Raw genomic sequence first — 72,089 nt, forward strand, 5'->3', positions numbered from 1 at the left:
AAAAGCTTTGGTATACAGCAGCCCAGCTTGTCCATTTAGAGCACCATGTCTATAATATTGATATAGTGACTACTAGATCCAATGGTAATGGAATTAGTTTTGCCCTTAACAACATTATTAGTTTGGGCTGCTGAGTGACACAACAACCTAGTTTTCTTATTCAGGGCACATTGCCAATACTACTAATGCAAGGACTAGTTGCAATATAATTGGAATTGGTTTTGCCCCTAACAACCTTATAAGTTTAGGCTGCTGTATATTAGGGGTATATTATCATTATCTATATTGATACATATTATTATTCTATTTGCTTAAGAAGTATTGGTAGCTAATACTGCTTATATGAGTTCCCTTAGACTTAAAGGGACAGTTTACTCAAAAACTTTCTTCCCTTTACCCACTTTACCTGCTGGATTGTATTAATTTGTTTACAAGTATTTCCTTTACAATTATATAGACATTTTAAAAAGTTGAATTAGCCTGTGGTAGCCCCACCTATTCTGAAGGTTTCTGGCCTTAGGTCCAAGCTATACATAAGCTGTGTAAGCACAGCCAGCAGAATTACACTCCAAGTGGTGTATAGAAGAGATAAGGTAAAAAATGTAATTTTTTTATTGTTCTCTCCAAGTATTGGTCTTTGGTTTATGGACAGATTTAAGATAAAAAAGCATGTACAGTATATAATAAAGTAATGAGTTCTGATTATACCTACAAGCTCAACCCATTTTATTAGGTTGTGACTTAAAAGCACAAACTCAGCTACTTAATATACACAAATAAACCTTAAAAAGAACATTCTCATCCATTTTATACTCTGCAGTTGGTAAAAAAAATAATTGGAAACACATTAAGGGAAACATGTTTTACAGTATACTGTCCTTTTAACTTTATATGTGTATACAAGCAGACATAGGGCTCCATTTATTAAGCAGCAGATGCTGCTTTGGAGGCCCATTGTTTCAGGCTTGCCTAAAATGGAAGTTAAGAAGGAGCGGTCGCAAGACCTCTGCTCCTTAACCTGATGTAACATATGCCTGTCTGCTATCACTGTCCCTTTAAGACTGCCTTCCCTGCTTCTGTCAATCATGGTGTTTGGGGAGTAGTCTGCATTCATTCTGCTGCTTGAACTTACCTGCCTTATTAATTATTCGTGCATCTGATTCTCTCAGTCTCATTTTAAGTCATGTCAGGCCTATTGTGCATTGCATTAGCTTTGAAGTTTGTTCCAGATTTAAAGATCCCTGTGTTTGTTCCAGCATGGGCTTTCCTAGAGATATTAAATTACAGCCTTACTTGTCAGCTAAAGCCTGAATTCTAATAAATTGCAAGTATCCATATATTTCATGCATTGTTTCTGTCACGCTCGGATGAGCAGGTTCTGGGGTATGGAGCATATGCAATGTGGTGGCAGGCTTAGGACTGTGTTGAATACTGAAAGGGGCCAGTGGTATGTGCTTCTTTCTGGAATTACCGCTATTAGGCATGTTTAAGAAACAGACGAGCAAGTAATTTTTTTTGCACAGGATCTGGAGACTTGGAGGCTGGAAGCAGGGTAAGTGAGCAGGCGCGCTCACACCAGAATTGGAGTCTGAGGTAATGCCCATGAAAGGGCCAGGAATAGGTGTGCAAACTTAGGCTTAACAAAGGAAGTGCCCAATGGAGACCGAGGCTGGAAGTGCCCACTTGAGGCCGAGGCTGGAGGTGCCCACTTGAGGCTGAGGCTGGAGGTGCCCACTTGAGGCTGAGGCTGGAGGTGCCCACTTGAGGCTGAGGCTGGATACACAGATACTGCTGTGACAGGCTGGATACGCAAGATACACAGATGTTTGGCAGGGCACACTGCAGATACCTGAAAACTGGTAGCAGAGACTCTATGCAAAGAGTTTGGATGCAGAAGTAGGTGACTGGAACTTTGCAAATATGCTTAGCAACACTTGGGTACATGCGCTGGATAAAGGAACTTGGTAAGTGTCCTCTGTAGGGCTAGGCACTGAAACAGGATCCCAGGGAAGTAGGATGATGCCACAGAAAGCAGAGACACCTTGGTACAGAGAGGATAGTCAGGAGAGAAGACAAGTCAGAACAGGGAGAATCCAATAGAATAGACAGGGTACAAGGTCAGATTCAGTAAACATAAAAGCAGTCCAATCTTTCATCAAAACCAAGGGATATCCAAAAGGGTAGTCGGAGAACAAGACAGGTTCAAGAACCAAACAGGAAATACAGACAAGGTCAGCAGCACTAACACTGGAACAGGATGCATCCTTATGTCAGAGCAGGAAGTGGATTGTAATACAGCCTTTTATAGGGGAGCTGATTGCAAAACTACCTGCAGCTGACAAGCAGGTGGAGCCATAGAGCAATCCTCTGCAGGTAACAGGTCTCCAAAAACATGCAAATGCAGAGCCCTCTGGTGGTGCAGGAATAGAGAAACAGGCTTGGAACCATGTGCCCCAGGTTCAAATCCGGGCATGGCTCTGACAGTTTCCTGGACACTGCTATTATTCAAACTCTTAACTCAACTCAAAGTTTGTGTTTTGCTCTGATTGCCACAACTGAATCGTATTCTGAATCTTGCAACTATTCACTGCTACAAGTTGTCATTGCTCAAATGTCCTCCTGCAAATATATATATATATATATATATATATATATATATATATATATATATATATATATATATATATATATATATATATACTGTATATACAGGTAGCCCTCAGTTTACACAGGGGTTAGGTTCCAGAAGGAATGGTTGTAAATCAAAACCATTGTAAATTGAAACCCAGTTTATAATGTAAGTCAATGGGAAGTGAGGGAGTTAGGTTCCAGGCCCCTGGAATTAATACTAAACAGCATTATAAACCTAATTAAAGAATCACACAACACAGAATATATAATTAAACTAACTTAAATGAACAAAACCATTTGCTAAAACAGCATTATAAACCTAATAAAAAATCACACAAAACAGACTTTACTTGCATTTTTTAGCAAACAGTTCCTTCTATGCATTCAAATCTGGACATATTTATAGACAGGAAGATCTTGTTCCTTTGAAAGCTGCACGATAGCTCTTGTCTAGCTAGCTACACTGATTCATTTCAGCCTTCTTGTGTGTATCTTTGCTGCAACACAAGCGAACAGCTCCACCTACTGGCTATTTTAATCAATGCACTGCTTTCTCAATGCTTTTCAATAGCAGTCACATGACTAAAAAAAAGGTTGTTATTCTGAAATGGCGCAAATTGAAGCAGTGTAAACCGAGGACCACGTGTATATATATATATATATATATATATATATATATATATATATATATATATTCAGAACCCTGAATTTATGTGTTCAGTTAAACAAACTGCTTTACTGTGATTCTCCAATATTTGCCACAAGAGTTTTTAATGCTTTAACTTGGACCTTGCCTGCTCTGCTTATTACTCTGGCATACAGCTCTAACTAATATTATGTACTATGAACCCTGCAGCAACTCCTTGCATCTATGAATCACAATCTCCTATCTGTTTCCTTTGAAGCTTGAATATCTTGCATTGTTAAGTTTTGCACTTCATGAATCATGCAGCAACTCCTAGTACCTATAAGTATTTATTATGTTTCTTTTGAAGCCAGAATATATTGCATACATATGTTTTACTCTTCATTAATCCTGCAATAACTCCTTGCAACTATGTATCACAGAATATCAACTATCCACGTCCAGGATACTCTTCCTCAGGTCAGGGGTCGGTGTCTCCAATTCCCTCCCACTGCCCCGAGGGTCTGTCTACTGAGCGGTTATACACTGGAACCTGGCACCTGTCCACAACCTACAAGGTGGTGGATTGAAGTAATCCTGATCTGATCAGGATGATTGACAGCCCCTGCTAGTGGCCAATTGGCTGGCAGTGAGAAGGGGGCAGCAATGCACAAGCATTTAAGGATGTCCAGCAGACATGATTCTATATAGTGAATCATGTACACTCGAAACGTATTAAATATAGCCCATACTATGACTTATGCTGAACTTTTAATCCATTGTTTCATATATGGCAGACACATCAGTTATTTCATTCTTTTATCACACAGTGACATATCCAGTGCTGATATTACAACATACTACCTTATATTTGTTACTCTCCATAATATCCTAAAATAAAATTGGATACTTGTGAATTAACATTAAATCACTTAAGCAGACCAAGGGGCAGAATAATCAAGGGTCGAATGGCCCTGAATACAGCTGTTTCTATGCGAGCCTTCAGGCTCACCAGAAACAGCAGTTAAGATGCAGCGGTCTTAAGACCACTGCTCTTAAATTGTCCGCCGCCTCTGAGGCGGCAAACAGTAATCATCAACCCGCTCACATACGATCGGGTTGATTGACACCCCCTGCTAGCGGCAAAATTGTCACAAATCTGCAGGGGGCGGCATTGCACAAGCAGTTCACCAGAACTGCATGTGCAATGTTAAATGCAGACAGCGTATGCTGTCGGCATTTAGTGATGCAAGGCGGACCTGATTCGCTATAGGGAATCATGTCAGCCCGGGATATGATAAATTTTGTTTCCAATTTTTAATTGGTTTTAATAAAAGTTACATTTTACTGCCTCATCTCTATAGAGTATTAGATTACCTTAGTGAATTTACCACATTTGTATTCTGGTGGTGATAATTGATAATTAGTGTTATATATCCTGTTTTTCTGTGTCTTGTACACGTTTTTGTTCTATAAATTGATTGATATACAGCACCACTCCCCATTTATTATTAAATATTTGCTGACTCAGTAATATAAGATCACACTTCAATAAGCAAAAGGGAATTATCACATGTAGTACCATGTTTTATAGATATTAAAACTTTACACTTATTTTGTCAATATTTAAAATGATAGGAAACCCACAAAAATATATTTTATGATTCAGATAGAGCATGCTATTTTAAACAACTTTCTAATTTAATTCTATTACCAATGTTTCTAGATTCCCTTGATTTAATTTGTTAAAAAAACAGGGATGTATGTTTAAAGCCGGGCAATTTCAGGAGCACTTATAAGAATGTTATCAGTTTATAAGAACGTTATGTGTTTGCAAGAGTACTAGACGGCAGCACTATGTTGTGCCATGTAGTGATCCAGATGACTTCCTAGGTATCTCTTCAACACAGAATATCTGGATAATTTAGCAAATTTGATAATAGACGTAAATTGGAAACTTTGTTAAAATGGTATGCTCTGTCTGAATCACAAAATATTTAATTTAAGTTTCATATCTCTTTAAACAGCTCATGAAACGTTAAAAAATACATCTACATGTTATCCTCAAACTAATCTGAATGCTTCATTCTATGTAGCATTTATTTACTGTTTAATGTATAACTAGGTTTACCATATTGGCGCTTTAAAAAGGGACACATTTGAAAAATACATGGCAGGGTTCTTATGATGGAACACTATTCAAAGAAATTCTTTAAGCAGCCCTGACATATGTATTTTTCATATGAGTCCCTTTTTAAAGCTGCAATATGGTAACCCTATGTATAGTCCTATTTCAAAGAGGTATACTGCTTGTTTGAAAAAAGAATATCTTTGTGTGTTTTAAAGGTAATTGGGTAAAATGGATCCTTATTTATTCTGATAAACTATTGCAGCATAGGTACTTTTTACTTCTATAACATGAAATGCATCAGCAAACTTTGAAATAAAGCTACCTTTGAATTTTAAAATGTCTGCTTCATGAGCAATATAGAATTTGAGGCATTTTGGCCTAAATTCAAATCCATTTGTTATCCAAAGAAAATAAGCAGCTTTTCTTGATTGCAACAATTGCTCAAATATAGTATTTCTCACTATTTTCACGTGATAGCTCTATTATTCCAAAACCCACACATTTTACAGTTAAAGAGCATATATGCGTAGACATTAAGACAATAATTGTATGGAATTTAATAGTACTCAATTTGATGCTAAGGATCCGGAAAATACCTTGATAATATATATTGGATAGATTGTATTGCTCTTGAATTAGTTTAATTCTGTGCATCAGAACTTGCTTCCTTTAACAACCTGAAAAAAAAATATCTGGCACAGTAGCAAATTTACTAGATTAAAGTCTAGGTCCTTGTTTAAAGACTGCTATAAATACAAAAGAACATTTCAAAGTGGAATACAGATAGTATAGGTAGTAACTACAGTCTTATAATATGTGTGCAAGTCCTGTGTAAGGTTTAATAAAACCTGTTCCCAAAGACCAATAGAATGATCAAAAATATAGAGCTTTTAATATTTATCCAGAATCATAAACTACACTCTACTACCAAGACATTTAAATGAAACATACATTACATTGGCTTTGTCTCCCATAATGAGATTCAAAGTTTGTACATTTGGTATTATTATTATACTATATATATATATATATATATATATATATATATATATATATATATATATATATATATATATATATATATATATATATATATATATATATATATATATATATATATATATATATATATATATATATATATAGAAAAAGAAATAAGAAAGGCACTCTCCGTATACTTTAGTAAAATAACTTTACTTTGGTGAACGTTTTCGGGGTCACCCCCTTCCTCAGACCTTACAAAACAAATAATACAGTGAACTATTTAAATGTTTACCTGGTGACGATCCTGCCAGAGTCTGTGGCGTCCTCCTAGCACAACTGCGCATGCGCAAGAGTAAGTACAGAGGCCCTGGAGGTTCAAAAAAAGTCACCAAGGCAAAAATCGTGAAACCATGCAAGAAATTAAAAATAAAAACAACAGTGTTAACATGAAAATTAAAAGTACACAGAGCACAAGATCGTTGAAATGGTAGCTGATGGACAAATACTCTGTTAATATGGTATAAGTATAAAATGTAGGCATATAGGTATTGGTAAATATGTCCGGTAAATATAGATGTTAAATGTAGTGTATAGCGGTATAAGTGGGGTACAGAAGGTGTATCCAGATTACACATGACACTCTTTATAGGGACAATAAACACTCATAATATGCAGCTAGAGTATTAAACACCAGCGCAACAAGTATGTAGCTTATAGCACTGTTACGGCGACTGTTGCTAAGCAACCATATACAATGCCAGTAGGATCACACTATTATCATCCATGAGTAAAAACAGACAGATCTAAGGCGACAGAACTCAGCGTACATAGCGCTCCTAATACTAAAGCTAGCCAATCAATGACCATACAAAATATTAGATGGAGACCATACTAGAGAAATCATTCTGTCCGCCGCCTACTATCGAGCTATCTTATAACACATATACACTGGGAAGATAGCTCAAGAGGGGGAGAAAGATAGCGCAAAAGAGAGGGGGAGAGAGAGAGTGCAAAAGAGAGGGGGAGAGAGAGAGCGAAAGAGAGGGGGAGAGAGAGAGTGCAAAAGAGAGGGGGAGAGAGAGCACAAAAGAGAGGGGTAGAGAGAGCACGCAAAAGTGGGGGGAGAGAGAGAGCGCAAAAGAGAGAGAGAACACAAAAGAGAGGGAGGAGAGAGAAAGCGCAAAAGAGAGGGGGAGAGAGAGCAAAAGAGAGGGGGGAGAGAGAGCAAAAGAGAGGGGGAGAGAGGGAGCAAAAGAGAGGGGGAGAGCGCAAAAGAGAGGGGGGAGAGAGAGTGCAAAAGAGAGGGGGAGAGAGAGAGCGCAAAAGAGAGGGGGAGAGCGCAATAGAGAGGGGGAGAGAGAGAGCGCAAAAGAGAGGGAGAGAAAGAGAGCACAAAAGAGAGGGGGAGAGAGAGCACGCAAAAGAGGAGGGGAGAGAGAGAGAGCACAAAAGAGAGAACGCAAAAGAGAGGGGGAGAGAGAGCAAAAGAGAGGGGGAGAGATAGCAAAAGAGAAGGGGAGAGAGGGAGCAAAAGAGAGGTGGAGAGAGAGAGCAAAAGAGAGGTGGAGCGAGAGAGAGTGCAAAATAGAGGGGGAGAGACCACAAAACAGAGGGGGAGAGAGAGCAAAAGAGAGGGGGGAGAGAGAGAGCAAAAGAGAGGGGGGAGAGAGAGAGCAAAAGAGAGGGCAGAGAGAGAGAGCAAAAGAGAGGGGGGAGAGAGAGAGCAAAAGAGAGAGGGGAGAGAGAGAGCAAAAGAGAGGTGGAGCGAGAGATAGCTTAAACGAGAGGGGAGAGAGTGCAAAAGAGAGGGGGAGAGAGCACAAATGAGAGGGGGAGAGAGAGAGCAAGGGGTGGGACCGCTGTACTGCAAAAAATGGCCCATGTGAATTGCCTTTAGGACTAGTATATATATATATATATATATATATATATATATATATATATATATATATTTATATATTTATATATACAGTATCTCACAAAAGTGAGTACACACCTCACATTTTTGTAAATATTTTATTATATCTTTTCATGTGACAACAGTGAAGAAATTACACTTTGCTACAATTTAAAGTAGTGAGAGTACAGCCTGTATAACAATGTAAATTTGCTGTCCCCTCAAAATAACTCAACACACAGCCATTAATGTCTAAACTGTTGGCAACAATAGTGAGTACACCCCTAAGTGGAAATGTCCAAATAGGGCCCAAAGTGTCAATATTTTGTGTGGCCACCATTATTTTCCAGCACTGCCTTAACCCTCTTGGGCATGAAGATCACCAGAGCTTCACAGGTTGCCACTGGAATCCTCTTCCACTCCTCCATGATGACATAATGGAGCGTTCCCCCACCTTCCATTTGAAGATGCTACACAGATGCTCATTAGGGTTAAGGTCTGGAGACATGCTTGATCAGTCCATCACCTTTACCCTCAGCTTCTTTAGCAAGGCAGTGGTTGTCTTGGAGGTGTGTTTGGGGTCGTTATCATGTTGGAATACTGTCCTGCGGCCCAATCTCTGAAGGGAGGGGATTGTGCTCTGCTTCAGTATTTCACAATATATGTTGGCATTCATGATTCCCTCAATGAACTCTAGTACCCCAGTGCCGGCAGCACTCATGCAGGCTCAGACCATGAAACTTCCACCACCATGTTTGACTGTATGCAAGACACACTTGTCTTTGTACTCCTCACCTGGTTGCCGCCACACACGCTTGACACCATCTGAACCAAATAAGTTTATCTTGGTCTCATTGGACCACAGGACATGGGTCCATTAATCCATGTCCTTAGTCTGCTTGTCTTCAGCAAACTGTTTGCGGGCTTTCTTGTGCATCATCTTTAGAAGAGGCTTCCTTCTGGGATGACAGCCATGCAGACCAATTTGATGCAGTGTGCGGCGTATGGTCTGAGTGCTGACAGGCTGACCCCCCACCACTCCAACCTCTGCGGCAATGCTGGCAGCACTCATACATCTATTTCCCAAAGACAACCTCTGCATATGATGCTGAGCACGTGTACTCAACTTCTTTGGTCAACCATGGCGAGGCATGTTCTGAGTGGAACCTGTCCTGTGAAACCGCTGTATGGTCTTGCCCACCGTGCTGCAGCTCATTTTCAGGGTCTCTGCAATCTTCTTATAGCCTAGGCCATCTTTATGTAGAGCAACAATTCTTTTTTTCAGATCCTCAGAGTTCTTTGCCATGAGGTGCCATGTTGAACTTCCTGTGACCAGTATGAGAGAGTGTGAGAGCGATAACACCAAATTTAACACACCTGCTCCCCATTCACACCTGAGATCTTGTAACACTAACGAGTCACATGACACTGGGGAGGGAAAAGGGCTAATTGGGCCCATTTTGGATATTTCCACTTAGGGGTGTACTCACATTTGTTGCCAAGGGTTAAGACATTAATGGCTGCTTGTTGAGTTATTTTGAGGGGAGAGCAAATTTACCATGTTATACAGATTATACACTCACTACTTTACATTGCAGCAAAGTGTAAATTCTTCAGTGTTGTCACATTAAAAGATATAATAAAATATTTACAAAAATGTGAGGGGTGTACTTACTTTTGTGAGATTCTGAATATATATGAAGCGCCAACATATTATACAGTGCTGTCCATAGGTACAATTGATATAAATAAAACAATGATACAATACTTGCAAAAGACAAAATTTGAAAAAAAAAAAAATACAGGAGGAATTTAGGGCCCTATTACCGTTGGAGCTTACAATCTAAGAGGGTAGGATGGTGAAAAACAGAAGGTGAGATCTTCAAGGGTGAGAATGATGTTAATACAGAGTTAGATGAGAGCAATTATTAGGTAGTTGGAATTCATTTGTTACTGAACTGGGTGGTAGGCTTCCCTGAACTAAACATCTTTAGGGAGAGTTTAAAAGAAGGCAGATCAGGGGAAAGTCTGACAAGGAAGCATGTTCCGGTGTATTGGTGCTGCACAAGAGAAGTCCTGCAGTCTAGCAGGGGAAAAGGTGATGATAGTAGATACAAGGAGCAGGTCATTGTTGGATCAAAGTGGATGGGCTAGTGAGGACAGGTAGTGGGGAGCAGCACTGGTAAGGGCATTGCAGGTCAGGGTAAAAATTTTTATTTTAATTCTGCTATGAATGAGGAGACAGTAAAGGGACTCACAGAGAGGTGCAGCAGATACAGAGTGGTGAGAAGGGTGGATTAGCCTTGTAGAGGCTTTTAGGATGGATTGAAGAGGTCGAGACGGGAGAGAAGTGCAGTTAGTAGGTTATTGCACTAGTCAAGTCTGGGAATTATAAAGAAGCGGGGTAGTTGCATAGTGGTGTCAGCGATCAGAGAAGGACGAATTTTGGAAATACTATGTAGGTGGTTGCACCAGAATGAAGAGAGCAATTGGATGTGAGGGATGAAGGACAGATTGGAGTCAAATGTAACTCCATGACAGCAGACTTGGGGTGATGTTGAGAAAGTGATACAGTTGACAGTAATATAAAAGTTAGAGATTGGAATAGAGCGGTGGGGGGGGGGGGAATAGAAGGAGCTCAGTCTTGAGCATTTCAATCTTTAGGTGGTGAGAGGTCATCCAGAAAGAAATGCCAGATAAGCAGTCAATGACATGAGAAAGGACAGAGAAAGAAAGAGCAGGAATGGAGAGGTAGATCTGAGTGTCATCACCATAGAGGTGATATTTGAAGCCATAGCTTACCCAGTGAAGATGTTTTAAATAGAGAAGAGTAGAAGACCCAGGACAGAGCCTTAAGTACTCCAACTGACAGAAGCATTGAAGAGGAGGAGTTGCCAGCAAATGACACAGAAAAGAAAATGCTAGAAAGATAAGAGTGGGTCCAAAAGAGAGCAATGTCACAGAGACCAAGATAGCTGAAATTCTCTAGGAGGAGGGGGTGGTGAACTGTCTCGAAGGCAGTTGAGAAGTCATATAAGATAAGTAAAGAGTAGTTACCTTTACTTTTAGCAGAAAGAAGATTGTTAGTAACTCTTGTGATGGACGCTTCAGTTGCGTATTGGGGACTGAAACCAGGGTGTTGGGGATGGTCAAGCAAGGAGTTGAGAGACAGGAAGTGGGTTAGGCAGTCGTAAACTCATTTTTCCAGGAGTTTTTACGTTGTAGGAGAATTAGGGACAAAGGAGGGGTTTTTTTTAGTATGGGAGTGACCTTTGCATGTTTGAAAGAAGATTGGAATGAACCCATAGAAAGGGATAGGTTGAAGATGTAAGTGCTGGAGCGAGTGGGAAAGACAGAGAAGGTATTAGATGTGAATTGATAGGTTTGAGTGGGCAGGTAGTGAGGCGTGAGGAAGACAGAAAGTAACAAACATAATTTTCAGTGACAGGGGTGAAGATGCAGAGTGGCACAGGAGGTGACAGGGTGGAGATAGAATATTGCAGGCTTGTGTCGGGATGTTGCTTTGGATAGTATGTGTTTTGTTTAAGTAGTCTGCCAGGTCTTGAGCACTAAAGACAGAGGTAGAGGTTGGTGCATGTTTAAAGTAGACAAGAGTCATTTTGGGTTGGAGGAAGGAGTATATATAAAAGAAGAGAATTAGGTTTGCTTGGCTAAATGAAAGGAAGATGTGTATGAACAAAGCATATACTTATAGTGGAATAAATCAGCAGACACACTCAGCAGTTCAATACATTTTTGCAAGTAGCACATTTGCTGAGAGTGCCAGGGCTGTAACAGGCGGCATAAGGTTTGGCACCGTTGGAGAGAAGCAAGAGTGTCTAGTGCAGAGAAGATGGTGTTGTTATAGTGGGCTGTAGCAAGATCAGGGTAGGTTATAGTGGAAGAGTGAGGGAGGAGACGTTGAATACTTTTGGAAAATTGGAAAGGATCCACAGCGTGCATATTTCTACAGGTGCGGGGGCGAGATGGAGAAGTGGGTTTAGCTAGTACATTAAGATTATAGGTGAGCAGCTGGTGGTCTGAAATGGGAAAGGGGGAACAGGTGATGTCAGATACAGAGCAAAGGCAGAAAATACCAGGTCAATAAAGTGTTCATCACGGTGAGCAGGGAATAGGGTGGATTGTGAGAGACTGAAGAAGGATGTAAGTAAAAGACGTTTAGAGGCAGCAGGGGAAGATGGGTTATCAATGGGGATGTTGAAGTCCCCCAGTATGGACAGTGTATCATCATATTTCCAATTTTGGAAATTTGTTGGACATTGTTTCAACTTTTGTGTTATACACTGTTGGATATTGTTGCATACTACATACTACATGTCTCATTTATTTATTTATTCACATTTTAGGTGTATGGAACAGACACATTGTTATATATTTGTTGTTTAACATGGCCAGAGAACCCCCTTAGGATTTTTCATCACAGAATACCACATCTTTCTTATTTCTTTATTTAGATGACACAGTGGCGCTGACATCAAACTATTCTATACATTTATACTTAATTTTAATATTGGATATCGATTCTCACTAACTTCACTCCAGCACTTTTCCCTCTAGTTCAAGATATTATATTATTTATATTATTATTATTATTATTAAGACAAATTTTGTACTATTAGAGATATTTTAGATAATTTGAGATATATACTCACAATTTCAACATGCAGTCTAAGTATGAAAGAAGCCAAAAGAGATCTGGTTACAATTTACTAGGGGCGACTTCCCATAAAACTACTCATTCAGATGCAAATCTCACCAGTTCTATGAAAGATCTATTTCATATATTCGAAGAAAGAAAGAGCCATGACATTGGTGGAATTTAACCACCTTAGAAAAATAAGTAGAAATCAAAAACAATTCCAAGAGATCTCTAAATCTTTAAACACTGTTCCTTTAAGGAAGATTCGGAGCTTTTGGAAAAATGGTATAATGCGCTCAATGCATGCTCTTTCAATTTGATCAACATTTTGATAGAAAATAGATGAAAATGATTCAATGATTGTAGTGCTAACATAGAAAAAATACAAAATGACCTGCTCTGCCATCAAAATAATTCTGAATACACCAAACTGATCACAAGTGTAAATGAACGTGGAGACAAATATCAAATATTTTTAAAATCAAAAATAAGAAATTACTGAGGGAACATGAGGATTATGCTAACAATTGTGTTTACAATTTCAATCATAGAAACAAAACAATTGTAGTATATCCACAAAAGACACAAATCATGATGATAGGTGGAGAAAGGTGTGGTTATCTATTAATTTAAAATATCTTTACTTTCTACTAAATATAATATACTAAATCTCTATGGTGGCACCACTAAAAACAACACAGATAAATTGTGAAATAAACTCTATGAGGGGTCCTCCATTATTTGTCAAACAGTTTATTTAGGAATCAATATATGTTAATAATAAGATAAATATTTACAGGTATATACATATAAATCTATTTTACAGATAAACAGTCCAAAATTTAATTAATACAGGGCAACTCTTCTACACTAACCCCAATTGTGCAATACTGCTACACAGAATATTATCCCGGAAATACTTAGCCAGATTCTCTGTGTCCAACATTATCCATCTTTTAGCAGGATAAAATAGAGAGACAGAGGCTCTGGTGTTACAGTATTTTATAACCCAATTCAAAAGGGAGTGGCTTATCAAATGTCACTCAAAAAGACCATTGGGTGTGTCTTTCTAGACTACACTAGACAAAAGAACTACTTGAATAAACCAGCTATGTGAATTGCCAGTTATAAAATCTGTGAGCTATATTCCAATATCCCTGTGATAAAAATGTCACCACATTCCCTCACTTTTTCTTCTCCTATGTTGCCCCATTTTCTAGTTATACCCACTAGTACAGAAGAACACAGTGGGAGCAAAAACCTTACAGGAAAAATTCTCCCACCATCCCTTCGGAATCATTCCCTCGGCGATATGAGCTCTTCTGTACTTTCCTAGGACTGTCAATTCCTAATCTAACTTTATACAATTCATTAGAAAAATTAATTTAAAATTATACATAGAAACACAAAATCCTATGCTAAACCCCATTAGCAACATTTATACAATGGTCTTAAATATTGGGAAAAGTTCATGTATGAGTGTGTGAGTGTGGGTACACTAGATGGGTATGCGTGTAGTAAAATCTTTATTAACAAAGTGTGAATTGTGCCTGTAAAACAAAAGTTATAATGGTTCACTGAAGTTCTTTGTTGTCATCTTTTGGCATCTGGACCTTGCTTTTGGCATCTGGTCCTGGCTTTTGCTTTACCAAATCTCTCTCTTTGAACCACTTTGTTTTTTCCAAGACCCTCAAAGGAATGAAAAAAGATTAAAACCAGGCATATATTTACTTCACACTACAACACTCCATCTGCAGTAGAAACCACATTCACAGTTGTTAACTTTAAGTTGGAAAGTGCCTCTGTTATTGCATCATCCCACTCGCACCCTTACTTAACTTATGTTGCTTGATTTATATGATTATTTACCCCCTTATGCTATATATATATATATATATATATATATATATATATATATATATATATATATATATATATATATATATATATATATAATTATTTTTGGCCTAATGCACCATTTTACATCTCCGTTGTGATACATTATACTTATTTAATTTGTCCAACGCCACCTTCATAGCTTCATGGTAAGATCAGTCCTGAAGACACCTGAAAAACAACAATCTATAATATGTGTTATTGGGGAAAAACTGGAAGGAAAGGTGAGAAGCCTTCTATCTTCATTGGTTTTCTTCCTGCAAGATAAGACTTCAGACAGTTTACATAGAAATGGTATTGCATGTGGCCTCCCAAAACTAATCACAATGGAGGTATCTGTTATTGTTTTTTTAGAAAGAGAATGCATCAATTAACTATACATTCTAAATATTGGCATTTAAAACTTAATAATGAAAAACACTTAAAATTATTAATTGAACTTAACACTAAAGTACACATTACACGATACAAATGTACTGCAAACAAATATGCTTTTAAACAAAAAATGAATTATTTAATTTGAGCCCTCCAGCTCTGTCAGTTGCTTCTTTAGAAACCCAATTTGATCTCTCATTCTCCTGTTTTTTTTGTTTGAGTTCCCAATAACTTAAGTTGGCCTTATTGTTTATCTCATTTGACCTCAGCCTCCAATTTTCTCCTCTGTTAATATCGCCATTTAAATTCCTGTCTCTCCAGTTTCCTGTATTTGATGCTCTACTATTCTGATATCCACAAACATTCCTTCTATTACACCTCTCTGATTCCTGCCTGTGAATAGTCAGATTATTCTCCATTGACTGCTTCACTGCAGAATTTGCCTTAATGGTGTATGGGTGATAATTCCACCACTTCTCAGCTCTAGTGAGCACCATATGTAGGTTTGTGGAGTTTGGATCATACAGCTTTACAAACTCCTGACATTTTCTGGGGAGAGCTTCAAGTACCCTCTGTATGTGAGCTGGTGACCCCCAGACCATTTGGGTCTGTGGCTGGCGCAGCACACACCAAAATAAAACTCTTTTTGCTACTTCAAATGGCCCATCTAGTGGTCTCATGGTAATTTCACTAATCTCTATCTCTAGACTAGTAAAATTGAAAAAGGTTTTAGCTATCCTGCCAGCCTGATCACATATACTTGAATTAAATCCTAATAACCTGTTGGCATAGGGGCCCATGGCATCTTGAAACAATTCGGTCCATTCCGGCATGCTCATACCTAATTTTATGGCTTTTTCAGTTCCCTTGTGAAACCAATGTGAAAAGTTATTAAAGCTGTTTGTGGGGATTGTGCCCCACCATTTCTTAAAAATGTCTTTATCTGCTACAGTCATTGGCCTAGTCTGATTTGAAAAACCTGTAGGAGCTTTCAGGTTGTTAAAATTCTCAGAAATTATGACAGGGGCAATTGGAACAGAACTTGGGTTTTTAGTGGTGCCCATTTGCATTTTATCTTGTTTTACTAATTGCTTTGGCTCTTTCCTTTGTGGCAGTAAGTTATCACTATCTGCATTGTTCCCAGAAATATCACTAATTATTTTTTCTTTTTGTTCAATTTTCATCTGTAACTGAGTAATTTTGTTTGAGTATTCGTTACTGATGTGTTCTGTTAATTTTAATTTACGTTGTAATTTACTGATCTGTATGGTGTTAGTTAAAGCAGAACGCTTAATACAATCTCTGTCAGTCTGTGTGTTATCTAACTTTAATTTAAGGTCTTTATTTTGCTCTGTAAGTTCTCCAATAATGTCCGTTAATCTCTTTACAGTATAGTTGAAATCACTGCCTGCGCTATCATACATTTTCTTTTATTATTATTCATCTTTTTAAGAGTTAATACCTGTGTTAGTATATCTAAAACACTTTCACACTTGTTGTTTTTAGCTTCTGGGATGAGGAATGGACCATTATATTTATGAATGTAATTGTTAAAGTAATCACAGATTTCCTGTGAAATATAGTTTTTTCCAGACATTTTTAACAGATAGCCGTTAGAACTAAAATAATAAAAAAAAATATTTCTATATATATATATATATATATATATATATATATATACTAGAATAGTGTGTCTCTCACAGCATAGTAGTTTTTTTTTGTTTGTTTTTTAAATGTTAACACAGGATGTACAAGATACCATTGAGATGCTAATTTTACACAACAAAGGACATAGCAGTTAAGCCATGTAGAAGGGGTAGTAATTAGATCTGTTTATAAGCAGGTCAGCATTCCAGCAGAGGTGGTAATATAGTTAAATTTAGTTTTTCTAAACACTGCTCATTATTCTTTATTTTAAATCTGGGGAACAGACTATTGTGTGTCTCTCACAGCATAGTTTGCCAGGCTATTTTAACTGCCCCAAATGCAAGGAATTATAATCTCTATAGGGCAATGAAACACCAGACTAAACAGAAATTAAGCAGAACAAAATAAAAAAATTAAATATTGTTCTCTTTTAAAAGGTGTGAACCATCAATAATACTAACCTAAATAAAATAAATGAACAAAGCAAAGCAAGGAATCCTTTTTACTGATATTTTCCCAAATTGAGGAAAAATTATAAAAATATTTTAAGTACAGGAAGATTCTATAGAACTTCTAAATGCTAATTTCAACTGTAGTTTTGGTTCCAGGATCTGCTCCAAACACAGGAAATGCAAATTTTTTAACTTTGTTACCCAAAACAAAGCTTAATTAAACTGTAATTTCTTAACTTTAAATTCTACACAATTTCCCATACAATTCAGAATTAAATTTATGTATAGGGCAAGCTACAGCTCTGGGTGTAACACATTCACAGAAATGAATCCTTTGTAAAAATAAATAAATAAAAAACCTTACTGTGGCAGCTATTACATAGTACTGTAAAGCTTTTGTTTGTAAAAAACATTTAGATGGGACCAACACAACACATGTCTCTAAAATTCATTAGAAAACTGATAGAAAACTGGCTCAACAATAAAAGTATCCAGTTTCCAAAAACAAAAAAAATACAAGAGTTAAAGGGACAGTCTAGTATAATCAACTTCCCAATTTACTTCCATCATCAAACTTGCTTTTTTTCTCTTGGTATTCTAAGTTGAAGCCAAACATAGGTAGGCTCATATGATAATTTCTAAGCCTTTTAGGGTTGCCTCTTATCACATGCTTTTTTTTTAAATCTCTTTTCAACACAAAGAGACAGAAAGTACACATGGGCCATATAGACACTGTGGGGGTTATTTAAGATTTAGTAAGCTACAAACAGCAGGCCTGCTGAAACCAACCATTATGTGCTTCCCCTATGCAAATGCAGATTTATACAGACCAGAAATACAGGTTTTTTAAAGCCATGGTTTTCTTGAGAAACATACAACAGGCCTTTGAAACCAACCACTATTTGCGCTTTTTAAATAAAGTACTACATACAAAAACTTTGCTATAAAACACCAAATCTACATTTACTGCAGTTAAATTTAAAATAAATCAACATTCATTTGATTCCTGCAAAACTAAATGGCATATGGATTCATCTACAACTTCATGGCCGCCAAAATGTGGTTATCTATTAATTTAAAATATCTTTACTTTCTACTAAATTTAAACCACTAAATCTCTATGGTGGTACCACTAAAACCAACACAGATAAATTGTGAAATAAACTCTATGAGGGGTCCTCCATTATTTGTCAAACAGTTTATTTAGGAATCAATATATGTTAATAATAACATAAATATTTACAGGTATATATATATATATATATATAAATCTATTTTACAGATAAACAGTCCAAAATTTAATTAATACAGGGCAACTCTTCTACACTAACCCCAATTGTGCAATACTGCTACACAGAATATTATCCCAGAAATACTTAGCCAGATTCTCTGTGTCCAACATCATCCATCTTTTAGCAGGAGCAGGATAAAATAGAGAGACAGAGGCTCTGGTGTTACAGTATTTTATAACCCAATTCAAAAGGGAGTGGCTTATCAAATGTCACTCAAAAAGACCATTGGGTGTGTCTTTCTAGACAGACACTAGACAAAAGAACTACTTGAATAAACCAGCTATGTGAATTGTCAGTTATAAAATCTGTGAGCTATATTCCAATATCCCTGTGATAAAAATGTCACCACATTCCCTCACTTTTTCTTCTCCTATGTTGCCCTGTTTTCTAGTTATACCCACTAGTACAGAAGAACACAGTGGGAGCGAAAACCTTACAGGAGAAATTCTCCCACCATCCCTTCGGAATCATTCCCTCGGCGATATGAGCTCTTCTGTACTTTCCTAGGACTGTCAATTCCTAATCTAACTTTATACAATTCATTAGAAAAATTAATTTAAAATTATACATAGAAACACAAAATCCTATGCTAAACCCCATTAGCAACATTTATACAATGGTCTTAAATATTGGGAAAAGTTCATGTATGAGTGTGTGAGTGTGGGTACACTAGATGGGTATGCGTGTAGTAAAATCTTTATTAAGAAAGTGTGAATTGTGCCTGTAAAACAAAAGTTATAATGGTTCACTGAAGTTCTTTGTTGTCATCTTTTGGCATCTGGTCCTTGCTTTTGGCATCTGGTCCTTGCTTTTGCTTTACCAATTGTCTCTCTCTTTGAACCACTTTGTTTTTTCCAAGACCCTCAAAGGAATAAAAAAAGATTAAAACCAGGCATATATTTACTTCACACTACAACACTCCATCTGCAGTAGAAACAACATTCACAGTTATTAACTTTAAGTTAGAAAGTGCCTCTGTTATTGCATCATCCCACTCGCACCCTTACTTAACTTATGTTGCTTGATTTATATGATTATTTACCCCTTTATGCTATTTATATATAATTATTTTGGCCTAATGCACCATTTTACATCTCCATTGTGATACATAATACTTATTTAATTTGTCCAACGCCACCATCATAGCTTCATGGTAAGATCAGTCCTGAAGACACCTGAAAAACAACAATCTATAATATGTGTTATTGGGGAAAAACTGGAAGGAAAGGTGAGAAGCCTTCTATCTTCATTGGTTTTCTTCCTGCAAGATAAGACTTCAGACAGTTTACATAGAAATGGTATTGCATGTGGCCTCCCAAAACTAATCACAATGGAGGTATCTGTTATTGTTTTTTTAGAAAGAGAATGCATCAATTAACTATACATTCTAAATATTGGCATTTAAAACTTAATAATGAAAAACACTTAAAATTATTAATTGAACTTAAAACTAAAGTACACATTACACGATACAAATGTACTGCAAACAAATATGCTTTTAAACAAAAAATGAATTATTTAATTTGAGCCCTCCAGCTCTGTCAGTTGCTTCTTTAGAAACCCAATTTGATCTCTCATTCTCCTGTTTTTTTGTTTGAGTTCCCAATAACTTAAGTTGGCCTTATTGTTTATCTCATTTGACCTCAGCCTCCAATTTTCTCCTCTGTTAATATCGCCATTTAAATTCCTGTCTCTCCAGTTTCCTGTATTTGATGCTCTACTATTCAGATATCCACAAACATTCCTTCTATTACACCTCTCTGATTCCTGCCTGTGAATAGTCAGATTATTCTCCATTGACTGCTTCACTGCAGAATTTGCCTTAATGGTGTATGGGTGATAATTCCACCACTTCTCAGCTCTAGTGAGCACCATATGTAGGTTTGTGGAGTTTGGATCATACAGCTTTACAAACTCCTGACATTTTCTGGGGAGAGCTTCAAGTACCCTCTGTATGTGAGCTGGTGACCCCCAGACCATTTGGGTCTGTGGCTGGCGCAGCACACACCAAAATAAAACTCTTTTTGCTACTTCAAATGGCCCATCTAGTGGTCTCATGGTAATTTCACTAATCTCTTTCTCTAGACTAGTAAAATTGAAAAAGGTTTTAGCTATCCTGCCAGCCTGATCACATATACTTGAATTAAATCCTAATAACCTGTTGGCATAGGGGCCCATGGCATCTTGAAGCAATTCGGTCCATTCCGGCATGCTCATACCTAATTTTATGGCTTTTTCAGTTCCCTTGTGAAACCAATATGAAAAGTTATTAAAGCTGTTTGTGGGGATTGTGCCCCACCATTTCTTAAAAATGTCTTTATCTGCTACAGTCATTGGCCTAGTCTGATTTGAAAAACCTGTAGGAGCTTTCAGGTTGTTAAAATTCTCAGAAATTATGACAGGGGCAATTGGAACAGAACTTGGGTTTTTAGTGGGGTCCATTTGCATTTTATCTTGTTTTACTAATTGTTTTGGCTCTTTCCTTTGTGGCAGTAAGTTATCACTATCTGCATTGTTCCCAGAAATATCACTAATTATTTTTTCTTTTTGTTCAATTTTCATCTGTAACTCAGTAATTTTGTTTGAGTATTCGTTACTGATGTGTTCTGTTAATTTTAATTTACGTTGTAATTTACTGATCTGTATGGTGTTAGTTAAAGCAGAAAGCTTAATACAATCTCTGTCAGTCTGCGTGTTATCTAACTTTAATTTAAGGTCTTTATTTTGCTCTGTAAGTTCTCCAATAATGTCCGTTAATCTCTTTATAGTTGAAATCACTGCCTGCGCTATCATACATTTTCTTTTATTATTATTCATCTTTTTAAGAGTTAATACCTGTGTTAGTATATCTAAAACACTTTCACACTTGTTGTTTTTAGCTTCTGGGATGAGGAATGGACCATTATATTTATGAATGTAATTGTTAAAGTAATCACAGATTTCCTGTGAAATATAGTTTTTTCCAGACATTTTTAACAGACAGCCGTTAGAACTAAAATAATAAAAAAAATATTTATATATATATATATATATATATATATATATATATATATATATATATATATATATATATATATATATATATATATATATATATATATATACTAGAATAGTGTGTCTCTCACAGCATAGTAGTTTTTTTTTTTTTTTTAAATGTTAACACAGGATGTACAAGATACCATTGAGATGCTAATTTTACACAACAAAGGACATAGCAGTTAAGCCATGTAGAAAGGGTAGTAATTAGATCTGTTTATAAGCAGGTCAGCATTCCAGCAGAGGTGGTAATATAGTTAAATTTTGTTTTTCTAACCACTGCTTATTATTCTTTATTTTAAATCTGGGGAACAGACTATTGTGTGTCTCTCACAGCATAGTTTGCCAGACTATTTTAACTGCCCCAAATGCAAGGAATTATAATCTCTATAGGGCAATGAAACACCAGACTAAACAGAAATTAAGCAGAACAAAATAAAAAAAAAAAATATTGTTCTCTTTTAAAAGGTGTGAACCATCAATAATACTAACCTAAATAAAATAAATGAACAAAGCAAAGCAAGGAATCCTTTTTACTGATATTTTCCCAAATTGAGGAAAAATTATAAAAATATTGTAAGTACAGGAAGATTCTATAGAACTTCTAAATGCTAATTTCAACTGTAGTTTTGGTTCCAGGATCTGCTCCAAACACAGGAAATGCAAATTTTTAACTTTGTTACCCAAAACAAAGCTTAATTAAACTGTAATTTCTTAACTTTAAATTCTACACAATTTCCCATACAATTCAGAATTAAATTTATGTATAGGGCAAGCTACAGCTTTGGGTGTAACACATTCACAGAAATGAATCCTTTGTAAAAAGAAATAAATAAAAAACCTTACTGTAGCAGCTATTACATAGTACTGTAAAGCTTTTGTTTGTAAAAACATTTAGATGGGACCAACACAACACATGTCTCTAAAATTCATTAGAAAACTGATAGAAAACTGGCTCAACAATACAAGTATCCAGTTTCCAAAAACAAGAAAAATACAAGAGTTAAAGGGACAGTCTAGTATAATCAACTTCCCAATTTACTTCCATCATCAAACTTGCTCTTTTTCTCCCGGTATTCTAAGTTGAAGCCAAACATAGGTAGGCTCATATGCTGATTTCTAAGCCTTTTAGGGTTGCCTCTTATCACATGCTTTTTTTTAAATCTCTTTTCAACACAAAGAGACAGAAAGTACACATGGGCCATATAGATAACACTGTGGGGGTTATTTAAGATTTAGTAAGCTACAAACAGCAGGCCTGCTGAAACCAACCATTATGTGCTTCCCCTATGCAAATGCAGATTTATACAGACCAGAAATACAGGTTTTTTAAAGCCATGCTTTTCTTGAGAAACATACAACAGGCCTTTGAAACCAACCACTATTTGCGCTTTTTAAATAAAGTACTACATACAAAAACTTTGCTATAAAACACCAAATCTACATTTACTGCAGTTAAATTTAAAATAAATCAACATTCATTTGATTCCTGCAAAACTAAATGGCATATGGATTCGTCTACAACTTCATGGCCGCCAAAATGTGGTTATCTATTAATTTAAAATATCTCTACTTTCTACTAAATATAATATACTAAATCTCTATGGTGGTACTACTAAAACCAACACAGATAAATTGTGAAATAAACTCTATGAGGGGTCCTCCATTATTTGTCAAACAGTTTATTTAGGAATCAATATATGTTAATAATAACATAAATATTTACAGTAATATATATATATAAATCTATTTTACAGATAAACAGTCCAAAATTGAATTAATACAGGGCAACTCTTCTACACTAACCCCAATTGTGCAATACTGCTACACAGAATATTATCCCATAAATACTTAGCCAGATTCTCTGTGTCCAACATCATCCATCTTTTAGCAGGAGCAGGATAAAATAGAGAGAGAGAGGCTCTGGTGTTACAGTATTTTATAACCCAATTCAAAAGGGAGTGGCTTATCAAATGTCACTCAAAAAGACCATTGGGTGTGTATTTCTAGACTACACTAGACAAAATAACTATTTGAATAAACCAGTTATGTGAATTGTCAGTTATAAAATCTGTGAGCTATATTCCAATATCCCTGTGATAAAAATGTCACCACAAAAGGTACTAAACAAGAGAAAAAAAAATAATTTATAACTCTTCATCATATCATTCTAGAAACACAGACAATAACAATTATAAAAGAAACACAGATAGGAGACCATACAGAACACTGACTATGTACCAAACAACATGAATTATAAATACTTCCATAGAAACATGAGACCAAATTCAAACAATAGACCAAACGCCCATTTCATCCAAGAGCCTAGTGTCATACTCATGACTATGTTATTCCTTTTGGGTACATGTTTTGCTTCAGTTACATTAGGACACTTCCCCTTTAAACACCAATTCCATTTGCTCCATTTCTGGTATAAAATACCATCTCTCATTACATTCATTGCTTGGTATTAGCTCCCTGCTCATGCATGGTCTCTTGTATTCTCTAATACTAGCCTTCTAGGACTTGTGATTGCCTCAATCTCTCATTACATCCTCATATCACCTTACCGATACAAACATCCAGCCTTCCATCAGCCAGGAGGAGTCCACTTTCTCTGTACTTCCAGCAAGCGGTGACGTCACACACCAACTCCGCTTACACCGGAACCTCCGCTTCACCACGCTATCAGTGTGTATTCTCCCTGTGCACCCAAAAGCTGTTCAGCTGTTTATCTCCTCGTCTGCAAGAGAATTGAACTAGTCCTTCACAGAATACCAAGCCATTTAAACAAGCATGGATCCAGCTGAAATGGTTAGGCATATGAAAAACCTTAGACAAAGAGTTGATCTACTCACAGAAGGGTTAAATTCCCTAAAAGCAGAAAATGATGCCTTAAAGCATATATCAAAGATTATGTAGAGTCTAGGATAACTGTAGAACCACAAGTCATCCCACCTGATAAATTCTATGGCGATAGAACACAATTTAGGGATTTTAGGAACGCTTGCCTACTCCTCTTCACCTTAAAGCCCCACACCTACCCTAATGACAGAATTAAAGTATTGACTACCATCTCCTATCTTAGGGCAGAGCCTAGGACTTGGGCAAACAGTTTCATCAAAGGTAATGATAATATTCTCAACTCCCTGGATGCGTTCTTTGCAGCTCTCTCTCAGCTATATGATGACCCATATAAACAACTAACTGCAGAGACTGCTATGAGATCCCTAAAACAAAAGAAAAGGTGTGTTGAGGTTTACATAACTGACTTTAAGAGGTGGGCTAAGGATACACAATGGAATAATTTATCCCTAAGGAATCAATTCAGACTGAACTCTAACGTGTGAATCTACCACCCACCTTAGAAGAGCTCATAAATTTAAGTATAAACATAGATAGACACTTAAGAGAGAGACAACATGAGAGGTGTAATCAATGGATTGAACAGTTCCTCCGAACCTTCTGCTCCACTCAACAAGAACATTGGTCGGAACTTTTACCGTATGCAGAATTCTGCTTCAATAACACTGTACATAGCTCGACCAAACAGACGCCCTTCTTCATAAATTATGGGTTTCACCCTAGATTTCCGCTTTTGCCTGATAACGACTGTTCCTCCCCCCATATTTCTGAACTCTCTAATTCCATTGCCTCTAACTTTTCAACTATCCATACTGCGATTGAACAAGCCAAAAAGGTCCAAAAGTTCTATTATGATAGGAGAAGGAAGCCCGCTCCTCAATACTCTGTTGGAGATCTTGTATGGCTTTCTACAAGGAATTTGCGTTTAACAACTCCATCAAGAAAACTTTCGCCTCTTTACATTGGCCCTTATCCCATTGTTAAAATTGTTAATGTTAATGCAGTCTGTCTCCGTCTCCCGGACAACCTCAAGGTTCATCCGACCTTCCATGTTTCCCTCCTTAAGCCTTAACGTACTCTCTGTACCTCCTCCTCGACAGTTCCTGCTCCGCCTGTCTCTGTTGATCCTGATGTGGACTATGAGATCCATTCTATCCTGGATTCCAGGTGCCACTGTGGTACCCTACAGTATCTCATACGTTGGAAGGGTTACCTTGAGGATGACAACTCCTGGGAACCTGCTACCAATATCTCAGCTCCAAGGCTGATCTTGCGGTTCCATCAACGGAACCCTGACCACCCTCATCCTTGAGCCGCGGGGCTGCTCCTTGAAGGGGGGGTCCTGTCATACTCATGACTTAGCTATATGTTATTCCTTTTGGGTACATGTTTTGCTTCAGTTACATTAGGACACTTCCCCTTTAAATACCAATTCCATTCGCTCCATTTCCGGTATAAAGCACCAGCTCTCATTACATTCATTGCTTGGTATTAGCTCCCTGCTCATGCATGGTCTCTTGTATTCTCTAATACTAGCCTTCTAGGACTTGTGATTGCCTCAATCTCTCATTACATCCTCCTATCACCTTACCGATACAAACATCCAGCTTTCCATAATCCAGGAGGAGTTCACTTTCTCTGTACTTCCAGCAAGCGGTGACATCACCCGCCAACTCTGCTTACACCGGAACCTCCGATTCGGCTTCTCCATGCTCTCAGTGTGTATTCTCGCTGTGCACCCAGAAGCTGCTCAGCTGTTCATCTCATCGTCTGCAAGAAAATTGAACTAGTCCTTCACACCTAGATAACAAAATACTAATGATCATGGGTTGCATAATCTAGATATTCATCAAAACAAATATCAGATTTTAGAAGCTTTATCTAAGGATGATCCATTCAAATCCGAAAAGCAAAACACATCAGAATCTTTTTTAGGGACAAGAATTTATACAGGTCAGGAAAAATTAGCACTAAGACCAAAAAAGAGAAATTATCAAGATTAGATCAGGGTATTTTCCATTCATCATCACACTCCCTCAACGAAAAATGAAAAAGTTATAAAAAGGTTTATCATATTGTCCTCCAAAACCCCCACTATGTGTTCAATATTTTTGTTCATGTCAATAACTTTACCCGAAAATTTTCTCTTCAAAAATAGAATGCTGAGAAAAGATTAAAACAAGAAGATTGGATCCCACAGGTACTCAAATTATTCGTACAGATTCCATGCCCTGAGACAATAAATTTCAGTCTATATATTCTGATGTAGAGACACTAATCTGAAAAATAAATCTAATTTCAATCCCCCAAGTACATCTAATCATTTTATAGAATTGTATAAAAATTTAGTTATAGAGGATTTAGACAAAATATCTTGAAAATTTAAAAAAATATATTATATGAGTATTGGTAAAAGGAAAAAAAAGCCCTTACAACCAAGCAGAATAACTCTGAAATTATCATTGGTGATGCAGATAAGTGAGGTGGAATAATCATTCAATATATTCAAGATTACATTGAAGAAGCAGAAAGAATATTAGGATATATTGAATAATATAGAATTCTGTCTAAAGTACCTACAACCATATTTTAAAAACATATTTTTCTTTTGTAGATAAAGGTTTTGACCTTGGTATTTTTCAACAAGGATGAATGGGATTTCCTTAGAATTACAGATCCTAGTGTTGCACACTATTTTAATTTACCCAAGATCCAAAAAGGTTTACAGAATCGTCCTGGTCGCCCAATCATCTCGAGCATTGGAAACCTTATGTCTAATCTATCTTTTTATATTGACTGCTGTTTCTTATTTTTTAGAACATAATCCATACATGCCCTGTTTATAGAAATCTTTTATTTTAGAAAGCTTTGAATACATTTTGACTCATAATTATTTTGTTTTTCAAGAAAAATTTTATTTACAGACCAAGGGTTACAGCCATGGCAACTAGGTTTGCCCTCGGTTTTGCGAACCTCTTTATGGGGTTCTCCAATGAAAAATACATATACAACACCTCTCTGGGGGTGAACCTAGTTTACTATGGCCGTTACATAGATTATTTAATACTCATATGGAAAGGAGATGTAACTTCAGCTAAGGCTTTTATTTTACATTTAAATGACAATCATATGGGCCTCTCATTTGCTGAAAATATTCAAACACAATCTATAGAATATCTTGATCTAATTCTAAGTTGGGGAAATTTAGATATTTAGATCTATAATATTGAATCCAAAAAATATTTAAAAAAGGTTGACAGTAACAGCTATTTAGAAGATTCTAGTAACCACCATATAGGATGGGTAAGGAACATTCCCTTTAGCCAATTTAGGAAAATACACAGAAATTGTTCTAAAATTAAAACGTTGAATTAACAAAGTGGTATTTTATACCAAAGATTTATTGACAAGGGATACCCCATCCCAATGTTAGATCAGGCACTAGAAAGAGCAAGAAAACAGGATAGAAAGTCCTTTTTCCAAAATAATTTTAAAACAGAGCATAAAACAGATCACCATAATGATATTTATTATTCCAAGAGTGTAATGTTTATTACACAATATAACAGCAATCACATGAAAATTAGAAACATCTTAAACAAACATTTGGCACACAATACATAGGGATCCAATTTTGAAAACTATTGTGAATGATAAACTTAGGATAGTATACAAAAGAGCACAGACACTAAGGAACAAACTAGCTCCAAGTAAAGGAGTAAATCACATACATTTTAAAAGCAAAACTAAGAATAAGAAAAGCAATTCCACAAGTGGCCTTTTTGGTAGGAAGGCAATATATAAATGTGGTAAAAGGGGTTGTAATGCCTGTAAATTCATTAACTCAGGGAGAAAATCCTTTTCATCCAATATTACAGGTGAACAATTTGATATTTTTTTATTTTACAATTGTGAATCGAACTTTGCGATTCCTCGCATTGAATGTATTTGTGGCCTACAGTATGTAGGGCACACACTAAGGAGGGTTCAAACAAGATGGGGTGAAAACTGTATCAATTGCAAAAATTCAAGAAATAAAGTCAAACACAGCATTCCCAACTATTGCCTTACTGCTCATTAAATCCCCAAATATAAAAATGTTCACCTATAGATTATTTTCCTAAATCGTTAGATTATAATCAATTATCTAGACTCAGATAACGGTAGACCTTTGGAATCAACAAATTGAGAACCTTGGCTCCATCAAGTCTCAATGCTAATGTAGATTTGGCTGCTTTTAATTAACATATTTTATGTTTGTATTTCATAATTATTATTTTCAGACAATCACAGGCACAATCATTGCCGCACCTTTTTCACCATATTACTATATTACTATTGCACATGATTTTCCTTACACCAATACACTCATATTCTATCCCTTTATCATTGACACCACGTGCACACACATTAACACCATACACTATCTTAGTATTTCAACATTTTATTTTTCACATACTTTTCTTTTACACTCATTTCCCCTTGCACCATTTCAATATCCTGTCAGTAGATTCAAACTCTCATTCCACCTAACATATCGCCACAATCCACATTATCACACTCTTTTTTTAACACTCACTTATATGTCATCAGCCTGACATACCTGTCAGTTAATCCACAATTATATTCATATAATACACACACACGTCTTTTGTCTTTTGCATACTATTCCATCTGATTCATTTCTCACAGTGACACACATATTCCTAACAAGATACATGACACACCATTTTGTTCACCCCAATTGTTAATTCCACCAGCAATTACTCTCTTTAACATCTTATTTCAACACTTGCATTTATCTTACACAATTTTATATTGTTTTATATTTTCTTTTTTGAATATATAGGGCTAAATTACAAGTGAGACGCAAACCGTTTTGCTCTAGTGCAATCGTGTTTTTGCAAGCTATTTTCATTGCGCTGATATTACAAGTGGAGCGAAATTGCGATTGCACTAGCGCAATCGCCCTTTATGCTTCAATCCTTACCGTGATGTCAGAGCTGTGGTTAACTGTTTTCTGAAACAAAAAAGTTGCACAAAACACTTCAGAAATACATTACAAAATAAAGTTACACTCATATTAACACTGTCTGATTAAAAACAATGAAATACAAATATTGCACAAAAAATGTATAAGGGGCCAAAGATTGGAGATCTCAGGTGTTAGAAAAGAAAAGCAGGCAAATGGCTTTAACATTGAGACACATACATATACATTGCTAAATATGTATTTGTATGTATGTATGTATATATATATATATATATATATATATATATATATATATATATATATACGTATATATATACGTATGTATACATATATATGTTTATATATGTGTACATATATGTTAAAGTATTTATATGTCTACTAGTCCTAAAGCCCGTGTACACGGGCCATTTTTTTCAGTACAGCAGTCCCACCCCTTGCTCTCCCCCCCCCCTCTATTTTGCTCTCTCTCTTCCCCCTCTCTTTTGCTCTCTCTCTCCCTTCTCTTTTGCTCTCTCCCCCTCTCTTTTGCGCTCTCTCCCCTCTTTTGCTCTCTCTCCCCCTCTCTTTTGCTCTCTCTCCCCCTCTATTTTGCTCTTTCTCCCACTGTCTTTTGCTCTCTCTCCCCCTCTCTTTTGCACTCTCTCCCCTCTCTTTTGCTATCTCTCTCCCACTCTTTTGCTCTCTTCACCTCTTTGCTCTCTCCCTCCCCTGTATTTTGCTCTCTCTCACCCCTCTTTTTTGCTCTCTCTCACCCTTCTCTTTTACTCTCTCTCACCCCTCTATTTTGCTCTCTCTCTTCCCCCTCTTGTTTGCTCTCTCTCTGCCCTCTTTTTTGCTCTCTTCCCCTACCCCTCTCTTTTGTGCTCTCTCCCCTCTCTTTTGCGCTCTCTCTCCCCCTCTCTTTTGTGCTCTCTCTCCCCCTCTCTTTTGCACTCTCTCTCCCCCTCTCTTTTGCACTCTCTCTCGCCCTCTCTTTTGCTCTCTCTCCCTTCCTTCTGTTTTGCACTCTCCCCCTCTCTTTTGCTCTCTATCCCATTTTTTGCTCTCTCTTCCCTTCTCTTTTGCTCTCTCTCCTCCCTCTCTTTTGCGCTCTCTACCCTCTCTTTTGCGCCCTCTCTCTCCCCCTCTCTTTTGCGCTCTCTCTTTCCCCCTCTCTTTGGCTCACCCCCCTTCTGTTTTGCGCTCTCCCCCTCTCTTTTGCTCTCTCTCTCCCATTTTTTGCTCTCTCTCCCCCCTTCTCTTTTGCTCTCTCTCCTCCCTCTCTTTTGCTCTCTGTCCCGTCTCTCTTTTGCTCTTTCGCTCCCTCTCTTTTGCTCTCTCTCCCCCTCTCTTTTGCTCTCTCCCTCCCCTGTATTTTGCTCTATCTCACCCCTCTTTTTTGCTCTCTCTCATCCCTCTTTTTTGCTCTCTCTCACCCTTCTCTTTTACTCTCTCTCACCACTCTCTTTTGCTCTCTCTCACACCTCTCTTTTGCTCTCTCTCACCCCTCTCTTTTGCTCTCTCTCCCCCTCTTTTGCTCTATATCTCCCCTCTTGTGCTGCTCTCTCATGCAGACACTTGGCCACGGCAGCTCCCACCGCCCCCCCCGTCATACTCAAACTCTGCCCCTTCACACCCAGCTCCGCCCCTTCACGGCACAGATCTGCCCCTTCATGGCCGGTCGGCTCCGCCCCCTTCACGGATTAGGTGCCAGCAGCCAGCCCAGGTCAGTGTGTTGAAGGCCAGGTGCGTTTGTCCTTGAGCAGTCTCTACTGAGCATGACAGCTTCGGACAAACACACTTGGCCTTTTATATTATAGGATATATATATTTACAGTCATATATACACATATAAAACATTAATATATATATATGTACACATATATATATACATACATATAAGTGCATTAGAGCCCTTTGCAGTTAAAGTAAATGTAAATTTTGATGCTAAAGTGCCCGGTTTTTTAAAAATTTTATTAAAAACAGGGGCACTTTAATTCATCAAAATTTACATTTCATTTGTTCTGAAGAAATAACTTTTAAACTTGACAGCAGCTCCAGCTCCCTCCGGTCGTCGCAAGCCATTTCTGATGTCAAAAAAAGATGGATAGGTCATCCTCCAATCACGGCTTCCCCCCAGGGGAATCAGTGTCTTATTCAATGCCGTGATTGGAGGAACCTGGATTCCTCATTTTAGACCCAGGAAGAGGCTTTGCGATGGGTGGAGGAAGCTGGAGCTGCTGTCAAGTTTAAAAGGTAAGTTTTTTTTCAAAACAGGAGTGAAATGTAAATTTTGAAAATTATATTACCCCTGTTTTTAATAGAATTTTTAAAAACAAAATTTACATTCACTTTAAGTAGATGAAAACATGATAAAACATATATATTTTAACTATGTATTTACTGTAAATATTTCACATTTGCTAATGCGAATATTCTATGTTTTTTGCGCGATGGGTGTTTTCAACAGTTTTTCTGTCCATTGACTTCTATGGAGAATGCAAAAAAAGCCATGGCGTTTGCACGATCTCTGGTGTTTTTTTTCCACAATTTTCATATTACCTAACTGTCCATTTTTATTACAGATATAAACACTATGAGACGTCCCTTATTTTATTTTTTTTATTTTTTATTTTCTCACACATACACACACAAACACACACACACACACACATATATATATATATATATATATATATATATATATAGGGGAGGGGGAGAAAGAGAGAGAAAGAGAAGGGGCAGATGGAGAGACAGAAAGAGACAGCGGGGGAGACATAGAGCGATAGAGGGGATACAGAGACAGATGGGAGAGAGAGAGAGAGACAGAAAGGGGAGACTGGAGCAAGACAGAGAGAGACAGAGGGGTGAGAGGGAGACAGAGGGGAGAGAGAGAGACAGAGGGGAGAGAGAGAGACAGAGGTAGAAAGAGAGACAGATAAAGAGAGAGAGAGAGAGAGAGAGAGAGACAGAGGGGGAGGACAGAGAGAGACAGTGGAGGTCAGAAAGAGACAGAGGGGACAGAGAGAGGCAGGGGAATAAAGAGAGAGAGACAAAGGGGGAGGAATGAGAGAGACAGAGGGGGAGGACAGAGAGAGACAGAGGGGGAGGACAGAAAGATAGAGGGGAAGACAGAGAGAAAGGGGGAGACAGAGACAGAGGGGGTGAGAGACAAAGGGGTAGAGAGAGGGAGAGAGATCACTGAAAGAGGGGGGAGACCAATTAAAAAGAGATAGTGAGAGAGAGAGAGAGAGAGAGAGAGAGAGAGAGAGAGAGAGAGAGAGGGGGGGGGGAAGACAGTTGGAGAGAGAAAGCGAGAGAGACATACAGTACATAGTGATGTCCCGAACTGTTCGCTCGCGAACGGTTCACAGCAAACATAGCTTGTTCGCGTTCGCGTTTGTGGGCGAACACATGGCGATGTTCGATCTGCCCCTATGTGTCATCATTGTGGAAACTTTAACCCTTTATGTCACAGCCGCCTGACACATTAGAGCTAATCAACATCAGACACTCCCTCACAGACACTCCCAGCTACTCGGAATCCGCCATCTTAGACTCATAACGACCTTGCTTTCTTAATGAGAGGACGTGTTGTGTTTTTGCTCCTGACATTAATAGGAAAAACATAGCTAGGCTAGTGTATTTACAGTCCAGAAGGACTCCACTCATCTCTGCTGCAAGCACAGCACCCCAAAAAGCCCTTTTTAGGGCTATATTTCGTGCCGTTTTTTTTTTTTTTTTTTCGTTTTTTTTTTATTAGCATTTGCCTGGCTTTCAGCTGTGTGTTTAAGGCTCACAGCATATGCTGTGACTACTGCCACCACTGATATCTCTCTAACAACATTAGTTTAAATTTAACTAACCCAAAAATTTAATTATTTTTCTAGTGTAATTTTTTTTCATTTTCTATCAGGCCAGTGTCACACAGCATATACTCTGGTTCATTGCTCTGTGCCAGCCAGCAGCCAGCAGTGTTAATATCCGTTTATAACATTATTTTTAATTTAAAAAAAAACACAAAAAAATATTTTTCTAGTGTAATCTAATTACATTTACTATCATGCCTGTGTCTGTCATGCTCACTCAGCATTAATATACCTCCTTTTTTTCAGTCTTTTGGTTAATTGGTCTGTGCCAGGCAGCCACCCAGCACTCATATCTATTCTTCTTCACCTTAATTTTAATATAAAAAAAAAAAAGTTTAAATTTGTTTGCTAGTGTAATCTAATATAATTTTCTATCCGGCCTGTGTGTTTTGCTGACTAACGGCTAGATTTAGAGTTTTGTCGGTAACGACCCGAAAAGCTAACGCCGGCTTTTTTCTGGCCGCACCATAAAAATAACTCTGGTATTGAGAGTCCACATAAAGGCTGCGTTAGGCTCCAAAAAAGGAGCGTAGAGCATATTTAACGCAGCTTCAACTCTCGATACCAGAGTTGCTTACGGACGCGGCCAGCCTCAAAAATGTGCTCGTGCACGATTCCCCCATAGGAAACAATGGTACTGTTTGAGCTGAAAAAAAACCTAACACCTACAAAAAAGCTGCGTTCAGCTCCTAACGCAGCCCCATTGTTTGCTATGCGGAAACACTTCCTACGTCTGCACCTAACACTTTAACATGTACCCCGAGTCTAAACACCCCTAGCCTTACACTTATTAACCCCTAATCTGCCGCCCCCGCTATCGCTGACACCTGCATATTATTATTAACCCCTAATCTGCCGCTCCGTAAACCGCCGCTACTTACATTATCCCTATGTACCCCTAATCTGCTGCCCTAACATCGCCGACCCCTATATTATATTTATTAACCCCTAATCTGCCCCCCACAACGTCGCCTCCACCTGCCTACACTTATTAACCCCTAATCTGCCGAGCGGACCTGAGCGCTACTATAATAAAGTTATTAACCCCTAATCCGCCTCACTAACCCTATAATAAATAGTATTAACCCCTAATCTGCCCTCCCTAACATCGCCGACACCTAACTTCAATTATTAACCCCTAATCTGCCGACTGGAGCTCACCGCTATTCTAATAAATGTATTAACCCCTAAAGCTAAGTCTAACCCTAACACTAACACCCCCCTAAGTTAAATATAATTTACATCTAACGAAATTAATTATCTCTTATTAAATAAATTATTCCTATTTAAAGCTAAATACTTACCTGTAAAATAAATCCTAATATAGCTACACTATAAATTATAATTATATTATAGCTATTTTAGGATTAATATTTATTTTACAGGTAACTTTGTAATTATTTTAACCAGGTACAATAGCTATTAAATAGTTAAGAACTATTTAATAGTTACCTAGTTAAAATAATAACAAAATTACCTGTAAAATAAATCCTAACCTAAGTTACAATTAAACCTAACACTAAACTATCATTAAATTAATTAAATAAAATATCTACAATTACCTACAATTAAACCTAACACTACACTATCAATACATTAATTAAATACAATATCTACAAATAACTACAATGAAATAAACTAACTAAAGTACAAAAAATAAAAAAGAACTAAGTTACAAAAAATAAAAAAATATTTACAAACATAAGGAAAATCTTACAACAATTTTAAACTAATTACACCTACTCTAAGCCCCCTAATAAAATAACAAAGACCCCCAAAATAAAAAATGCCCTACCCTATTCTAAATTACTAAAGTTCAAAGCTCTTTTACCTTACCAGCCCTGAACAGGGCCCTTTGCGGGGCATGCCCCAAGAAGTTCAGCTCTTTTGCCTGTAAAAAAAAACATACAATACCCCCCCCCCAACATTACAACCCACCACCCACATACCCCTAATCTAACCCAAACCCCCCTTAAATAAACCTAACACTAAGCCCCTGAAGATCATGCTACCTTGTCTTCACCTCACCGGGTATCACACCGATCCGTCCTGGCTCCGATATCTTCATCCAACCCAAGCAGGGGCTAGTCATCCACTGAAGAAGTCCAGAAGAGGGTCCAAAGTCTTCATCCTATCCGGGAAGAAGAGTAGATCCGGACCGGCAACCATCATCTTCCAAGCGGCATCTTCTATCTTCATCCGATGAGGACCGGCTCCATCCTGAAGACCTCCACCGTGGACCCATCTTCATCCGGCGACGTCCAACTGAAGAATGACGGTTCCTTTAAGGGACGTCATCCAAGATGGCGTCCCTCGAATTCCAATTGGCTGATAGGATTCTATCAGCCAATCGGAAATTAAGGTAGGAATATTCTGATTGGCTGATGGAATCAGCCAATCAGAATCAAGTTCAATCCGATTGGCTGATCCAATCAGCCAATCAGATTGAGCTCACATTCTATTGGCTGTTCCGATCAGTTGGACATCGCCGGATGAAGATGTTCCGCGGTGGAGGTCTTCAGGATGGAGCCGGTCCTCATCGGATGAAGATAGAAGATGCCGCTTGGAAGATGATGGTTGCCGGTCCGGATCTACTCTTCTTCCCGGATAGGATCAAGACTTTGGACCCTCTTCTGGACTTCTTCAGTGGATGTCTAGCCCCTGCTTGGGTTGGATGAAGATATCGGAGCCAGGACGGATCGGTGTGATACCCGGTGAGGTGAAGACAAGGTAGGATGATCTTCAGGGGCTTAGTGTTAGGTTTATTTAAGGGGGGTTTGGGTTAGATTAGGGGTATGTGGGTGGTGGGTTCTAATGTTGGGTGGGGGGTATTGTATGTTTTTTTTTACAGGCAAAAGAGCTGAACTTCTTGGGGCATGCCCCGCAAAGGGCCCTGTTCAGGGCTGGTAAGGTAAAAGAGCTTTGAACTTTAGTAATTTAGAATAGGGTAGGGCATTTTTTTATTTTGGGGGGCTTTGTTATTTTATTAGGGGGCTTAGAGTAGGTGTAATTAGTTTAAAATTGTTGTAATATTTTTCTTATGTTTGTAAATATTTTTTTATTTTTTGTAACTTAGTTCTTTTTTATTTTTTGTACTTTAGTTAGTTTATTTCATTGTAGTTATTTGTAGGTACAGGTATACCCCGCTCATACAGCGGGTTAGGGACCGGAGCCCCGCTGTAAAGTGAAAACCGACTTAAAGTGAGTCAATGCATTTTTTACTTGTTTTTCACTTGCCAGTGTGTTTACAAGCTTAAAAACATGTTTGAAATAACATATATAGGTGTGCAATAGTGCTAAGTTTAGTTTAATAACAACAAAAGACAGTACACTACTGTATTCAGTTATGCAGACAGTAGAAAGGGATACATATACTGTATACAGGTACTGTACAGTACAACATGTAGTACAATACAGTGGTATGTGCTTTATTGCTTATCTTTGCTTATGATTCATCATCTGAGTTTTCAATGCAAATCAGTTTTGAAGGTGGAGAACTTGACAAAGATTCATCAGGTCTTGATGTTGAAGGTGATGATGATGGCTGTGGGACTTTATTAAAATATGATAGCAAAGAAGTTTGCTTCATGGACTGACGCTTCCTTTCTCGAAGTATTTCTTTATAACATGCAATTCCATTTGACACAATTTTATTAACTGAAGAACTTCTTTCAAAATTGCCATCAATCTGCTCCAAACCTGCCAAACCCGTTTCAATTAAATTGACATATTCCTCTAATTCTTTTGTTGGCATTTCCCTAATGCAAACTGGGTCTTCATCAGTAGAACCATCAGTTTCAAGAAACAGTCTTCTTTGCTCTTCAATCATAATCAAATCTTCATCTGTCAATGGCTGGTCATGAGATGCAAGCAATTCTGTAACATCTTCAGGCTCCACTTCTAGTTCCAGTTGTCTAGCCATGTCCACAACGCTAGCATTGACTTCCTCTACCGAAGTCTCAAGGCCGGGAACATCATCCATAAAGGTGGGGATAAGCTTTTTCCACACACGTCTCAATGCTGATTCTGAAACTTCATTCCAGGAATCTCTAATTGCTTTAATAGCATCTAGAATTGTAAATCCTTTCCAGAAGGCTTTTAATTTGTTCTGTGTAGCACCATCAGATGCATCGCTATCTAAGGCAGTTATAGCAGCAGTAAATGTCTTCTTCAAATAATATGCTTTGAAGGTTGCAATCACTCCCTGATCCATAGGCTGAAGAATAGATGTGGTGTTTGCAGGCAAGAAAACAACTTGAATCTCATTGTACATTTCCATTAATGCTCGTGGGTGAGAAGGTGCATTGTCAGTAAGCATTAAAATTTTAAAAGGAATTTTTTTTTCCTTGCAGTAGGCTTCAACTGTGGGTTTAAAATAATCTGTAAACCATGTTGTAAATAGACTTGCAGTCATCCAGGCTTTAGTGTTTGATTTGTAGTAAACAGGCAGGCTAGATTTAGCATAGTTTTTCAGAGCCCTGGGATTCTCAGAATGGTAGATCATCATAGGCTTCAGCTTCAAATCACCAGCTGCATTAGCACCTAAAAGCAGTGTTAGTCGATCCTTTGCAGCTTTGAATCCTGGCATTAACTTTTCCTCCTTTGCAATGAATGTCCTAGATGGCATTTTTTTCCAGAAAAGGCCGGTTTCATCAACATTAAATATTTGCTGTGTGGTGTAACCACCATCTTCTATAATTTTAGCCAGCTCTTCTGGAAAAGCCTCTGCAGATTCAACATCTGCACTAGCTGCTTCCCCTTGCACTTTAATGTTGTGCAGATGACTTCTTTCCTTAAACCTGTTAAACCAACCTCTGCTAGCTTCAAAATTTTCATCTTTAGCACTCTCACCTCTATCAGTCTTCATTGCATTAAACAAGGATAGTGCCTTGCTTTGAATAATGGCTTGGCTTAAAGGAACATTGTGGCTGGTTTGATCTTCTATCCAAACCACTAGCAGCTTCTCCATTTCAGCAATAAGGTTGTCTCTCTTGCGAATCACTTTTGTGTGCACTGGAGTAGCACTTTTTACTTCTTTTAAGTATTTTTCTTTAGCGTTCACCACTGTGCTAACTGTTGTGCGAGCCAAACCTAACTTGCGGCCTATATCTGAGATGGACATGCCTTGCTCACTCATCTTTATCATTTCCAACTTTTGATTCAATGTAAGAGGCTTACGGATCCTCTTTTTTTCATCACCTGGAGCCAGGGCCATTGTAGAAATGTAGAAATAAAATAAAGACTAAAATACAAAACAGAGATGATACTGGGAGTGAATTTTTAAATTACTGTATGAAAAAAAAAACATGAAAAAAAAAGATTGTCTGCTCCTATTGCAATGATTGGTTTTACCTTTGTGCTTACCTTGAATAGTACAGGTAATAATCTCATATGCCTCCTTCATCTCATACAGTCTATACAGTACCATACCATAACCTAATGTACAGTACTCTACTGTACCTGTACTGTATGACAGATCCTTATTTTATGTGGAGATCTCAAACCATGCCAAACAATACTGTACAGTACTAAAGTAGGTTATGTTTTATGGTATGGTACTGTATATGAGATGGAGGCATATGAAATGCTTACCTGTACTATTCAAGGTAAGCACAAAGGTATTATGACAATAATACTGTATACAGCATATACTGGTACTTGTACTGTACCTTTATTGGCCAAAAAATACTGCTTATGAAGAACTAGACTTGTGTGTACGGTACAATTACTGTATGGATTTAACAAATAATCCTGTACAGTACTGTACCTTTAATTGTACAAAAAATACTGTAATGCTTATGAAGACCGGTATACTGTACTGGACTTACCAAATTACAGTATCTGGTACAGTACAATACTGTACTGCACAGTTTTAGCAACCCTAAAGTCTTCCCAACGCACTCTGTAAAACCGCATGCAATTTTTCTCCTTACTCCTTGTCTAAGTCCTGAGCTGTGCCGCGCTGAGAAACTACTTCCGGGTTTGCGGCGGCGACGTATTAGCGAAACGACGTAAAGCGAATCGACGTAAAGCGGGGTATACCTGTATTGTATTTAATTTATTTATTGATAGTGTAGTGCTAGGTTTAATTGTAGGTAATTGTAGGTATTTTATTTAATTAATTTATTGATAGTGTAGTGTTAGGTTTAATTGTAACTTAGGTTAGGATTTATTTTACAGGTAAATTTGTAATTATTTTAACTATTTTAGCTATTAAATAGTTCTTAACTATTTAATAGCTATTGTACCTGGTTAAAATAAATACAAAGTTACCTGTAAAATAAATATTAATCCTAAAATAGCTATAATATAATTATAATTTATGTTGTAGCTATATTAGGATTTATTTTACAGGTAAGTATTTAGCTTTAAATAGGAATAATTTATTTAATAAGAGTTAATTAATTTCGTTAGATGTAAATTATATTTAACTTAGGGGGGTGTTAGTGTTAGGGTTAGACTTAGCTTTAGGGGTTAATACATTTATTAGAAAAGCGGCGAGATTCGGTCGGCAGATTAGGGGTTAATAATTGAAGTTAGGTGTCGGCGATGTTAGGGAGGGCAGGTTAGGGGTTAATAAATATAATATAGGGGTCGGCGGTGTTAGGGGCAGCAGATTAGGGGTACATAGCTATAATGTAGCTGGCGGCTCTTTGCGGTCAGCAGATTAGGGGTTAATTATTGTAGGTAGGTGGCGGCGACGTTGTGGGGGGCAGGTTAGGGGTTAATAAATATAATATAGGGGTGGGCGATGTTAGGGCAGCAGATTAGGGGTACATAGGGATAATGTAGCTGGCGGCGGCGTGCGGACGGCAGATTAGGGGTTAATAAGTGTAGGTAGCTGGCAGCGACGTTGTGGGGGGCAGATTAGGGGTTAATAAATATAATATGGGGTCGGCGGTGTTAGGGGCAGCAGATTAGGGGTACATAAGGATAACGTAGGTGGTGGTCGGCAGATTAGGGGTTAAAAAAATTTCATTAGTGTGGCGGCGATGTGGGGGGACCTCGGTTTAGGGGTACATAGGTAGTTTATGGGTGTTAGTGTACTTTAGAGTACAGTAGTTAAGAGCTTTATGAACCGGCGTTAGCCCAGAAAGCTCTTAACTACTGACTTTTTTCTGCGGCTGGAGTTTTGTCGTTAGATTTCTAACGGTCACTTCAGCCAAGACTCTAAATACCGGAGTTAGAAAAATCCCATTGAAAAGATAGGATACGCAATTTACGTAAGGGGATCTGCGGTATGGAAAAGTCGCGGCTGAAAAGTGAGCGTTAGACCCTTTTTTGAGTGACTCCAAATACCGGAGGTAGCCTAAAACCAGCGTTAGGAGCCTCTAACGCTGGTTTTCATGGCTACCGCCAAACTCCAAATCTAGGCCATAGAGAGCCTACTGTGTTTACTTGCTGCCCTCCCTAGTCTATGAGCCACGACTCATATGTGTTTAGCCTTTTTTTAATTTCCCCCGCCAAAAAATAATTCCAATCATTTTTCTAGTGTAATCTAATAGTATTTTCTATCAGGCGTGTGTGTATCCGACTTACAGAGCCTACTGTTTTTAATAGCTGCCCTTCCAAGGCTATCAGCCACGACTCATATGTATGTGCTTAACCTTTTTCTTAAAATTTACAACAAAAGTCTTTAAATCATTATGCTAGTGTAATCTAATTGTATTTTCTATCAGGCCTGTGTCTAACTGTCTATCTGACTTACACAGCATACTGTTGTTATAATTGCTGCCCTACGTAGCAGCCAGCCAGTGCGACCACTCATAGAGTCATATGTGCATTGCACTTCTTAACATAATTTTAATATTAAAATCTAAAATTTAAAAATATTTTGCTAGTGTAATCTAACTTAATTTTCTATCAGTCCTGTGTTTTTGTCACTTACACAGCATACTGTGTTAAATTGCTGCCCTACCTACCATCCACGACTCATATCTGCCAACCTGTCTGCCAGGCCTAAGTAGCCAATTAGTGGCACCAATCACAATTCTTGTAACAGTAATTAAAAAAAAAAATCATAATTTTTTGGACTGCAAATATTCAGTCTCCTAGTGCCATTGAATTTCATTTACCTCCTGCCTGCCACTGCCAGCCTTTTGTGCCAGGCCGTCTAGCCAACTATTTACACCAATCATAATTGTTGTCACAGACAGTATAGTTAGTAATTTAAATAAAAAAATTTTTTAGTGTTGATCTTAATCCTCAGTTTGCTCGTGCCCTAGAATTGCACTTTTCTACTGCCTTCCAAGCCTGTGTGCCAGGCCTACTTGAAAAATATTTACACCAATCATAGTTGTTGTGACAGTATTCTTAATAATTAAAAATTAAAATTGTTGGTAATAGTTGTTGTGAATCCTCAGTTTGCTGGTGCCAGTGAATAGCACTTTCCTCCTGCCTTGCAGCCTGCTGTGTGCCCTGCCCACCTAGCCAATTATTGCCAGCAATCATATTTCTTTTAACAGTATTGCAAAAATTGTCAATCATCACTGTTTTGACTGTCAGTAATCAGTCTCCTAGTGTCCTTGAATTGCATTTACCTCCTGCCTGCCAGCCTTTTGTGCCAGGCCGTCTTTCCAACTATTTACACCAATCAAAATTGTTGTCACAGTATAGTTACTAATTAAAATTAAAAAATTCTTGATTGTTGATGATCTTAATCCTCAGTTTGCTCGTGCCCTAGAATTGCACTTTTTTACTTCCTTGCAAGACTGTGTGCCAGGCCTACTTGAAAAATATTTACACCAATCATATTTGTTGTGACAGTATTCTTAATAATTAAAAATTAAAATTTTTGTTAATAGTTGTTGTGAATCTTCAGTTTGCTGGTGCCATTGAATAGCACTTTCCTCCTGCCTTGCAGCCTGCTGTGAGCCAGGCCCACCTAGCCAATTGTTGCCAGCAATCATATTTCTTTTAACAGTATTGCAAAAATTGTCAATCATCACTGTTTTGACTGTCAGTAATCAGTCTCCTAGTGTCCTTGAATTGCATCTACCTCCTGCCTGCCTGCCTTTTGTGCCAGGCCGTCTTGCCAACTATTTACACCAATCCTAATTTTTTGTCACAGTACAGTTACTAATTAAAATTAAAAAATTCTTCATTCTTGATGATCTTAATCCTCAGTTTGCTCGTGCCCTAGAATTGCACTTTTTTACTTCCTTGCAAGACTGTGTGCCAGGCCTACTTGAAAAATATTTACACCAATCATATTTGTTGTGACAGTATTCTAATAATTAAAAATTAAAATTTTTGGTAATAGTTGTTGTGAATCCTCAGTTTGCTGGTGCCATTGAAACGCACTTTCCTCCTGCCTTGCAGCCTGCTGTGAGCCAGGCCCCCACCTAGCCAATTGTTGTCAGCAATCATATTTCTGTTAACAGTATTGCAAAAATTGTCAATCATCACTGTTTAGACTGTCAGTAATCAGTCTCCTAGTGTCCTTGAATTGCATCTGCCTGCCAGCCTTTTGTGCCAGGCCGTCTTGCCAACTATTTACACCAATCCTAATTTTTTGTCACAGTATAGTTACTAATGAAAATTAAAAAAATCTTAATTGTTGATGATCTTAATCCTCAGTTTGCTCGTGCCCTAGAATTGCACTTTTCTACAGCCTTCCAAGCCTGTGTGCCAGGCCTACTTAAAAAATATTTACACCAATCATATTTGTTGTGACAGTATTCTAATAATTAAAAATTTAAATTTTTGGTAATAGTTGTTGTGAATCCTCAGTTTGCTGGTGCCATTGAATAGCACTTTCCTCCTGCCTTGCAGCCTGCTGTGAGCCAGGCGCACCTAGCCAATTGTTGCCAGCAATCATATTTCTGTTAACAGTATTGCAAAAATTGTCAATCATCACTGTTTTGACTGTTAGTAATAAGTCTCCTAGTGTCCTTGAATTGCATTTACCTCCTGCCTGCCAGCCTTTTGTGCCAGGCCGTCTTGCCAACTATTTACACCAATCCTAATTGTTGTCACAGTATAGTTACAAATTAAAATTAAAAAATTCTTGATTGTTGATGATCTTAATCCTCAGTTTGCTCGTGCCCTAGAATTGCACTTTTTTACTTCCTTGCAAGACTGTGTGCCAGGCCTACTTGAAAAATATTTACACCAATCATATTTGTTGTGACAGTATTCTAATAATTAAAAATTAAAATTTTTGGTAATAGTTGTTGTGAATCCTCAGTTTGCTGGTGCCATTGAAACGCACTTTCCTCCTGCCTTGCAGCCTGCTGTGAGCCAGGCCCCCACCTAGCCAATTGTTGTCAGCAATCATATTTCTGTTAACAGTATTGCAAAAATTGTCAATCATCACTGTTTAGACTGTCAGTAATCAGTCTCCTAGTGTCCTTGAATTGCATCTGCCTGCCAGCCTTTTGTGCCAGGCCGTCTTGCCAACTATTTACACCAATCCTAATTTTTTGTCACAGTATAGTTACTAATGAAAATTAAAAAAATCTTAATTGTTGATGATCTTAATCCTCAGTTTGCTCGTGCCCTAGAATTGCACTTTTCTACAGCCTTCCAAGCCTGTGTGCCAGGCCTACTTAAAAAATATTTACACCAATCATATTTGTTGTGACAGTATTCTAATAATTAAAAATTTAAATTTTTGGTAATAGTTGTTGTGAATCCTCAGTTTGCTGGTGCCATTGAATAGCACTTTCCTCCTGCCTTGCAGCCTGCTGTGAGCCAGGCGCACCTAGCCAATTGTTGCCAGCAATCATATTTCTGTTAACAGTATTGCAAAAATTGTCAATCATCACTGTTTTGACTGTTAGTAATAAGTCTCCTAGTGTCCTTGAATTGCATTTACCTCCTGCCTGCCAGCCTTTTGTGCCAGGCCGTCTTGCCAACTATTTACACCAATCCTAATTGTTGTCACAGTATAGTTACAAATTAAAATTAAAAAATTCTTGATTGTTGATGATCTTAATCCTCAGTTTGCTCGTGCCCTAGAATTGCACTTTTTTACTTCCTTGCAAGACTGTGTGCCAGGCCTACTTGAAAAATATTTACACCAATCATATTTGTTGTGACAGTATTCTAATAATTAAAAATTAAAATTTTTGGTAATAGTTGTTGTGAATCCTCAGTTTGCTGGTGCCATTGAATAGCACTTTCCTCCTGCCTTGCAGCCTGCTGTGAGCCGGGCCCACCTAGCCAATTGTTGTCAGCAATCATATTTCTGTTAACAGTATTGCAAAAATTGTCAATCATCACTGTTTAGACTGTCAGTAATCAGTCTCCTAGTGTCCTTGAATTGCATCTACCTCCTGCCTGCCAGCCTTTTGTGCCAGGCCGTCTTGCCAACTATTTACACCAATCCTAATTTTTTGTCACAGTATAGTTACTAATTAAAATTAAAAAAATCTTGATTGTTGATGATCTTAATCCTCAGTTTGCTCGTGCCCTAGAATTGCACTTTTCTACAGCCTTCCAAGCCTGTGTGCCAGGCCTACTTAAAAAATATTTACACCAATCATATTTGTTGTGACAGTATTCTAATAATTAAAAATTAAAATTGTTGGTAATAGTTGTTGTGAATCCTCAGTTTGCTGGTGCCATTGAATAGCACTTTCCTCCTGCCTTGCAGCCTGCTGTGAGCCAGGCCCACCTAGCCAATTGTTGTCAGCAATCATATTTCTGTTAACAGTATTGCAAAAATTGTCAATCATCACTGTTTGGACTGTCAGTAATCAGTCTCCTAGTGTCCTTGAATTGCATCTACCTCCTGCCTGCCAACCTTTTGTGCCAGGCTGTCTTGCCAACTATTTACACCAATCCTAATTTTTTGTCACAGTATAGTTACTAATTAAAATTAAAAAATCTTGATTGTTGATGATCTTAATCCTCAGTTTGCTTGTTCCCTAGAATTGCACTTTTCTACAGCCTTCCAAGCCTGTGTGCCAGGCCTACTTAAAAAATATTTACACCAATCATATTTGTTGTGACAGTATTCTAATAATTAAAAATAAAAATTTTTGGTAATAGTTGTTGTGAATCCTCAGTTTGCTGGTGCCATTGAATAGCACTTTCCTCCTGCCTTGCAGCCTGCTGTGAGCCAGGCCCACCTAGCCATTTGTTGCCAGCAATCATATTTCTTTTAACAGTATTGCAAAAATTGTCAATCATCACTGTTTTGACTGTCAGTAATCAGTCTCCTAGTGCCCTTGAATTGCATGTACCTCCTGCCTGCCATCCTTTTGTGCCAGGCCGTCTTGCCAACTATTTACAACAATCATAATTTTTGGTCACAGTATAGTTACTAATTTCAATTTAAAAATTCTTGATTGTTGATGATCTTAATCCTCAGTTTGCTCGTGCCCTAGAATTGCACTTTTCTACTGCCTTCCAAGCCTGTGTGCTAGGCCTACTTGAAAAATATTTACACCAATCATAGTTGTTGTGACAGTATTCTTAATAATTAAAAATTAAAATTGTTGGTAATAGTTGTTGAGAATCCTCAGTTTGCTGGTGCCATTGAATGGCACTTTCCTGCTGCCTTGCAGCCTGTTGTGAGCCAGGCCCACTTAGCCAATTATTGCCAGCAATCATATTTCTTTTAACAGTATTGCAAAAATTGTCAATCATCACTGTTTTGACTGTCAGTAATCAGTCTCCTAGTGTCCTTGAATTGCATCTACCTCCTGCCTGCCAGCCTTTTGTGCCAGGCCGTCTTGCCAACTATTTACACCAATCATAATTGTTGTCACAGTATAGTTACTAATTAAAATTAAAAAAAAATTGATTGTTGATCTTAATCCTCAGTTTGCTTGTGCCATTGAATTGCACTTTTCTACTGCCTGCCAGCCTGTGTGCCAGGCCCAACTATCCAATTAGTGCCAGCAATCATATTTCTTTTAACAGTATTGCAAAATTTGTCAATCATCACTGTTTTGACTGTCAATCTGCAGTCTACTAATGCCCTTGAATTGCATTTTCCTCCTGCCTGCCTGCCTGCCTGTGTGCCAGTCCCAACTAGCCAATTAGTGCCACCACTCATATTTATTGTAACAGGATTGGAATTTTTGTTAATCATAACTGTTTTGACTGTGATTCTTCAGTCTCCTAGTGCCATTGAATTGCAGTTTCCTTTCTCCCAGCATGTGTGCCAAACAGGCCCATTTGCCAAATAGTGCCAAACAATCATATTTGTTGCCACCGTACTTGCAAGTTGTAATATTTTAAAAAATTAACAATTTGTGATTTTTAAAACATCTGTATTTTTTGTTGTTGTCAGTCTCACAGCGTATACTGTGCCCACTTTCACAGTGCCACCACTCAATTGGTGTAATAGTATTATTAGTGTCCATTTTAAAAAAATGACAGGCAGAGGCAGGCCACCCCGCAGGTTCCGTGGTCGTGGTCGTGGTGCTGTGATTCCTTTAGACCCTACAAATATGCACATTGTTCAGACGCCGGGTGCCAGGGGGGACGCAAAAACTTCTGAGGAGGACCTAGTTGAATGGCTAACACAGGACACCCAATCTTCTTCAGCTTCCGCTGCTAGTCCTCCTAACCTTGACGCACCATCTAAGTCCAGCTGTGCTTTGGGCAGGTCTCAAGTGACCAGTGCCACTCCGCTGCCTGTCGCCACCACCAACACTAGCACCACATCCGCTTCACTTGATCTGTCACAGGAGTTATTGACACATCATTTGGAAGAAATGAGTGATGCGCAACCATCATTGACAGAGGATGTAGATAATAGTGATCAGTCTCAGTCAGGCAGCATTACCGACATGGAGGTACAGTGTGATGATGATGATGATGATGTTGTACCCGCTGCTGCTTCCTTTCTTGATGTTTCAGATACAAGTGAAGCGGTTGATGATAATGTGTCGGTGGATGTCACGTGGGTGCCTGCTAGAAGAGAAGAAGAAGAGGGGGAAAGTTCAGATGGGGAGACAGAGAGGAGGAGGAGGAGACGATTTGAAAGCACGGGGAGGTCGTCTCAAGGAGCTAGTGGCACAGTCAGACAGCATGCATCGTCACCAGGGGTCAGCCAGACAGCACGCCGACGCCCATCAATGCATGCTGTTGCCACCACCAGAATGCCGTCATCGCAGAGCTCAGCAGTGTGGCATTTTTTTTGTGTGTCTGCCTCTGACAACAGCGATGCCATTTGCAACCTGTGACAAAAGAAACTGAGTCGTGGGAAGTCCAACAGCCACCTAGGTACAACTGCTTTGCGAAGGCACATGGTCTCCCATCACAAAGGCCGATGGGAAGAACACATGAGTAGAAGCAGCACACAAAGTGAAAGCCGCCCTCCTCCTCCTGCTCCAGCATCTTCAGCCACGTCAACCAGTGCTGTCCTCCTTGCCCCCTCTCAACCATCCTCCACTCAGTCTCTCTTACGTAGCAGTTCCTGGTCATCTGCCCACAGTCAGGTGTCTGTCAAGGACATGTTTGAGTGTAAGAAGCCAATTTCTCAAAGTCACCCCCTTGCCCGGCGTCTGACAGCTGGCTTGTCTGAACTCTTAGCCCGCCAGCTTTTACCATACAAGCTGGTGGAGTCTGATGCTTTCAAAAAATTTGTATCTATTGGGACACCGCAGTGGAAGGTACCTGGCAGAAATTTCTTTTCACAAAAGGCAATCCCAAACCTGTACTCTGTTGTGAGAAAGGAAGTTATGGCATGTCTGGCACACAGCGTTGGGGCAAGGGTCCATATGACCACGGATAGCTGGTCTGCAAAGCATGGTCAGGGCAGGTATATCACCTACACTGCGCATTGGGTAAACCTGCTGACTTCTGACAAGCATGGAATGCGTGGCTCTGCAGAAGAGTTGGTGACACCGCCACAACTTGCAGGCAGGCCTGCTGCTACCTCCTCTACTCCTCCTACTCCATCCTCTTCCATAACCTCTTCCTCGGCTGAGTCCTCTTCAACTTCTGCGTCTTGCTCCACATCTATGGCACCCCCCCAGCTCCCCAGGTACTATGCTACATCCCGGGTACAGCAGTGTCACGCCGTCTTGGGGTTGACTTGCCTGAAAGTGGAGAGTCACACCGCACCAGCACTCCTGACCGCCCTGAACGCACAGGTGGATCAGTGGCTGACTCCGCACCAACTGGAGATTGGCAAGGTTGTTTCTGACAATGGAAGTAATTTGGTGGTGGCATTGAAATTGGGCAAGTTGACACATGTGCCGTGCATGGCACATGTGTGTAATTTAATTGTACAACGATTTGTCCATAAGTTCCCAGGCTTACAGGACGTCCTGAAGCAGGCCAGGAAGGTGTGTGGCCATTTCAGGCATTCCTACACAGCCATGGTGCACTTGTCCGATATCCAGCATCGAAACAACCTGCCAGTGAGGCGCTTGATTTGCGACAGCCCGACACGGTGGAATTCAACACTCCTAATGTTTGACCGCCTGCTCCAACAAGAAAAGCTGTTAATGAGTATTTGTATGACCGGGGTGCTAGGTCAGCCTCTGGGGAGCTGGAGATATTTTTTTCCAAATTACTGGACGCTCATGCGCAATGCCTGTAGGCTCATGGTCCTTTTGAGGAGGTGACAAACCTTGTCAGTCGCACCGAAGGCACCATCAGCGACATCATACCATTTGTTTTCTTCCTGGAGCGTGCCCTGCGAAGAGTGCTGGATCAGGCAGTAGATGAGCGTGAAGAGGAAGCGGGAGAGTTGTGGTGTCCATCACCCCCGCAAACAGCCGAATCAGCATTGCTTGCTGGACCTGCGGCAACGCAGGAAGAGGATTGTGAGGAAGAGGAGTCAGAGGAGGAATGTGGCTTTGAGGAGGATGAGGAGGAGGAGGAAGACCGAGCACAACAGTCATCCCAGGGTGCTCGTTGTTGTCACCTCTCTGGTACCCGTGGTGTTGTACGTGGCTGGGGGGAAGAAGATACCATCAGTGAGATCAGTGAGGAGGAACGCGACATGATTAGCTCAGCATCCATCCTTGTTCAAATGGGTTCTTTCATGCTGTCGTGCCTGTTGAGGGACCCTCGTATAAAAAAGCTGAAGGAGAACGACCTGTACTGGGTGTCCACGCTCCTCGACCCCCGGTATAAGCATAAAGTGCCTGAAATGTTACCAAATTCCCGCAAGTCGGAAAGGATGGAGCATTTTCATAATAAATTAAAAACTATGCTTTACACAGCGTATAAGGGTGATGTCACAGCACCACGGGAATGTAACAGGGGAAGAGATTAAATTAATCCTCCTCCTCCTCCTCCTCCCGCGACCACGGCGGCAAGGACCGGGCGCTTTCCTGACATCTTGTTGATGGAGGACATGCGTACCTTTTTAACTCCCATGCACCATCAGAGCCTTTCGGGATCCAGCCTTAGAGAAAGACTCAACCGACAGGTAGCAGACTACCTAGCTTTAACTGCAGATCTCGACACTCTCAGGAGCGATGGACCCCTTGACTACTGGGTGTGCAGGCTGGACTTGTGGCCTGAGCTATCCCAATTTGCAATGGAACTTCTGGCCTGCCCCGCTTCAAGTGTCCTGTCCGAAAGGACTTTTAGTGCAGCAGGAGGTTTTGTCACTGAGAAGAGAAGTCGCCTAGGTCAAAAAAGCCTTGACTATCTCACTTTTATAAAAATGAATGAGGTCTGGATCCCAAAGGGACTGACATTGGGCGATACATTTGAATAAAAAAGTCCTGATGATGAGATGAGCTGGCTTGGGCTACAACTGGTACACAGGCTGGCCTTTTTTTTTGTTATAAAGCCGGAGGACTTGCTTGACTTATCCGCCAACAAGTAGTGTTCAAGCCACAAGCTTTTAGGGCACTTTATAAATGTTTTACAAACATCGATTTTTCTGGCCGCTGCTACAGCAGTTGCTACAACAATACCCCAATTTTTCAGTCATTTGTACATTCCGAATTTTTTTGGCCTCTGCTGCAGCTCTGTGGGTACAAAACTCAAATAAAAAAAATAAGGCACATAACACTAGTGATTAAACTGTTACGAATTGTACAACTTAACACACCACTCATATCTGGGGGACCATTAAATTGAACGCAAAATGACACAAATTTGAAAGAGTAGGACCGACCAAGCATCTTTATCCGTCTCTTGGTTGCTCTAAATTATCTCTGTGTTCCATCTATGCAATACCTGTACTCTATTGTGCAAAAGGGTGGCATATGTGGTGTTTCATGCTGTTGTGCCTGTTGCGGGTCATGGCCCATGATATAAAAAGGCTGAAGGAGAACGACCTGTAAAGGGTGCCCCATCCAGTTTTTAAAAAAATGTTCCTGGTTCCTCTCAATTATCTCTGGGTTTCTAAAATGGATGCCATACCTGTACTCGCTTGTGCAAAAGGATGGCATATGTGGTGGTGTTTCCTGCAGTTGTTTCTGTTGAGGGTGCTGGACCCTCTTATAAAAAAGCTGAAGGAGAATGACCTGGAGTGGGAGTCCAAGCATGGTTTTTGGGGCTATTTCACTTTTACAAACAATTATCTGTGGGTTTCACAAATCAATGCCGTACCAGTACTCTATTGTTCCAAAGTATGCCATATGTTCTCTTTCCTGCTGGTATTTTGTTTGAGGGTCCTGGACCCTCTTATAAAAATGCCTAAGGAGAAAGAGTTGTACTGGGTGTCCACTCATTTTTTTTTTCTATTTCACATTTGACCAAAATTATCTCTGGGTTTGTAAAATTAATGCTGTACCTGTACTCTATTGTTCAAAAGGATGCCATACGTCCTCTTTCCTGCTGGTGTTTTTTTTCAGGGTCCAGGACCCTCTTATAAAAAGGCCTAAGGAGAAAGAGGTGTACTGGGTGTCCACTCATTTTTTTTTCTATTTAACAATTGACCAAAATGATCTCTGGTTTTGTAAAATCAATGCTGTACCTATACTCTATTGTTCAAAAGGATGCCATACGTCCTCTTTCCTGCTGGTGTTTTTTTTTAGGGTCCAGGACCCTCTTATAAAAAGGCCTAAGGAGAAAGAGGTGTACTGGGTGTCCACTCATTTTTTTTTTCTATTTAACAATTGACCAAAATGATCTCTGGTTTTGTAAAATCAATGCTGTACCTGTACTCTATTGTTCAAAAGGATTCCATACGTCCTCTTTCCTGCTGGTGTTTTTTTTTGAGGGTCCAGGACCCTCTTATAAAAAGGCCTAAGGAGAAAGAGGTGTACTGGGTGTCCACTCATTTTTTTTTTCTATTTAACAATTGACCAAAATGATCTCTGGTTTTGTAAAATCAATGCTGTACCTGTACTCTATTGTTCAAAAGGATGCCATATGTCCTCTTTCCTGCTGGTGTTTTTTTTTTAGGGTCCAGGACCCTCTTATAAAAAAAGGCCTAAGTAAGGAGAAAGAAGTGCACTGGGTGTCCATCGAATCATTTTTTTTATTCAAATTTCCATTTGCAAAAAATTATCTCTGGGTTTCTAAAATCAATGCCTTTCCTGTACTCTATTGTTCAAAAGGATGCCATATGTCCTCTTTCCTGCTGGTGTTTTGTTTGAGGGTCCTGGACCCTCTTATAAAAAGGCCTAAGGAGAAAGAATTGTACTGGGTGTCCATCCAATCATTTTTTTGATTCAAATTCACGGTTGCAACAAATTATCCCTGGGTTTCTAAAATCAATGCCTTTCCTATAATCTTTTTTTCACAAAGGATGCCATATGTCCTCTTTCCTACTGCTGATTTTGTTGAGTGTCCTGGAGCCTCTGCTAAAAAGGCCTAAGGATAAATAAGTGTACTGGGTGTCTATTCAATGTTTTTTTAGATTTCCCGGTTGTAACAAATTTTCTCTGTGTTTCTAAAATCAATGCCTTTCCTGTAATCTATTTTTCAAAAGGATGCCATATGTCCTCTTTCATGCTGTTGTTTCTGTTGAGGCTCCGTGACACTCTTATAAAAAGGCCTAAGGATAAAGAAGTGTACTGGGTGTCCAATCAATGTTTTTTTCTATTTCCCAGGTCATATAACTGATCTCTGTGTTTCTAAAATCAATGCCTTTCCTGTAATCTAATTTACAAAAGTATGCCATATGTCCTCTTTCCTGCTGCTGGTTTTGTTGAGGGTCCTGGAGCCTCTGCTAAAAAGGCCTAAGGATAAAGAAGTGCACTGGGTGTCTAATCTATGTTTTTTTAGATTTCACGGTTGGAACAAATTATCCCCGGGTTTCTAAAATCAATGCCTTTCCTGTAATCTATTAGTCACAAGGATGCCATATGTCCTCTTTCATGCTGTTGTTTTTGTTGATGCTCCGGGAGCCTCTTCTAAAAAGGCCTAAGGATAAAGAAGTGTACTGGGTGTATAATCTATCTTTTTTTAGATTTCACGGTTGCAACTAATGATCTCTGTGTTTCTAAAATCAATGCCTTTCATGTAATCTAATTTTCTAAAGGATGCCATATGTCCTCTTTCATGCTGCTGGTTTTGTGGAGGGTCCTGGAACCTCTGCTAAAAAGGCCTAAGGATAAAGAAGTGTACTTGGTGTATAATCTAAGTTTTTTGAGATTTCACGGTTGCAACTAATGATCTCTGTGTTTCTAAAATCAATGCCTTAAATGTAATCTATTAGTCACAAGGATGCCATATGTCCTCTTTCATGCTGTTGTTTCTGTTGAGGCTCCAGGAGCCTCTTCTAAAAAGGCCTAAGGATAAAGAAGTGTACTGGGTGTATAATCTATCTTTTTTTAGATTTCACGGTTGCAACTAATGATCTCTGTGTTTCTAAAATCAATGCCTTTCATGTAATCTAATTTTCTAAAGGATGCCATATGTCCTCTTTCATGCTGCTGGTTTTGTGGAGGGTCCTGGAGCCTCTGCTAAAAATGCCTAAGGATAAAGAAGTGTACTTGGTGTATAATCTAAGTTTTTTGAGATTTCACGGTTGCAACTAATGATCTCTGTGTTTCTAAAATCAATGCCTTTCCAGAAATCTATTTTTCTAAAGGATGCCATATGTCCTCTTTACTGCTGCTGGTTTTGTTGAGGGTCCTGGAGCCTCTGCTAATAAGGCCTAAGGATAAATAAGTGTACTGGGTGTCTAATACATTTTTTTTTAGATTTCACGGTTACAACAAATTATCTCTGGATTTCTCAAGTCAATGCCTTAAATGTAATCTATTAGTCACAAGGATGCCATATGTCCTCTTTCATGCTGTTGTTTCTGTTGAGGCTCCGGGAGACTCTTCTAAAAAGGCCTAAGGATAAAGAAGTGTACTGGGTGTATAATCTATGTTTTTTTAGATTTCACGGTTGCAACTAATGATCTCTGTGTTTCTAAAATCAATGCCTTTCATGTAATCTAATTTTCTAAAGGATGCCATATGTCCTCTTTCATGCTGCTGGTTTTGTGGAGGGTCCTGGAGCCTTTGCTAAAAAGGCCTAAGGATAAATAAGTGTACTTGGTGTATAATCCAAGTTTTTTGAGATTTCACGGTTGCAACTAATGATCTCTGTGTTTCTAAAATCAATGCCTTTCCAGAAATCTATTTTTCCAAAGGATGCCATATGTCCTCTTTACTGCTGCTGGTTTTGTTGAGGATCCTGGAGCCTCTGCTAATAAGGCCTAAGGATAAATAAGTGTACTGGGTGTCTAATCCATTTTTTTTTAGATTTCCCGGTTGCAACAATTTATCTCTGGGTTTCTCAAATCAATGCCTTAAATGTAATCTATTAGTCACAAGGATGCCATATGTCCTCTTTCCTTTTTTTTTTTTTTTCTCTGTATTTCTGTTTATTTTAGAAAATGTAATGCAATTATAGGTTCACTAAGATTATGACTTTGCACACTGCCATTTTCCATGCAGCATTTTAACATGTCGTGTGATATGACTAGAAGATTGAAGAATGGTATGTTTTGAATCTGCTGAGCATAATAATAAAAAAAATTTGATTTAACTTGAGTTAATAACTGAAGCATGACTTCAGGAGTCAGGTGTGGTCGTAGGTAGTGGTTGTTGTTAGCAGATTATTTTTATTGCAAATTGCAATTGCCACAGTGTGCATAAAATGTGCGTCACTAGTCCAAATCTTACCTTTTTGTTTCATTCAGGATTAGTTTGGGGTCCGGCGCAATATTGGAAACTCAAAAAACAGGTCTCCGTACGCGTTGATATAAGGGGTGACTACTAGTGCTTTTACCAGGCTACTCTTGGATAGCCCCATAAAGTGTGACTATGAATCCCAAAAAGAAAATTAAATTAAGGTTGAAAACTAACTCCTAAGTAAATTGTAAGACCTGGAGCTCCTCAAACACACGTCCTACCGCAACAGCTATAGGCTCCGCCCACCCAAATCTTACCTTTTTAATACCAATTGATATTGCCACAGCTGGAACAACAGTAAATAACATGTGCATCACCACAGTCTCCGAAGCTGTTGTCGGATGTATACAAAAACACTGATAAAGTATTCCTTTAGGAGCGCAAAGAGATGGCTACCGGAACACTCCAGGAACTTCACAAGAGTGGCTGTATTGTGTTTCTGGTGATGTTTGAGACATCTGGGTAGTGTACAGGGAGGGCAAAAATCCTCTCCATCTCTGTGCACCACAGGACAGGACATCCTTGTCATCCATAAGCACATGAAATTGCTGGCATTTTCGTTGCTTCAAGAAGTTCATTTTTTGTGGTGATAGTACAGAATTAAATAAACTTTGGTTTCCTACCATACTCAAGACAATCTTGTATTTCAAGCTTCGTACTTGCTGTGGGAAACAGTGGCCTGTCCATACCAGGAAGATGATTTAGACAGAAGTAACGAGCTCTGCTTGCAGGTGACACATGTTTATCATCAATCATCAAAGGGGTTGCGTGCAGAATATGGCTGATGGCCCCTTATTCACATGTTTGTCCAGAGCCACAACATTTGCAAACAGCCAGAAGAAAGGTCGGTTCTCACCAGCCTTAAGTTGAGCTTCATTTACCAAATGATGATATTCAAAAAAATAGACAAACAGTGTCTTAAATAACACATTTGCGATATGGATTCACCAGAGCAAGGTCATTGCAAGTACTAAGTTCCCACGATAACAAAATTAAAATGCCACAACTACGCAATCTTCACCTTCAGATTATTATTGTCACACTCCATTGTACTCCTATGCCCAGCTCCCTGCTCTTGTTTTTGTTGAGGGTCCTGGAGCCTCTGCTGAAAAGGCCTATGGATAATGAAGTGTACTGGGTGTCTGTTCAATGTTTTTTTTTATTTCCTGGTTGCAACTAATTATCTCAGTGTTTCTAAAATCAATGCCTTTCCTGTAATCTATTATTCAAAAGGATGACATATGTCCTCTTTCATGCTGTTGTTTCGGTTGAGGCTCCGGGACCCTCGTATTAAAAAGGCCTGAGGATAAATAAGTGTAACGGGTGTCTAATCAATGTTTTTTTCTATTTCCCGGTTGCAAATAATGATCTGTGGGTTTCTAAAATCAATGGCTTTCTTGTAATCTATTATTCAAAAGGATGACATATGTCCTCTTTCATGCTGTTGTTTCGGTTGAGGCTCCGGGACCCTCGTATTAAAAAGGCCTGAGGATAAATAAGTGTAACGGGTGTCTAATCAATGTTTTTTACTATTTCACTGTTGCAAATAATGATCTGTGGGTTTCTAAAATCAATGCCTTTACTGTAATCTTTTATTCAAAAGGATGACATATCTCCTCTTTCATGCTGTTGTTTCGGTTGAGGCTCCGGGACCCTCGTATTAAAAAGGCCTGAGCATAAATAAGTGTAACGGGTGTCTAATCAATGTTTTTTTCTATTTCACAGTTGCAAATAATGATCTGTGGGTTTCTAAAATCAATGCCTTTACTGTAATCTATTATTCAAAAGGATGACATATCTCCTCTTTCATGCTGTTGTTTCGGTTGAGGCTCCGGGACCCTCGTATTAAAAAGGCCTGAGGATAAATAAGTGTAACGGGTGTCTAATCAATGTTTTTTTCTATTTCCCGGGTCATATAAATGATCTCTGGGATTCTAAAATCAATGCCTTTCCTGTAATCTATTATTCAAAAGGATGACATATCTCCTCTTTCATGCTGTTGTTTCGGTTGAGGCTCCGGGACCCTCTTATTAAAAATGCCTGAGGATAAATAAGTGTAACGGGTGTCTAATGAATGTTTGTTTCTATTTCAAGGGTCATATAAATGATCTCTGGGATTCTAAAATCAATGCCTTTCCTGTAATCTATTATTCAAAAGGATGACATATCTCCTCTTTCATGCTGTTGTTTTTGTTGGGGGTCCGGAACACTATTCTAAAAAGGCAGAAGGAGAATGACCTGTACTGTACTGGGTGTCCAATCATGTTTTTGTTTTCTATTTCACGGTTCATAATAAATATCGCCGTGTAACTAAAATCAATGCCATACCTGTACTCGGTTGTTCAAAAGGATGGCATATGTGGTGTTTCATTCTGTTGTGGTTGTTGAGGGTCGTGTCCGTGGGACAGCGTATAAAACGGCTGAAGGAGAACAACCTGTACAGCCTTGCTCCTCTTTTTATGCAGGCCAGCTCTTTGCATACATGCCCACAGACTCTGTAATGCATGCCTCTTTTAGGGAGAGGTGCAGCCATAATGCAGGGTCAGAAACTCTGCCTGCAACTGTTATACTCAATTTTGCGAAAGGAAGTAAGCTTACCATGGTTCCCTGCATGCACGTATTGTTGTTATATTTTGGTGAGGGTAATCATGATGGCCATGTAGACCACCACCACTGAGAGTCCTGGAAGTAACAGAGATGAGATGAAAGAGCTAAGAATAGTAGAACTTGAAACAACAGAGTTAGCCATGGGTGTTAGTGCAAAACCGCTTGGCTTTTTTTTGGCTTTGGGTGCGGCTATTCATGCAGGCCATATAGAGCTGCCACCATTCGGTGTCATATCAGCTATTAAACTAATAAGAACAGTACTACCAAAATACAGCCAATGAAGGGCCTTAGGAAGACTGAGCCAAGGTTGGATTGTAGTATTTGGTTAGGCTAATCATGATGGCCATGTAGACCACCACCGAGAGTCCTGGAAGTAACAGGGATGAGATGAAAGAGCTAAGAATAGTAGAACTTGAAACAACAGAGTTAGCCATGGGTGTTAGTGCAAAACCGCTTGGCTTTTTTTTGGCTTTGGGTGCGGCTATTCATGCAGGCCATATAGAGCTGCCACCATTCGGTGTCGTATCAGCTATTAAACTAATAAGAACAGTACTACCAAAATACAGCCAATGAAGGGCCTTAGGAAGACTGAGCCAAGGTTGGATTGTAGTATTTGGTTAGGCTAATCATGATGGCCATGTAGACCACCACCGAGAGTCCTGGAAGTAACAGGGATGAGATGAAAGAGCTAAGAATAGTAGAACTTGAAACAACAGAGTTAGCCATGGGTGTTAGTGCAAAACCGCTTGGCTTTTTTTTGGCTTTGGGTGCGGCTATTCAAGCAGGCCATATAGAGCTGCCACCATTCGGTGTCGTATCAGCTATTAAACTAATAAGAACAGTACTACCAAAATACAGCCAATGAAGGGCCTTAGGAAGACTAAGCCAAGGTTGGATTGTAGTATTTGGTTAGGCTAATCATGATGGCCATGTAGACCACCACCGAGAGTCCTGGAAGTAACAGGGATGATGAGATGAAAGTGCTAAGAATAGTACTACTTGAAACAACAGAGTTAGACATGGGTGGTAATCCAAGACCGCTTGGATTTATTTTTGTATTGGGTGCGGCTAATCATGCAGGCCATATAGAGCTGCCACCATTTGGTGTTGTATCAGCTATAAAAATAATAAGAACTGTACTATCAAAATACAGACAATGAAGGGCCTATGAAGACTGAGCAAAGGTTGGATTGTAGTATTTTGTTCGGCTAATCATGATGGCCATGTAGACCACCCGTAACAGGGATGAAAGTGCTAAGAATAGTACTAATTGAAACAACCAAGTTAGCCATGGGTGTTAGTCTAAGACCACTCAGCTTTTTTTTGGGTTTGGGTGCAGCTAATCATGAAGGCCAGATAGACCTGCCACCATTTGGTGTTGTAACAGGTATTAAACTGCAAAGAACAGTACTACTTAACACAACCGACTTACCATGGGTCCCAGAGCATATGTTTGGTTGTTATATTTTGTAAGGGTAAGGCCATATAGACCTCCACCAATAGGGTGAGTATGAGTAACAGCTATTAAAATGCGAAGGACATTACTAATTAACACAACATAGTTACCATGGGTCGCATACCAAGAGCAGATGTCTTATTATATTTTGTATGGGTAATCATCCAGGCCGTATAGACCTCACCAAATAGGGGGAGTTACAGAGATTAAAGTGCTAAGAATGGTAGTACTTAAAACACAACCTAGTTAAAATACATAGCAGACCGCATGTCTTATTATTATAATTTTTCAGGGTAATCTGGCAGGCCATATAGAACACCCCCGATAGGGGGGGGAACAGGGATTAAAGTGCTAAGAAAAGTACTAATTAACACAAGCTAGTTGGGTCCAAGAACGCATGTTTAATTATTAGACTTTATTAGGGTAATTATATATCTAACAAATATATCTATTTCTCTTCTATCGATTCTATCTAACTATCAATCTATGTATATCTATCTATCCTATTTATCAATCTATCTTCTGTCCGGGATGTTTTGAGACAGCCACTTTGGGAATGTTAGTTGATTTAGACCCATTATGGCTTAAAAGCAGACTCTGCATAAACTATGTAATTTTCCATGGGAGTTTTGCCAGGGATCCCCCTCCAGCATGCGACAGTCCAGGTGTTAGTACCCTTGAAACAACTTTTCCATCACTATTGTGGCCAGAAAGAGTTCTTGTAGGTTTTAAAGTTCGCCTGCCTATTGAATTCAATGGCGGTTCGCGGGTTCGCAAAACAATACCGGAAGTTCGAGTCCGCCGTTCGCGAACCGAAAATTTTAGGTTCGCGACATCACTAACAGTACATACAGTGGGAGGAGAAAGAGAAAGAGGGGCTGACAGAGAGAGACAGAGGGGGAGACAGAGATACAGATGGGACAGAGAGTGGGAGACAGAGATAAAGGGGGGAGACAGAGGGGGGAGAGACAGAGAGGGAGAGAGAGATACCACTGAAAGAGGGGGGGGAGAGAAAAAGGGATAGAGACAGAGGGATGGAAAAAGAGAGAGAGATAGAGGGAGAAAGACAGAGGGGAGAGAGAGAGACAGTGGGGGAGAGACTGAGAAAGACAGAGAGGGGGACAGAGAGAAATAGAGAGTAAAGAGAGAGAGAGAAACAGAAGGTGGGAGAGACTGGTGGAGAAACAGAGAGAGACAGAGGGGGACAGAGTAAAACAGAGGGGGAGAGAGAGAGACAGAGCGGAAGGATAGAGAGAGACAGAAGGTAAGGACAGAGAGAGACGGGGGGTCAGAAAGATACAGGGAGGACAGAGAGAGACAGGATGATGTCAGAAAGATACAGGGAGGACATAGAGACAATGGGAGGACAAAGAGAGAAAGGGGAGGAGGACAGAGAAAGACAGAGGGGGAGAGACAAAGAGGGTGAAAGAGGGGGGAGAGACAAAGAGGGGGGAGAGACAAAGAGGGAGAAAGAGGGGAGAGAGAGAGGCAGAGACAGAGACCACTGGAAAGACAGGGAGAGAGAGACCAATGAAAGGGAGGGAGGAGAGACCACTGAATTAAAAGAGACACCACTGAAAGTGGGGGGAAAGAGAGACACCTCTGGAAGGAGGTGGGAGAGAGAGACACCACTGTAAGGGGGGAGAGAGAGACATCACTAAAAGGGGTAGAGATCTCTGGGGTCAGCTTCCCTCTCTCTCATATCCCTGAGTTCACTTTCCCTTCTCTCCCTTATATCTCTGCCAGTCTTGAAGACATCCACTTCCCAAGCTACAAAAATGATATGTTCTCTATGAGACTCACTCCTGGTATTCCCCTACTAAAGCCCTAACTGCCTCACACAGTACAGTACTCTGCTCATCCTCCTCCCTATCTTCCGGTGAACAGCCTCTTGTCGGGGGAATATCCAGAAATGAGGACAGTGCTGCTCCAGGAGCCCCTTTCCTCCCCCACTCACTTCCAATGTGTAGCTCTGGGTGGGCTCTCCTCCTTCCCGCTCTGATTTGAGGGTATGGAAGAGTGCTACCACCAACTGCCCCCCCCTCAAACACTCCGAGTTAGTCTGCCCCTGCTTCCAAGCTGTCCATCCTGTTCCCTCTGCTGTGGTTCCTACTCCCTACTCACCCCAGCAGCATAGCCTCTGAAACACCTAGATTACAAGTTTTGCGTTCATGTTTTAACGCTGAAAAATGGTAATTTCAGCATTAAAACAGCACCGCAGCCATTACTAAGTCTAGCCTGTAATGAATCTTCTGTCTCACACTCATTAAAATTATATTTTTTCCTGGGACTTCCATAGTGCTGCCATTACGAGTTTTGCGGTGAGGCTAAAAATCTTACATTGCAGCCTATACCGACACGCCATCTAAAAGCAGTATTTATGAATTTTACGGTACAAATCTGTTACATAAAACTCATAACTAAACTGCTACAAAGTACACTAAACACCCATAAACTACCTATTAACCCCTTAACGGAGGCCCTCCCACATCACAAACACTATATTAAACCAATTAACCCCTAATCTGCCGCTCCCGACATCGCCGCCACAAAAATATTATGAACCCCTATTCTGATACTCCCTGACATCGTCACCACTTTAATAAACGTATTAACCCCTAAACTGCTGCCCTCCCGCATCGCAAACACTATTTAAATATAATTAACCCCTAATCTGCCGTACGCCCACATCTCCCCCACTATACTAAAGTTATTAAGCCCTACATCGCTGCCACTATAATAAACCTATTAACCCCTAAACTGTAAGCCCCCCACAACAAAATATACTAAAGTAAACTATTAACCCCTAAACCAAAAGCCCCCCACATCGCAATAAACTAAATTAAACCATATTAACCCCTAAACCTAACCCTAACGTAACCCTAAGCCTAAACCTAACCATAACCCTAAAGTAACCCTAACACCCCCTAACTTTAACATAATTAAAATATAGCTAAATTAAACTTAGTTATTAACTAAATAATTCCTATTTAAAACTAAATACATACTTACCTGTAAAATAAACCTAAGCTAGCTACAATATAACTAATAGTTATATTGTAGATAGCTTAGGTTTTATTTTTATTTCACAGGTAAGTTTGTATTTATTTTAACTAGGTAGACTACATAGTTAAAATAAATACAAACTTACCCGTCAAATAAAACCTAACCTGCCTTACACTAAAACCTAACATTATAAAAAATAAACACTAAAATTACAAAAAATATAAAAACTACCATTACAAAAAATAACAAACGGCTAGATTACGAGTTTTGCGCTATGAGGGGTGCGGTACTAACTTGCACGTTATTGTCACCGCTCACTTACCTACAGTGCTGGTATTACATGTTTTTACAAACCCGGCGTTAAAAGGCAAAAAGTGAACATAGAGCAAAACTGTACTACATACCGCACTCCAATACCAGCGCTTCTTAAGTGAGTGGTGAGCTGGTTGTACATGCTCGTGCACGATTTCCCCATAGACATCAATGGTAAAAAAAACCCTAGCCGGATGTCTTGAAGATGGAGCCGCTCCACGTCAGAAGGATGAAGATTTTGTCAGATGCCGTCTGGGTGAAGACTTCTGCCCGTCTGGAGGACCACTTCTGCCGGCTTGGATGAAGACTTCTCCCGGTAAGTGGATTTTCGGGGGTTAGTGTTAAGATTTTTTAAGGCTGTATTGGGTGGGTTTTATTTTTAGGTTAGGGCTTTGGGCCGCAATAGAGCTAAATGCCCCGCAAAAGGCCCTTTTAAGGGCTATTGGTAGTTTAGTTTAGGCTAGTTTTTTTTTTATTTTGGGTGGTCTTTTTTTATTTTGATAGGGCTATTAGATTAGGTGTAATTAGTTTAAAGATCTTGTAATTTGTTTTTTATTTTCTGTAATTTAGTGTTTGTTTGTTTTTTTTGTAATTTAGCTAATTGTATTTAATTTAGGGAATTGTATTTAATTTAGGGAATTTATTTAATTGTAGGGTTAGGTTAGGTGTTAGTGTAAGACAGGTTAGGTTTTATTTTACAGGTCAATTTGTATTTATTTTAGCTAGGTAGTTATTAAATAGCTAATAACTATTTAATAACTATTCTACCTAGTTAAAATAAATACAAACTTGCCTGTACAATAAAAATAAAACCTAAGCAAGATACAATGTAACTATTAGTTGTACTGTAGCTAGCTTAGGGTTTATTTTACAGGTAAGTATTTAGTTTTAAATAGGAATTATTTAGTTATTAATTGTAGGTTTTCTTTAGATTTATTTTAATTATATTTAAGTTAGAGGGGGTTAGGGTTAGACTTAGGTTTAGGGGTTAATAAATTTACTATAGTGGCGGCGACGTTGTGGGCGGCAGATTAGGGGTTAATAAATGAAGGTAGGTGGCGGAGATGTTAGGGGTGGCAGATTAGGGGTTAATAATATTTAACTAATGTTTGTGTTGCAGGAGTGCCGCGGTTTAGGGGTTAATATGTTTATTATAGTGGCGGCGATGTCTGGAGCAGCAGATTAGGGGGCCTATCTATCAAGCTCCGTATGGAGCTTGAGGCCCCGTGTTTCTGGCGAGTCTTCAGACTCGCCAGAAACAGCAGTTATGAAGCAGCGGTCTAAAGACTGCTGCTCCATAACCCTGTCCGCCTGCACTGATGAGGCGGACAGGAATCGCTGGAATTCAACCCGATGAAATGCGATCGGGTTGATTGACACCCCCCTGTTGGCGGCTGATTGGCCGCGAGTCTGCAGTGCTGAATATGGAGAGCGTATTGCTCTCCGCATTCAGCAAGGTCTTGTGGACTTGATCCACACTGTCAGATCAGGTCCGCAAGACCTTTAATAAATTGGCCTCTAGGGGTTAATATTTTTATTTTAGTGTTTGCAATGCGGGAGGGCCTCGATTTAGGAGTTAATAGGTAGTTTATGGGTGTTAGTGTACTTTTTAGCACTTTAGTTATGAGTTTTATGCTACAGCGTTGTAGTGTAAAACTCATAACTACTGACTTTAGAATGCGGTACGAATCTTGACGGGATAGGGTGTACCGCTCACTTTTTGGCCTCCCAGGACAAGCTTGTAATACCGGTGCTATGGAAGTCCCATTGAAAATAGACTATACGCAAATTGCGTAAGTTGATTTGCGGTAAGGCCAAAAAAGTGTGCAGTGCCCCTAAATCTGCAAGACTCGTAATAGCAGCGGTAGTAAAAAAGCAGCGTTATGAGCCTTAACGCTGCTTTTTTACTCATAACGCAAGACTCGTAATCTAGCCGAAACAAAATAATCCTATTCTAATACCTTTTTTAAAAAAAAAAAAACTAAAAAAAAAAAAACGAATCTATAATAAACTACCAAGGGCCCTTAAACAGGCATTTTGGGGGCCCTTAAAATAGCCTTTTGTAGGGCATTGCCCTAAAGTTAACAGCTCTTTTGCTACAAAACAAAACAAACACCCCATAACAATATACAAACCCCCACCCCCCAAAACCCACAAAATAAAAATAAAGTAAAACCTAATCTACCCATTGCCCTGAAAAGGGCATTTGTATGGGCATTGCGCTTAAAAGGGCATTTAGCTCTTGTGCTGTCCAAATCCTAATCCAAAATAAAAACCCACCCAAAAAAAACTTTAAAAAAAACCTAACACTAACCCCCAACGATTCACTTACAGTTTTTTAAGTCCCGCTTGAACGCTCTTCATCCAGGCGGTGAGAAGTCTTCATCCAGACGGCCTCTTCTATCTTTATCCAGCTGGCGAGAAGTCTTCATCAGGCGGCCTCTTCTATCTTCATCCAGGCTGTATTTTCTATCTTGATCCCGGCAGCGTGGAGCGGGTCCATCCTGAAGACATCCGGCATGGAGCATACTCTTCATATGGTCTGAATCTTCAATGCAAGGTACGCAATCCAAGATGACGTCCCATGCATTCCTATTGGCTGAAAAATTGAATCACTCAATAGGAATTAGAGCTGCTAAAATCCTATTAGCTGTTCAAATTAGCCAATAGGATTTCAGCTGCTCTCATTCTATTGGATGATGAATCATCCAACAGAATGAGAGCTGCTTAAATCCTATTGCCTGATTTGAACAGCCAATAGTATTTTAGCAGCTCTAATTCCTATTTGGCTGATTCAAATTTTTTACACACACATAAACATACAAGCACACATAAATATAAACATACAAACACATACTTGCAAACACATACATACATATATGCACACACACTTACACAGCTTCCTTTAGAATGATATCTTTATTTACCTAATCCTGCACCACACAACCCATCCACCTAATGAATGCTGAATCTCATTCAAGCAGCAGAACATCTCCTTCCTGTCAAGCCAAGCAGGGGACTTGCAGGGCGGGAGTTTCGGCTGGTGCTTAGAGATTTAACTCCAGTGAGGAAAACCCTGTAACAGTGCCATCTGCTGGTCTCTTATGGAAAATTATATTCAAAACTCTTCTAAAGTTTTCAGTAAAGTTCCGGAGCACCGTGTGTCCTACCTATCGCTGTGTGAGTGATGATCACAAGCACTGACTGTCTCTGACAGCAGCTTGTCTGGCTCAGCTGTTGGGGGGAGCAATTGCCCTGTTGCTGCCCCCTGGGTTCCGCTACTGACTGTAAATGCCTATAGTGTTTGGAAGTCCAATAAGTCACAATCTAGTATATGATTGTTTTCCGGTAGTTATGATGGATACATTTCTCAAGCCCCCTTTTCTTTCCGTAGGAAAGCTGCCCCCCTTTGGTGTTATGTTTAAACTTTCTAACCACCATATTGAATCATATCAATACATTATATGAGTATTAAAACTTAAAGGGATAGTAAACCCCAAAATGTTCTTTTATGATTCAGTTAGAACATACAATTGTAAACAACTTTCCATTTTAATTCTATTATCAAATTTTCTTCATTCTCTTGTTATCCATTGCTGAAGGGTCAGCATTGCACTACTGACAGGAAGCTGAGAATATCTATTTAGCCAATCACAAGAGACAAATGTGTGCAGGCACCAATTAGCAGCAGCACCCACTAGTGTAGGATATGTGCGTATTCATTTTTTCACAAGGGAGAACGAAGCACATTTGAAAATAAAAGTGAATTTAAAAGTGTCTTAAAATTACCTGCTCTATCTGAATAATGCAAATATAATTATGACTTTCCTACTACTTTTTCCAGGTTAGTAAATAAAAAAAGCTATATTGATTCAAAGATATAGGATTTATTTTCTATTGTCCCTATAGAGCTTGATGTGAATTTACATCCACGGCTTTTTCCAGGTTAGTAAAATTGTCTGCCGTTATACCTCCAAAATAACTGATCATGGCCAGTCTTTTTCATACAGCTGATAGGAAAATTATGCAGAGCTAATAGTACATCTCAATGAATAAAATCCCTGAGCTGTGTGACATCAATGCGCTAATGTGAGCACTGAAAATACTCAGATGTCAACAAAGCCATTAACTCAACAACAACAAAAAAAGACTGGCTCTGCAAAAGAATACAAACATTAGGAAGTGACTGTATTTTTTTTTTTTTAAATTCAAAATGTTTATTGAAATCAAAACAATTACATCAAAGGAAGTCATTTAGAATGAATGACGTCTTGAAATATTACATTTCAGAATTACATACAAAAAAAAATAAAATAAAGGGAAGGGGACATAGGGATAAAGTCAAAATATGTTTACTATAAGTGTGAAGCAGAAAGAATAAGAGTGCTGTTCAACAAGCATTCCGTTCCAACATGTATCAGATGTTACATCATAAACATTTAAGGCAATAATTGGTGTAAGGCTATGGCAAAGCGACTGAGCATGGTTATGAGGAGTATTTCTGTATACAGGGAGTGCAGAATTATTAGGAAAGTTGTATTTTTGAGGATTAATTTTATTATTGAACAACAACCATGTTCTCAATGAACCCAAAAAACTCATTAATATCAAAGCTGAATAGTTTTGGAAGTAGTTTTTAGTTTGTTTTTAGTTATAGCTATTTTAGGGGGATATCTGTGTGTGCAGGTGACTATTACTGTGCATAATTATTAGGCAACTTAACAAAAACCAAATATATACCCATTTCAATTATTTATTTTTACCAGTGAAACCAATATAACATCTCAACATTCACAAATATACATTTCTGACATTCAAAAACAAAACAAAAACAAATCAGTGACCAATATAGCCACCTTTCTTTGCAAGGACACTCAAAAGCCTGCCATCCATGGATTCTGTCAGTGTTTTGATCTGTTCACCATCAACATTGCGTGCAGCAGCAACCACAGCCTCCCAGACACTGTTCAGAGAGGTGTACTGTTTTCCCTCCTTGTAAATCTCACATTTGATGATGGACCACAGGTTCTCAATGGGGTTCAGATCAGGTGAACAAGGAGGCCATGTCATTAGATTTTCTTCTTTTATACCCTTTCTTGCCAGCCACGCTGTGGAGTACTTGGACGCGTGTGATGGAGCATTGTCCTGCATGAAAATCATGTTTTTCTTGAAGGATGCAGACTTCTTCCTGTACCACTGCTTGAAGAAGGTGTCTTCCAGAAACTGGCAGTAGGACTGGGAGTTGAGCTTGACTCCATCCTCAACCCGAAAAGGCCCCACAAGCTCATCTTTGATGATATCAGCCCAAACCAGTACTCCACCTCCACCTTGCTGGCGTCTGAGTCGGACTGGAGCTCTCTGCCCTTTACCAATCCAGCCACGGGCCCATCCATCTGGCCCATCAAGACTCACTCTCATTTCATCAGTCCATAAAACCTTAGAAAAATCAGTCTTGAGATATTTCTTGGCCCAGTCTTGACGTTTCAGCTTGTGTGTCTTGTTCAGTGGTGGTCGTCTTTCAGCCTTTCTTACCTTGGCCATGTCTCTGAGTATTGCACACCTTGTGCTTTTGGGCACTCCAGTGATGTTGCAGCTCTGAAATATGGCCAAACTGGTGGCAAGTGGCATCTTGGCAGCTGCACGCTTGACTTTTCTCAGTTCATGGGCAGTTATTTTGCGCCTTGGTTTTTCCACACGCTTCTTGCGACCTGTTGACTATTTTGAATGAAACGCTTGATTGTTCGATGATCACGCTTCAGAAGCTTTGCAATTTTAAGAGTGCTGCATCCCTCTGCAAGATATCTCACTATTTTTTACTTTTCTGAGCCTGTCAAGTCCTTCTTTTGACCCATTTTGTCAAAGGAAAGGAAGTTGCCTAATAATTATGCACACCTGATATAGGGTGTTGATGTCATTAGACCACACCCCTTCTCATTACAGAGATGCACATCACCTAATATGCTTAATTGGTAGTAGGCTTTCGAGCCTATACAGCTTGGAGTAAGACAACATGCATAAAGAGGATGATGTGGCCAAAATACTCATTTGCCTAATAATTCTGCACTCCCTGTATATGTTTCCCACATAAAAGTCATTTGAGCATATAAGTCTACATTTTTATTTTTCATATAAGAGTACCCTTCTAAGGAGATTGTGTGATGACACTCTGAGTGCCATTGAATAAGGGATGGTACTTCATCTGATTTCCACTTCTTTGCTACCAAAATTTTAAAACTATTGCTTAGTATGTGTAGTAGTTTTTTTGATGGGGTAGGGAGTTTTCCCGGTATTTTATTAAAAAGCCATACACATGGACCAAGGGGTACGTCAACTCCTAATATTTTGCTTGACTCCTTAGCTATTTTGGTCCAGATGGGGGTTAATTTATTACATTGCCACCACATATGAGACATGTGACCTTCCAAAGAGCCACATCTCCAGCAATGCGCCGATTTAAGTCTATATATCTTTTTGCATCTTTTAGGAGTCAGGTACCATCTCTGTAAGATTTTAAGATTGAGTTCTACAAATTTACATGAGACTGATGTTTTTTTTAATATTAGCAAAAATTTGTGATGCGTCCTCAGGAGAGATATCTGTGCCTAGCTCTGAGTTCCATCTGTCAATATAATAAGGGAGGTATCCCTGCGGCTGCTGCAACAGCATTGCGTGTATAATGGATAGTGCGTGTCTGATCAGAGTAGGTTTATTAGAAAGAGACTCAAATGGTGTCATTGTTCTTGTTAGGTTATTGGATTGGGGATGAGAAGTGATGTAAGAATGCCATTGTCTGTAGAAGAGCCAATCTTTAAAGATGGAAAGTCCTGTGGATACTAGTTCCTCTACGGTTGGAGAGTGGTGTTCATTTCCAAGGTGGTAGATTTGTAAGGATCGGATGTGTGCACCTATTAGTCTAGAGACCATCGAGAGACCAGGTCAAAATTCGTAATTATGTGTTAATGGTGTCAGGGGTGAAAATTTGGATGAAATATTAGGATATTCTGTGAGAGTCTTGTCCCAAACCTTAAACGTTTCTAATATTGGGGAGGAGGAGAATTTTAGAAATTTAACTCTATCTTTAGGAGTCCAGCATAATTGCCCTAGATGTTGAGTTTGGGTTATATCATGTTCCAATTGGACCCAGGCTTTATCAGTTTGGTTTGAGAACCAATCTATAATACGCTGTAGGAAAGTAGCTTGTCTGTATCGGTGAAAGTCTGGAACACCCAAGCCCCCCATCCCCACGGGAAGGAGCATATTTTTTTTACTAATTCTGGCTCTGTTGTTAAACCAAATGAAATCCAAGATATTTGATTGTAGTGTATCTAAAAAGTTAGCGGGGAGGGGAATTGGTAGTGTTTGGAAAAGATAGAGGATTCTCGGGAGAATGTTCATTTTAATAATGTTGATCCTACCCAACCAGGAAATATGTTTCCTATTCCATGAGGAAAGATCTGTAATTAATTGTTTATGCAAAGATTTATAATTTAATGTAAAGAGTTGGTCTGGGGTTGGGGTAAGCTGAATTCCCAAATATCTAAGTGAGTTTTGTTGCCATCGGAATGGACAGACCCGCCGGACCAAGTGCATGTCAGATTGTGGGGTGTTAATGTTCATAATTTCCGACTTGCTTTTGTTAATTAAAAAGTTGGATACCTTTCCGAAGTCATCTAATTGGCTAATGATGTGAGGAATAGTGGTTGAGGGATTTGTTATGCAAAATAGGACATCGTCAGCGTACAACATAATTTTATAATGTAGGTTTTGTATTTGTATTCCTGTTATAAGCGGGTGATTGCGGATCTTATGTGCCAGGGCTTCTATTGCGCACGCAAATAAGAGCGGGGAGAGAGGACATCCCTGTCTAGTGCCGTTCGAGATGCTAAAAGGGGCAGAGAGGGACCCGTTGAGGTGGACTTTGGTGGTTGGAGTAGAATACATGGCAAATATTCGGTTCAAAAACTCTTGTCCTATGCCCATCTTCTGGAGAACCGCTCTTAGGAACTGTCAACTAACGCGGTCGAATGCCTTCTCCACGTCAGTCGACAGAACCATAAGCGGAATGTGTTTATGAGTGGCGTATTCTATTAGCTGAGTGATCCTAACCGTGTTGTCTTTCGCTTCCCTTGTGGGAACGAATCCAACCTGGTCATTCCCAATCAGCTGCGGTAACACTGTGTTTAATCGAATTGCAAGTATTTTCGCATAAATCTTAAGATCGTTATTCAAAAGCGAGATTGGTCTATAATTTTCTACAAATTCAGGATTTTTACCGGGTTTAGGGATAATTGAGATGTATGCGTCTAGTGTCTGTGTGGAGAATGGACTATCAGGTGTTATGGAATTAAAAAGTGTGAGTAATTGTGGGGCCAGTAGGTCAGTAAATTTTTTATAATAATAAGTGGTGTAGCCATCTGGACCCGGGGCTTTTCCAATGGGAAGGTTTTTAATAGTATTTCGGATTTCATGGAGAGTGATGGGGCTATTGAGGAAGGTTTGCTGATCTGTTAATACTGGAAAGTTTATATCTGAAAGGAACTGGTTTATGCTATCTGAGGGATCATTAATGTTATTTGGACGTGTGGCCATGGGTGTAGTGGGTAGGTTATATAGTTGTTCATAGTAAGTGCGGAACGATTCAGCAATAGCTGCAGTATCATAGTGGGTTTTATTTGTGGATTTTATCGAGAGAATGTAAGCACGGTTGGAGGTGCGTTTCAGTTTGCGGGCAAAGAGCTTACTACATTTATTATCTCCTTCATAGTAAAATTGCTTGAGTTTAAAAGCTAAGGCCTAGATTTGGAGTTTGGCGGTAAATGGGCTGTTAACGCTCCGCTGGCTTTTTTCTGGCCGCACCATAAAATTAACTCTGGTATCGAGAGTTCAAAAAAATGCTGCGTTAGGCTCCAAAAAAGGAGCGTAGAGCATTTTTACCGCAAATGCAACTCTCGATACCAGAGTTGCTTACGGACGCGGCCAGCCTCAAAAACGTGCTCGTGCACGATTCTCCCATAGGAAACAATGGGGCTGTTTGAGCTGAAAAAAAACCTAACACCTGCAAAAAAGCAGCGTTCAGCTCCTAACGCAGCCCCATTGTTTCCTATGGGGAAACACTTCCTACGTCTGCACCTAACACCCTAACATGTACCCAGAGTCTAAACACCCCTAACCTTACACTTATTAACCCCTAATCTGCCGCCCCCGCTATCGCTGACACCTGCATTATATTATTAACCCCTAATCTGCCGCTCCGTAAACCGCCGCAATTTACATTATCCCTATGTACCCCTAATCTGCTGCCCCTAACACCGCCGACCCCTATATTATATTTATTAACCCCTAATCTGCCCCCCTCAACGTCGCCGACACCTGCCTACACTTATTAACCCCTAATCTGCCGAGCGGACCGCACCGCTACTATAATAAAGTTATTAACCCCTAACCCGCCTCACTAACCCTATCATAAATAGTATTAACCCCTAATCTGCCCTCCCTAACATCGCCGACACCTAACTTCAATTATTAACCCCTAATCTGACGACCGGAGCTCATCGCTACTATAATAAATGGATTAACCCCTAAAGCTAAGTCTAACCCTAACACTAACACCCCCCTAACTTAAATATAATTTACATCTAACGAAATAAATTAACTCTTATTAAATAACTTATTCCTATTTAAAGCTAAATACTTACCTGTAAAATAAATCCTAATATAGCTACAATATAAATTATAATTATATTGTAGCTATTTTAGGATTAATATTTATTTTACAGGCAACTTGGTAATTATTTTAACCAGGTACAATAGCTATTTAATAGTTACCTAGTTAAAATAATAACAAATTTACCTGTAAAATAAATCCTAACCTAAGATATAATTAAACCTAACACTACCCTATCAATACATTAATTAAATAAACTAACTACAATTACCTACAATTAACCTAACACTACACTATCAATAAATTAATTAAACACAATTCCTACAAATAAATACAATTAAATAAACTAGCTAAAGTACAAAAAATAAAAAAGAACTAAGTTACAAAAAATAAAAAAATATTTACAAACATAAGAAAAATATTACAACAATTTTAAACTAATTACACCTACTCTAAGCCCCCTAATAAAATAACAAAGCCCCCCAAAATAAAAAATTCCCTACCCTATTCTAAATTAAAAAAGTTAAAAGCTCTTTTACCTTACCAGCCCTGAACAGGGCCCTTTGCGGGGCATGCCCCAAGAATTTCAGCTCTTTTGCCTGTAAAAAAAACCATACAATACCCCCCTAACTTAAATATAATTTAAATCTAACGAAATTAATTAACTCTTATTAAATAAATTATTCCTATTTAAAGCTAAATAC

The 72,089-nt window shown here is 39.0% G+C and overlaps 1 protein-coding gene across 1 annotated transcript; it reads right to left on the reverse strand.

The window, feature by feature from the left end:
• Positions 1–36,777: 36,777 nt before the first annotated feature.
• Positions 36,778–38,547, reverse strand: LOC128664590 (tigger transposable element-derived protein 1-like). The gene has a single exon (XM_053719406.1). The coding sequence runs from the start codon at positions 38,545–38,547 to the stop codon at positions 36,778–36,780; it is 1,770 nt and encodes a 589-aa protein (XP_053575381.1).
• Between the last annotated feature and the right edge of the window lie 33,542 nt (positions 38,548–72,089).

This window comes from Bombina bombina, chromosome 6 (assembly GCF_027579735.1).
Source record: "Bombina bombina isolate aBomBom1 chromosome 6, aBomBom1.pri, whole genome shotgun sequence".
Taxonomy (NCBI): domain Eukaryota; kingdom Metazoa; phylum Chordata; class Amphibia; order Anura; family Bombinatoridae; genus Bombina; species Bombina bombina.

What these genes read in the sequence shown, in the direction of transcription:
- LOC128664590 (XM_053719406.1), bottom strand. Translation starts at nt 38,547, where the DNA reads ATGGCCCTGGCTCCAGGTGATGAAAAAAAGAGGATCCGTAAGCCTCTT.